Source organism: Drosophila willistoni, assembly GCF_018902025.1.
Source record: "Drosophila willistoni isolate 14030-0811.24 chromosome 2R unlocalized genomic scaffold, UCI_dwil_1.1 Seg167, whole genome shotgun sequence".
NCBI lineage: Eukaryota > Metazoa > Arthropoda > Insecta > Diptera > Drosophilidae > Drosophila > Drosophila willistoni.
Genome location: NW_025814050.1, coordinates 3,390,979 through 3,445,454, shown reverse-complemented (window position 1 = coordinate 3,445,454; position 54,476 = coordinate 3,390,979). Strand labels below are relative to the sequence as shown.

The 54,476-nt window shown below is 38.4% G+C and overlaps 2 protein-coding genes across 2 annotated transcripts; both read left to right on the top strand.

Annotated features, from left to right (window-relative positions):
* The first annotated feature begins 2,279 nt into the window (after window positions 1-2,279).
* LOC6644395 (glutamate receptor ionotropic, kainate 2) lies at window positions 2,280-7,065 on the top strand. The gene is made up of 10 exons (XM_002066632.3): window positions 2,280-2,427; window positions 2,502-2,657; window positions 2,756-2,818; window positions 4,135-4,338; window positions 4,389-4,600; window positions 4,664-4,789; window positions 4,855-5,100; window positions 5,160-5,576; window positions 5,648-6,700; window positions 6,768-7,065. The coding sequence occupies exons 1-10, from the start codon at window positions 2,343-2,345 to the stop codon at window positions 7,041-7,043; spliced, it is 2,838 nt and encodes a 945-aa protein (XP_002066668.1). The 5' UTR covers window positions 2,280-2,342; the 3' UTR covers window positions 7,044-7,065.
* A 13,473-nt stretch (window positions 7,066-20,538) lies between these two features.
* LOC6644394 (protein O-mannosyl-transferase TMTC2) lies at window positions 20,539-49,393 on the top strand. The gene is made up of 10 exons (XM_002066631.4): window positions 20,539-20,710; window positions 43,926-44,012; window positions 44,941-45,499; window positions 45,597-46,743; window positions 46,820-46,934; window positions 48,029-48,114; window positions 48,199-48,587; window positions 48,658-48,742; window positions 48,801-48,958; window positions 49,022-49,393. The coding sequence occupies exons 1-10, from the start codon at window positions 20,616-20,618 to the stop codon at window positions 49,193-49,195; spliced, it is 2,895 nt and encodes a 964-aa protein (XP_002066667.1). The 5' UTR covers window positions 20,539-20,615; the 3' UTR covers window positions 49,196-49,393.
* Window positions 49,394-54,476: the final 5,083 nt, after the last annotated feature.

Below are 54,476 nucleotides of genomic sequence, written 5' to 3'. Positions count from 1 at the left end.
ATAATTTGCTTTAGATGCCAAAATTCTTATAATTTGTTTAAGGTATCCGATTAGTCGTGGCTAAATTATCTATCTGGTGAGAATGGAGGACGGAGAAGTGTGCTGGTAATGTAGGTTGACAAGCCAGTCGAGGTCGCCATAGTAGTACTGTTGCTGCGGCTTCAAATGTTTCATTCTCACAGGCAGTTCAAAAACTGTCGTTCCATCCGGCACTTCTCCTTCAAAGTCCTCCTGCACCTGTACCAGGTAGTGGTTCTTCTTTTGGTCTCAACATCGTTAGCATTACGTCAACTAATTGGCTTCATTTTGGGGTTGCCGTGCGGCAGCAGCTGCCTTTTCTTTTTATTTGCCTGTGTATGCTGTGTGTGCGAGTGTGTGTGTGTGTGTGTGTGTGTGTGTGGCAATCAGGATTTTCTAATTGGCAATGAAAGGAGCATAATTTATGGAATATGTCGCACACTCATTTCATGCTACACTTGTCAGCCAAGTAGAACCTCTATCGCTGTTCCAGTTCCTGTTGATTCTTTTTTCATATTGATGAGAATTTCGCGGGTTGATGCGCTAATTAAGAAGGCACACAGCAAAAAATGAGAGAAAGAGAGAGAGAAGGTGTAATTGAAAGAGCGATCCACATGTGTGCAAATTTTACTTTAAAACTATTCTTTAAGTTTCACGTATAAAGTCTATAAAGTCTAAATATATTGTAAATTTCTTTTCTTTTATGATTTTGTAAATCAATGTTTTGCTTGACTTAAAGTTAAATTCAAACACAAATTATTTAACGATTTGTGCACCAATTTGGGAAAAATAGTTGTAAACTTGTAATATACAGTTCCTTGTCATATTATTAGACTCATGCTGCAAATCTACTTTTACTTTACATTTCTTGTTGTTATTATGAACTTATTATAGATATGTTGGTAGAACTTGAGTTTTTGAATATCGAGGGCACAAAAGATAAAAATCGTTTTGGCAACACTGATCATGTTGGAAATCGATTGCTCACATCGATTATCCCGAAAAAAACATATAACCTAAAAAACAGATTTTCAGTTTCAGTGTGAAATTCAACAAATTAACGTGTTTCAATAGCGATTGTATAGATTTCATTTCATGTAAATTTCTAATTTTCGATGTGACATTTGTTGTACCTATTTATAATAAATTTCAATGTTTCATCATAAAATTGCTTTGTTAATGTCTACTGACGTGTTATAAGCCAGGAAAACTTAATTTTTAAGCATGAGTCTAATAATATGGCTAGGGACATGCAGGAAATACATGCAGTATTTCTCGTAATTATTGACTTTGAATATTTATCAATGATAAATCCTACAATAGTATACTTGAGTTACAAATTATATTCCTGAAGTTAAGGAACTTAAGTTAAGTTAGGATTTTATAAATTATTTAAATATATTTTTCAAATTATTACAGTTTTCTCAAGCGTATAATATGCTTTTAAAATATTAAAAATGAAGAACATATTTCTGGCTGCTTTTTTAATAATTGCCAGAATTACTTATTCCCAAAGTTAAGAGGTTATGAATTCAACAACATGTACGAGTTCACAGTTTTTCAGTTTTGTCTCGATTCCATATGTCTTTTACAATTTTCGGTAGCATTATTCATCCTAAGCAAATCCGGCATTGACTACTAAAGAAATAGAACATGTCAAACTGATTTTTGAAAACATGCAGCATGTGCAATTTATACGTATGTTTGTTCTAATACACAACGAATGCTTAATAATTTGTTTTATTAATATTTATATTTGGGCCGAAAACAAGAATTATTTCATCCCAAATCGGTTTGACTTTCGCCATCGATATCGAAAATTTGTATATTTGGCTTTTGGCTTGTTAATTTGCAATTAAGTTTTTGATAGGGCTTTAATTTTCGAAATAATATTTTTCTTATAATTCTCAACTGATTTGTCTGTTGCTCACATTTTCCTTTGAATAGGGAAAAGCAGTCAAACATTTTTTCTACTTTAAAGAAAACATTCAAGTCATATTTTTTATGGATCATTTATTTTTTTTTATATTTTATTTACGTATAATAAGAAGCAACCATCAGCTGTCTTTCAACTCACAGAGCTTTTCCATTAAACAGCTGTTCATATTTCCATCCAAAATAATTTAGCATTGCATATTGACTAAATTTCCATCCATCTAGCCATAAAGCTTTCATTCCACCTACAGTATTCAAGAGATAGTGAAACGCATTGGATTCCGCGTTTGTCTTCGAGAAGACGAAAATCCGTATAGAAAATATTTCAAAAATAGCTCGGCCGTCCAGAATTGGGGCCATTCCTCCAATTTGTGTCTGGGAGCCCAAGAATGTGGCGCAGCAAAATGCTCATTTTATGCTGCATATGGACGGCATTTTTGGTGTCCAGCAGTCAGCAGCAACAAATCAACATTGGTAGGCGAGACCCAAAAGGAAACCCAAGTAAAACATTTGGTGAAATTTTGTGGTTTCACATTGCCCTCTTGCAGGTGCTTTCTTCTACGACGACGAAATGGAACTGGAAAAGGAATTCATGGCTGTGGTAAATTCCTTAAACGGTCTAGAGATGGACCAAACCTTCACACTGAATCCTTTGATAAAGAGACTCAAACCCGAAGATAATAGTGTGTCCATGCAGGAGCAGGGTAAGCAAGATCACATTAAAACCCCAATTCAGCTAATACACTTTTTTAATGTTTGTATATACATGTGTTTCATTCGATTGCCTCTTGTTATTTTTCAGCTTGTGATCTTATAGATAATGGTGTGGCAGCTATTTTTGGACCAAGTTCAAAGGCGGCAAGCGGTAAGGCATGCAAAATTTTACTGTGTAGAAGATGCAAACCAAAATAAAATGAAAAGTAAAAGCTTAATCAACAAACAGCTGTTGGCCATAGATGTTTGTAAATAAACACAGAGAGAGAGAAAGAGAAAGATGGAGGGTGAAAGAGAGGGAAAAACTGGCCAGAAGAAAAGAAAATCCGTGAAAGGAAATCAAATTTTGTTGGCTAGAAGTTCGAAATTAACTGAAATATTGCTTATAATTAATATATATTTATCCTAGTTAGAAACAGAAAGTAGAAAAGAGATGGTAAACACAAAGAAATGAGAAATTGAGAAATGAAAGAAATTTAAAAATAAATTTATAGGAAAAACCAATAAAAAGGAATCGAATTAGTAAAAAGTTGGCCTGTCGAAAATAGTTCGATCACATGTTTTAAAATCGATGAAAGAATTCTGGATGTTCGTCTGTTTATTGTACCGATAAAACTTTAGCTTTTGCATTTTTCTTATTATTTTCCACCTACTGTTACTATAGTGAGGCGTATCCGTATATGCAAATCATAGGTAAAGATCAGTACCTACTGTAAATCATCACTTAGCTCGATTTCAGGATAAACTCGTAAAATACTGAAAGGAGACCAAATCAAGGCACTGTTCATAACTGATTTGTTTTCTCTTATACGACATACATATGTAGGTCTAACGAAAACATGACGTCCCTATTATACCCTTGCATAAAAGAGTATATTCATTTTGGTCAGGAGTGTGCAACGCATAGAACAAAGCATCTCCGACCATATAAAGTACATACATTCTTGATCAGAACGACGAGACGAGTTCAAATAGCCATGTCCTTCCGTCCGTCCGTCCATCTGGATCGACGCAAACATCTCTGGTCAAGATCGGATGACTATATCATCTAGCTCCCATAGGAACAATCGCTGGTAAACACTGACTTTGATCAATAACTATTTTACTTCCTGGTAGGATTAAAGGCCATTCTTTCGCCAACATTAGACTTCTTTTATAAAACCTTTTCACTTTGACGGATATAGGGATAAAAAGACTAAAAAAGTAAACTTGCAAGAGTATACAAACTTCGGAGCGGTCGAATTTAGCCCCGGGCCCACTGGTTATTATTATAGTCCAGCATCGATAAGCCAAGTTTACGTATAGTTTTATTAAAATTTCATTTAATTGCTAAAGTTAGCTCTCCATGTCTATTTTGAGTTAAATAAAGTTCATATTTGATCAATTATTGCATAGATTAACTTTTGACATTAGTCTACATAACTTTTAATGGATGGATTTATCCACTCATATTCGTACCCTCTTTAGATATTGTGGCCTTGGTGTGCAATAGCACTGGAATACCGCATATTGAATTCGATGTGTCCGATGAAGAGCATGTGGAAGAGAAACCGAATCATGAAATGACCATAAATCTATATCCCTCACAGGTGATACTGTCCAAGGCCTATGCAGATATAGTCCAAAACTATGGTTGGCGTAAATTCACCATTGTATACGATGCCGACGATGGTGAGTCATTACAATTAAAAATCAAATGGTACTTCATTTTCTCGATTCAGTTAAAGCCCAAGCGCGTCTGCAAGATCTGTTGCAATTACGTGAGGTACACAATGATGTGGTTCGAGTGAGAAAGTTCAGCAGAGGAGACGACTATCGGGTAATGTGGAAGAGTATTCGAGGTGAGAGGCGTGTGGTGTTGGATTGTGCCCCCGATATGGTAGTCGAACTTCTGAATTCATCTACAGAATTTGGTCTAACAGGACAGTTTAATGTAAGTGGGAAAGGTTCTTTGCAGGCATTTTTAGTTTATTAATGAATTTATTCTGTCTTGCAGCATATTTTTCTTACCAATTTGGATACGTACACTGACAATTTAGAGGAACTGTCCGCCGACAATGAAACATTTGCTGTGAATATAACTGCCGCCCGGTTATTGCTTACAACGGAGTCGCAGCCAATGGTAAATAGAGGAATCCCGATTCATAACCCAGTTTTATACTTATTACGCACACTTTCATCGCTCAGTACTTGCAAAAGTATGGTTCGGTCATCCAGCGAGACAATATTGTCTCTGAGGAGAACAATGAGCCCTTTCGAACTCTACTCCATGACCTTCTGGCCGATGGAGTACAACTGTTTTCTTATGCCTGGCGTAATGCCAGCTATTTTTATCCAGATCGGATGCAAGTTCCGCGCATGAATTGTGAGTTTGCAGCCTCCGGTGGACGTCCTTGGCAAATGGGACGCTATTTGATGCGCCTGATGAAAGGGGTAAGTCGGCACTTTTTTCTTCAAGTCATCATGTTGCTCATGCACCTCGACCATTGCAGACTTCCGGTGTGAATAGCGCGACTTTTCGCACCAGTAATATGCAATTTGATGAGGATGGACAGCGCATCAATTTTAATATCGAGATTTATGATCCTTTGGATGGCATAGGTATTGCTATATGGGACACCAAGGGTCAGATAAACCAACTAAATGTCGATACCAAGGTGCAAAAGAAAATTGTCTATCGCGTGGCCACTCGCATTGGTCCTCCGTATTTCACAGAAAATACAACAGCCATCGAATTGAATATGACGGGAAATGCCATTTATATGGGCTATGCGGTCGATCTGATCGAAGCCATTGCCAAGGAGGTGAATTTCGAATATGTCTTTGTTCCTGTGGCGGATCAGCAATATGGCAAACAGGATAAGGACACCAAACAGTGGAACGGCATCATTGGAGAGATTATCAATAATGTGAGTAAAAGAAAATCTATCGATTTTTCCCATCGATTTCAATTTAGCACTTTTTCAATTTTCATTTCTAGGATGCTCATATGGGCATTTGCGATTTAACCATCACCCAGGCTCGACGCACAGCAGTTGACTTTACTGTACCCTTCATGCAATTGGGCGTCAGCATTTTGGCCTACAAGAGTCCGCATAAAGAGAAATCGGTGTATGCCTATTTGGAACCCTTTGGCGGTGAGGTATGGATCTGGATATTGATATCGGTGTTCGTAATGTCATTCCTCAAGGTGATTATTGCCCGAATTGCCAAAACAGAATGGGAGAATCCCCATCCATGTGATCGGGATCCCGAGGTTCTTGAGAATAATTGGCATTTGCATAACACTTTCTGGTTGACCATTGCCTCCATAATGACAGCCGGTTGTGATATTTTACCACGTAGTCCTCAGGTGCGCATGTTTGAGGCCACCTGGTGGATATTTGCCATTATTATAGCCAATTCGTACACAGCCAATTTGGCCGCCTTTCTCACCAATTCCAATATGAAAGGCAGCATAGGAAGTCTCAAGGATTTGAGTGGCCAGAAAGCAATTAAATTTGGAACGATCTTGGGTGGCAGCACCTATAACCTGCTGGCCGATTCAAATGAGACGGTCTATCGTTTGGCATTCAATCTAATGAAGCAAGATGATAACTACCCCTACACCAAGGGCAACCCTGAGGGAGTCGAGCGAGTGCGAAAGAATCGCGGCGACTATATGTTTCTAATGGAGACGACTACACTGGAGTATTATGAACAACAGCATTGTGATTTGCGATCTGTGGGCGAGAAATTCGGCGAGAAACATTATGCCATAGCCGTGCCATTTGGGGCCGAGTATCGCTCGAACTTAAGCGTTGCCATCCTACGATTGAGTGAACGCGGCGAGTTGTATAAAATGAAGCAGAGGTGGTGGATAAATCCGGATAGATCGTGTTTCGAGGAACCCGATGCAAGTGAGACTCAGGACATGACATTTGAGGAGTTGAGAGGAATATTCTACACCCTCTATGTGGGCATTTTCATAGCATATGTAATTGGCATCACGGAGTTTATGGTCTATGTGCAGCAAGTGGCTCTAGAGGAACGGGTGAGTCCAACTCCAACAGCAAAGTTTTGTTTCTTTCGTTTGTCACTGTTTAACGTTTGTATTGCAGCTCACCATTAAGATGGCTTTCATTAAGGAGATTAAGTTCGTGCTCTGCGTGTGGAATAACAAGAAACCTATTATAGCAGGCACCCCGGTGGCCAGTGTGCGCTCCGGAGAGAAGTCATTGGACTGCACACCCAAGTCTGGTCGACGCATTGTCCTAGGACGTTCCGCAGAGGAAATGCGCGAATTGACGCCAATGGAAAGCAAAAACTCTGTGGATGGGGTAGAGCCCCAGGAAGAGGTGGAGGATTGGGCGGCGGTGATTGAAGCCCGTCTCTGAACTTTCTTATAGTTTCCCTTCGTTTCTGTGAGTTCTTATTATTATTTTTTCTTTTTTTTTTGTGTAATAAAGAAAATATCATTTTATCAATTTGCGGCTTGAAAATGACTTCTTTCAACCTTGCTGGTGTGTGGCCTGCGGACAAAATATGTGAAAGTTGACGATGCTGAAAACTTAGCACATGCCTCAATGGGCGTGTCATTTTCTCTCACAGCTGAGCTGAGCTCCTCACAGCAGAAGAGCTCGATGGCTCAGCCTGTCAATTGCGTGTTATTGGAGCTTATTGACATTTTATATCCCGACATTGTCGTCTTTGTCGCCGTTCGCCTTCTCCATTGCCATCACCATCTCGACGTTGTCCTTGTCGTTATTCGTTGCGAAAATTATTTAAGCAGCTGCAGGGCAAGCACTGAACTGAAGTGAAGTAAAGTAAAGTGAAGTTTGAGCTGCATCTACGACCAAAAATCAGCATGGACGTAGCTCGAACTTTTCTGAGTTTCGATAAACTCAATTTTATTCAAGCTCAAGGTATTCAATAGTTGCAGATGGATAATCTCATTAATAAGTAATATATTCCTACTCTCCTTTTCAATTCGCATACGTCTTCGAACTAGTTTGCCAATAAATTAATTTATTTTCTTATTTATCCCCTTGCTCCGCCGCTGTTGCATGGGGGTAGCGATAGGTAACAGAGAGAGTGAGAGGGAGAGGGAGTTTGTCGTGGTCATGTTCGTGCTATGTTGCCTTTGGCCTTTTGTAAAATGAGTAGCAAAATGACAACAAAGCGTCGACAATGACAAGAGCAAGAGCAACAGTGACAACAAGAGAAACGGCGACCATTGCATTCCATTGCCAAGTGTCATTTCTCTTGTTGCCCTTTCCACTACATCCCGCAACCTGTTCGTTTATACATTGTCAGCAAGCAATTTTTAATTATTTTGGACATATTAATAAAGCTCCCCAGCAGATAGAGAGCGATAGGAGAGAGCAAGGAAATCGTGCAGAGATGCAATCTCCATTTGCCTGTTTAATAAAGAAATGTTAACAGAGCTGTTGCTTCATTTAACATTTCAGCTGCAACTGTATTGAACTCTGTTAAATTCAAACACTTGTTGCTGCTGCTTTGCGGCGCCAACATGCGCAGACGTTCAGTTAGTGTGCGAAACTCACCACAGACCACCAATGGCTGAAAGTTGGGCGACAAAGCTACAAAATCCACAAGATCCACACACTCTGAAGCAACCCCAAATGAAAAGTCTTATACTCCAGTTTCGTCCTTTTACTAATGCCGCTCACGTAAGCAATTTCCGCACGAAAGCGCATTCCTTGTTGAGCCTTTAATGTACTTTTTGATGTTAACAAATTTTTCCAACATTTGTTGATGTCGCCACAGAATAAACGGCCCAGATGGGCCAATGTGGGGAGGGGGTGCCCGACAGACACGACTTGAATGATTAAAAAAAGGAAAATATGCACCATCATTGGGTGTGAGTGATTAGGCAAAGGTATAAACAAATTAATAAACTGTTTTGGGTTTAGTTAAACAATGGTATTATCACGTGGTTTAAGGTTTGGTTAAATAAAGTTGCCAAAGCGAAAAATAGTTAGAATAGCTAACTGACCTTTGATAACAGATAAGCTATCTCTCTAACCTATTTTTTTTCTCCAGAAAATTATAAATATTAAAGACTTAAAAAGTTTCGAATTTCTTAAGCCGTCCTTATAAAATGGCTTTAGGTTAAAAGACTAGAAAAGTATCAATATGTTGAGAGCCATTATATTTTATTTAACTTAAAGGAAACTAGTTAGAAATGTGAAATAAAACTTAATATTTGAAGTCTCTTGAATTGTATTAAAAGCTGTCCACTTTAAGTGCCCTTAGATGATTAATTGCTGAGCTTTACTATTTCGCCATCAACACAAGGACAATTTATGAGCAACATTTTCCAAAGGCAAGTGAAAATTGCAGGTGAAGCCGACGAAAGGTAAGTCAAGTACACGGCAATCCTTTTCAACCAGCACACATTCGATGGGATGGATGTGGGGGATAGAAGGGAAAGAGGACGCAGCATGATCCACTGGCAGCGGCCGACAATGTAAAATCACTTGGCTTGTATGTCCGCGTCAAGAATTAGTTGATATAAATCTTTAGCACTTAACATTTTTAATTAACAGAAGGTGGAAAAAAGGAGGATGAGACTTCAGAGTGTCTACTTTAATTGCAATTTATATCACGTAGCCATGTGGAACATGGTGAACTCTAAATAGTAAATACTATTTGAAATAAGTTCCCTTACCTAACTTTTAAAGCAATAAATAAGGTAATAATTAGTAACACGTGAAATTACTTGAACTAAAAACATATCACTAATTTTAGCCTTGCTTACAGTTCGCTTTATGCAAAGCAATTTGCATCGATACTTATAGTTTATTTTTTTATTCAAAAGCACATAAAAATCTCTTTCTCTTTGACTATTTCACTTCTATGCCATAAATTATTGTTGCCACACAAATTCAATTTTCCACACAATTGAAAATCTAGTGAAACATTACTGCAATGCGCGATCGAAGCACTTAAATGAAAAATATATAGCAGGAATGAAAAAAATAACAGAAAACAATGGTAAAACCATTGCAATTTTTCCTTTTCTCAATGAGATAAGTTAAGCAAAGGAGTTCCTCGAATAGGAGATACCCTGTTTTGACCAAAGTATGTATTATCCTCTTCTTTATAATGTAAATATTTATTCCTTCCTTAAATGGCAAACAGCAAAAAAAAGTGCACACGATCAGCTGGACGACAAAAGATTTTTGTTTTTATAATCTTGTTTTCTTAATTCATTCCAATAAGATGAATTCTTTCTATTTGTAATTTTAAAATTAAGTTCAAAATTTATCCAAGAGAATATTGACAAACAAGTGTTTTACTATTTCTTATGTGTTAAAAAATAAATATCTTTTTTGGGTCCTTTTTGATTATTTGTTCCCTTCAATAGGAAAAATTTCTGACTACGTCTCTGTATGAACCGCAGAAAACACTGGATATGTGAAAAAAAGAAAAACAAACGGAAAAGGAAAACGCGCCGCTTCAGACAAGATGTTGAGAACTTTCGGGTACTCTCCTGGCTCTGGGGTCCTTCTTTTGCTTGCTTCGCTTTCGCTATTAGATATTTATTTCGCACATATTTGCACATGTTTCACATTTGTATTCCAGGCGTTATTGAGCTGAAAATTGATGCACATTATTTACTCTATTGCATTACACATTAGCCGAGGCGAAAGCGGGGGCCACCGACTCTTGCTCTTTGGCCAATAAATAATTTGAAAATAACAAAATAACAAAGTGAAACAAAGACAGACAGCCGGGATGAACAGACGTGCGGACGGACATACGGTGGGACAGATAGACAGAAGGAGGTACCAATAAAATCAACGTCGCCTCGGGATGCTCCAGCTGCATCTTCTCCTGCTGCATTTTCTTTCACATTGCTACCACATTGAATTATGCATGTGCATGTAGAAGCGTGTGCATGTGTGTGTGTGTGTGTGTGTGTGTGACTCTGTGTGCTCTGACCCCTCTCGCTCCCTTGTCCTTATCTTCTTCTAGTGGTACCCCATAAATTGTACAACTAAATACAATTTATTTCTCGTCGTCGTCGTCGTCGTTGTAGCTGGTGACCCGTGCATGTATCTATGTATGTATGTTCGTATACGGTCTATCCCATGGTGTCCTTTCCTGTGCACAGTGCGTTATTTATGCTTTGCTTTTAGCATTTATTTTTTCTTTATTTCTTTCTCTTTTTATTTTAGTAATATAATATTTATGTTGTTTTAAATAGTCGGCAAAATGCTTTTGGCGGTTCTGTAAAATTTAAAATTACGCGCTCTGTTATTGCTTGAGGGGAACTTTAACAGGGACACTGTTAACCGTTTCGTTTGCTTCAACTGTTATACAAAAGGATGCACTGTTAAACATGAAGGGACACTCTGTTAGGATTAGCAGGGGCAGCGTTTACAGTTAGCTTACTCTCACGACTAACTACTCCAAAACAGGCATAGAAAGGATAGAAAGGATTTTCAGTTAACCCACTGCAATCGATTAAGATTTAGCTGAGCTGTCTTCATCTTAACAGTCAATAACGTCCATGTTAACAGACCCATGTTAAATATTTCTCCTGCTGCCCCCTTAAGCATTCAATGTCCTTAACACCGGATAACAAAATTTATAGCAAATGGCAGGAGTTTTATGCGCCGTTAACAGTAACATTAAACTGTTGCATTCAGACAGGACTTCACCATGAAATGTCCTTTCAATTGCCCACAGAGTCTTCATTCGTAGGCATAGAGTTCGTTCTGTTCATCGTCTGTACAGTCGTTATCCTTCGTCCTTGCGCTCTGACCGCCCGAGTATATAACAACGAGTGCGCCAACTATGTCAATTCAGTCTTCGTTTTGCCTCTGAATCGTGCGGTTAAAAGCAACTTCTAAGCTCAAAAAAGAGGGATACAAATATTTCAAAAGAAACAAAAAAACAAAAAAAAAATAGAAATAAAAAGAAAGAGGAAAAACACAACATAAAAACAAACGTAAAGAAAATTCTGCAATTGCAATTCGATTTGAAGGGAAAATAGCGTTGCCTCGGTTCCGGTTGCGGCTTTGCCTAAGAGAAAATGTAGCAGCATTTCCAAATAAAATTCGTGTAGATTCACATAGCACATTGTTAGTTGCGGTATAACGGTTCTAACGGATTATTTTTTCATTTCGGAAAATTGGAATCTTTAAAGCGAGGAAATTTATCAGAGTTTCTGTAAATGTGCGTGTGTGTGTGTGCCTGTGTGAATGTGCGTGCTTGTGAGTGTGAGTGAGTGTGTCCTCTGTGTGTTCGCTTTACTTAGCTTTCGGGCAAAATCGGGATACATTTCCGTTAACTGCAATCGCTGAAAATAAAAAAAAAAAAGCCAAAACGAAAGTAAGAAAAGTGACAAAAGAGCGAAAAGGCAAGTATAGAATACATAGACGAAAAAGATGGCAAAATCTTTAACTCTTTTTTCTTGTTTTGGTTTATGAGAAAATCCTCGATTTTTATCCCCATATCAGTTCAAGAATAGAAAATTTCGCCAGCTTAAATATTTGCTTAACAAATATTTTCATATGCCGAAAGGGAATTTTCTATGCAAATGTCTGGGCAGAGAAAAAAAACCAACCAAAGGAGAAAAAATTGAAATTAGATATAAAAACGCAGAGAAATTTAATTCGGTTTAAGGGTAAACCGCGCATTTTCGGCTAACCCCAAAAGCCGCCAAGGCATATTGTTGTTGTTTCAGCTACTGTTCTTATTCTTCTTTTTCTGCTGCTGTTTGTTTTTGTTGTTGTAAGCAATTGTGGAGGCTTTTCCGCTGCTGCTGCTGCTGCTGATGCCGCTGCTGGCGCTGCCATCCTGCCATATGCGGCCCCAACCGCAAAACTTTTGAATTTTTAAGTGGCAATTCGTGTAGCCTAACAGAGAGAAACGCTGAGAAACGTTGCCACAAAAGGCCGGGTGAGGGCAGGGGGTGCGGCAGGACAGCATCTGAAAGACTTTTCCCTTCGTATTTATTTAAATTTTTTGTTTGGTTTTCCTTTTGTCTTTGGTAGGTTACTTTTATTTAGAGCTAATAATGAGATAAAAATACTTCATTGAAAATTCTCATTTTAGTTTAGTTTGTCATTCGTTCATTCAGTCATTTGGTTATGCAAATTTATTTATTTTCCCCTCATTCAATTAAGCTAGTGAAAAGTTTGCTTTTTCCTTTTTCCGTTTTTTCGTCGTAAATGAATTATATGTGTAATTCAACGTCATTAGAGAGTGATTTTGGACAAGTGTTAAGTGCTTTATTTGTGTTCCTGTTTTGTAAAATATTGGCAAAAGTAAACAAATATTTAAATGTATTACAAATATTTTTCCGAATAACTCATCTCAAAGTTTTGTTTTCTTTAGCGATTTAGAAAATTCGAAACTTTAGGCCAAATATTCGTGCATATTTTGTTGAAATTCCGAACAAAAGGTGGAATTTTCAAAACGTGAGCAGATTTGAAAATATTAATAGAAAGAATTTGACTGTGCAAAATAAAAACAACAAGTAAAGTTCTTGGAACAAATTTCTTACCTTTGTTAAAAATTTTGAGCGTTTTTTTATTTCTAAAAATAAAACAAAAAAACTCACAGTTTATTTTTTTTGAACAAATTTTTACCAAAATTTAATCACAATAGAAAAAAATAAATACTTTTCTTAATGATAAGAAATAAATGGATTCAAAATATAATAATCAAAAATTTGAAAATATGTAGTTCTAAAAAAAATTCAATACTTTTTTACCAAACAAATTGCAACAAAATTAAGTCAGCGTGAAATAAAAACAGAGAAAAAATCAAACCGTTTTCAATGAATCAAATAAGATGAAATTTGAAAATAAAGAAAAACTTCTAAGAACTTTCTAGTACTTGTAAAATTTTTTCTTTCTGATTATTTTTAAATACTTATAATCTATAAAAATAAAAATAGTTGCATAGTAAGTGAAGGAACTGAATAATTGTTTAATATATCTAGTGCATATTTGTTGGGATTTTCGGCTACAATGTGCAAGTTTGAAGTGTTAAACAAAGCATTCAATGAGTAACTTTCGATTTTAGACTAGTTTATTGTGAGCTGGGTTCCACTTGCTGTTACTTTTGCAGTTGCAACAGAGCTTTATCTTCGTTTTGGTAGTATAATAAAAGTGCAACTTTGTCTACTTTTGGCCCAGAGGCGACGCCAGCTGTTGTATAAGTATATGTACATATAAACGAACTTCTCCCTTCTCTCTAACCTTGGAGTGCATAAGCATGTGCATCAGTTATTCGTGTGTGTGTGTGTGTATGAGAGAGAGTAAGCATAACCACAGTGTGCAACCACAACGAGAATACACATACAGACACAAATGCTGTATGTGATCTAGCGCCGTTAGCCCTTTGCCTTTCTCGCATAGTTTTCTGCCAGTGGGAGGCGAATATGGCAACAGCTGTTCTTCCTACTCTACTGCTGAGTACACTGACAAAAAACAAGTATCCAAGACATATCCTCAATGTTTTTACGAGAAGAAGTAACAAATGCTTTCTTTCCACCTACGAATTTCTTATTTGCATAGGTTTATTTTAAAAATATCGGCAAATTTTGCATAGCATACTTTTCAGCTTGAATTCAAAGATTATTAAATTTTTGATGGTTTTGCTTAAGTGCAGTCTACTAAATGCAAGTATTGTTCTCACACACACATACACACAGCCTCTTTTACAACCTGCACATTGAAGTGTGTGTGTATTTTAGTAAGTGTGAGTGTGTGCAGTCAGTTCGTGTTGGTTCAGTTGGGCAGAGGATCTGCGCTTTATGCAAAACTAACTTTTTCCATTATTTTCTGTGTGTTGCCGCCGCCGCTACTGCTGCTGCTGCTGTTGCTACTGCTTGTGGTTTTTATTTATGGTCTATTTTTGTTTTTCATTTTTTTGGTTAGTTACCCTTTAGACACCACCCGACTACCGACCCTCTATCCACATATACTACCACCAGTTAGCCCTAAACTCCCGTTCCCCCGTTTTTATGTAAATAAAAAGCCAACTGCAAAGTTTTGACAACGCAGCAGCAGCAGCAGCAGCCGAATGAAAATTGGGTCGACAAAAGCGAAATTTATGTCGCAGCCGCGTGCAAAGTGACAGCGAACAAATTGCCACGACACAAACAACAACAACAACAATAACAAAAACAGCAACAAGATGAGCACAACAAATCGCTATGTAAAATATATAGAAAATGCCGAGCAAAAGTTGTCTAGCACACACCAACTTTCACCTCGTCTCCTTGCGTCCTGTCCAGTCAACATAGCTAATCAACTGACAGCAAACTAGTTAACCAATTTATCCTATTTCCAAATTAGTGAACAAAGTCTACGATTTCAATTTGCATCGTTTCTGCATTGATCTAATAACTAGTTCAACAATTTAACAAGTTTTTAAATTGATGACAAGTTTTCTTTTATCATGACTTCGTACTGACATTGACCACTCCTTATGACTTGGCCAAGAAACTCATTTTTCGGCCTTTCAGATGTGTAGGTAAATAATAATTGATTTTGAAATTTTTATTATCGATGAAATTGTTTATTGAGAAATACATTTTCATCAATATTTTTGATTAGAATTTGAAATTCACAACATACGCAAAAATCGATAAAAACAAAAATCATTTTGCTCTAAAATGAAAATAAAATAAATATTGCTATATTCCTTGCTCAGGCATGAAATATTTAAAGTTCTTTTCTATGAAATTATGCAAAAATATTTGAAAATTGCCCAAATAAGTATGCTTTGGAACAATGCATTGCAATGGTGTGGCCAGAAAGCTATGCCATCATTTTTCTTTAAGTGGAATTTTTTCGACAAAATTTAGATGACAAAGTTGGAATATTCTTTTAATTAAATGTTCTATGTGCAAGTTATTAAAAATGAATTTAGGGAAAAATTTGTACGAAAGTAAAGAAAATGATGGCGAAGAAAAAGTGTTAAGCGCCAGACGGTTACCCGCAACAACAACAAAAAACAACAAGAGAATTGCAAAAATTTGTTGCCTGCTTCGGGGGTAAAGTTTTTGGCCAAGTCCTGCGACACGTCGGAGTCACCAAAATGAACCTCTTCTTTCTCCCTTCATTTCTCTGTCTTTTTCGTTAAGGAAGAAAAAAAGAAAAACTTTTGGGCATCATTGTTGCAAAACTGAAATTGAAGGAGAATTGTGGGAGTTGAGGCCAGTGTCAAGTAACGCAGCCAACAGCAGCAGCAGCAGCAGCAGCAGATGTTGCAAGTGTGTCATTTGGCAGAAGCCAGAGAGAAGCAGAGACTATCAGAGAAAGAGAAGTGTCTCGTCCCTTTAATTTAACATTTTTACTTGTTTGTTGCTTTTTTTTTGGGGAAAATCAAAAATAGTTATGTGGATAAAACTCTTTACTTTGAAGGAAAATTAGAAACAATTTATATTATGTTTATAAAGCAAACTAAATTTAGTTTTGAGTTAGTTACTGAACTGTTTAATCGTTTGTTTACTTTGTAGCCATTTCAAGCGATTTGAACAGAAATTTACTGTGTCTATATCAATGATTATTTAATATTATTATAACAATGGGTAATTTGATTGTAGAAGCTGCATAGAAGCGTTTACCTTGGCTTTAAGTACTAAAAAAGTTCACTTTGGAACAAGTCGCATTATTAAGTCCATGCTCAGTTAGTTGGCGTTAAAAATCAAACCATAGTCTGAGATCTCGACAGAACAACTTTTCGCAGATTTGGAAGATCAACATTTTTCTAACTACTTCAATTTCTGACTCTTCAAAATGCTTTAACACTTCACATTGGAACGCACCTACAATACAATTTCAACATTAAGTGTCTTTGAATGTTGATCAATATTGAACTTGGTTATCTATAACTAACTAGTTATGGTTATAGAGAACGATCAGCTTAGGCATTTGTTAATGAATATTAAGCGTTATTAGTTGAAAATAAAATACAAATCAAAACTTACATATTTTGTTGATATTTTGTTGATACAAGTTTAACAATTAGCTTGGAATGTTAAACTTTAAAAATTTACCTACGTTAACACACACTCATATACAAATCAGACACACACTCTAAAACTTTCGTAAATGCTTTGTTTTTCCTGTATTTAATGGTAAATTATTTTCATTTTTGTATTTTCATAATTAATTTTTCTATTCGTTGAATAAAATGTGATTATTTGATCAACTTTCGTTGATAATTATAGATTATTGAAAGTTTTTGTTATGAATTAATATTGAAATAATTTGCTAATGTAGAAGAAATGCCCGGACGAGCATGAGAGGGGCGACGTAAGGGGAAACAAGATGGAATAATAATAATTGACATGGAAAAAGTGGGAAAATCGACCGCATTTAGGTTTTTGCATTTGTCGGTACATTTTATCGATACGTTATGGTATTATGTATATACATATGTATGTATTTACATACATTTATATGAAAAGGTGCATTTGTGTGTGGTTGTTGTTGGTTGTGCTAGAAATTGGGTTAATTAGTGGTCAGTTTTGTTATGTAACTGCCATGCGATGATGACCTGACATAGATAACCCTTTTCTCTCTCCCATTTTCTTTTTCTATTTCCTCATTTTTGTTCCCTCTCTTGCTTTTCACTCAGGGAATTCACTTTTTCTCTGTGACAACATCTCGATTTCACCCATTTCCCCTCACACCGCGTCTCTCTGTGTGTGTGTGTGTGTGTGTCTGGCAGTAATGAACTTTTATGCGTTGTCATTAACTTTTATTGTATACTATATCTGACAACACCCCACTTTCCCGCATCTCTCTTCACTGCACTCTCCTTCATATTCTTATCGTTTGTTTGTCTGTTGTTGTTTTTTGGTTTTTTTTCTTTTTTGTTTTAATAAATTTAAATCATTTGTTGCATTTATTTTAATTATGCACACAATTTAAAATGCATTTACGGCTAGGCGCAGCTTTAATAGAGAACTTTCATAACAGGGTGATCCGGGCACCAGGACACCTGCATTGTTCGTTTATTTAATTTTATTTTGCTCACAGAAATTCAATTATTTTGGATGTGTTTTTTTTTCTTCTTTTTTTTTTTTGTTCGTTCAAAATGTGAGCCGCGAGCCTAACAACCAAACCAAAATTACAATTTTTACCCCTGACATAATGTGTTTTCATGAAATTTTTATTCATTCGCTTCTGCTGCCTTTCAGATATAAGTATGTATGTATGTATGTGTGTGTATATATATAGATCCCAGACGTCGCGACATTGCAAACAAAAATTCTTTTGGTGTAATTTCATTATTTCAATGTTTTACTTGGCTGAATTATAAATGAGGCTCTCCCCACACCATCATCAGGAGAGAGTTTTGGCTCTTGCGTTTTCAGTCCTGTTTATGGCTAGTCATATGGTGGGCGGCCTACTTCTCACTCTTTGCCTACACTCGAGAAATAAGTCTAAAATATTAGAATAACTAAATACTTGACATGATGGATGTCAAGATATGGATTTAGGTATATTTCGATCCCTTTGTGTTGATCAGACTTCAAATGGCATTTAAGATTTTTTCTTAGCTTTAATAGAGAACAATTTTGGTCTAAACTAGAGAGTATAGGCCAATTAAAACTCTATACATTGACTTACCTAAAGAAGCCTTTGCTCAGAGTTTTTCTTCCTTCTGATCATAGCAGAATTACTTTCATGTAATCATCTAACTTTATCCAACACCATTTTGAATAAGGTTTCATTTCATTTTCACAAACTTTTGTCAATGTTCTTTATGGTTGAAAGTCAAGGTCATGATTGACTTTGCTAAGCTTAGTATTTCTCGCAGTGCATGTTATTTCGAACAGATGTTGGGTTATACAAATTTTGAGAGTTTCCCCAATCCTCTGCCTCTTCCTTAGGAACACACACACACACACACACACGCCAATTTTTGACATTTTTTGAAGGGGGGCGTTGGTGTTAGGTTAAAGGCAAATGTTTTCAATGAGTTGCTGTCCACTCCCCTTCGCTCTGGGTTCCCCGACTCTCTAGCTTCTGCTTCCTACTACCTACTAATGTTTCTCCTACTTCTCGTTTATAAATATTTGATAATGTATAGCTGTCAGTTAGCCGTCCAATTGAGTGATTTCCATTACACCAAGAGCCACCCACACAGCCGTTGGCCCGTTTTTTACTCACTTCTTTTTTGTTCTTGTATATTTTTATAATTTTTCACATTTCATGGAGCAGCTGCAGTGGTTCACATAATGCAGGTAGATGGAATTGAAGTGCCCTGCCATTGACATACGACTTCTGTTTCTCACTCTGTCTGTCTGACTGTCTGTCTGTCTGTCTGTGTGTCTGCTTGTCTGACGCTCGTTTTGACAGTTTGACGTCTGGCGTTATTGTTGTTGTTGTTGTTCTTGTTGCTATTGTCCTTGTTGTTGGGTTGACATTTTGACAAAATGCTGAGCAAGCGACAAACCTCGTTGAAATTGAATATTATTAGCGTCAGGTAATTGCCTTGAATTTGGGGCTCCATCCATGAATCTCCCCCTTCTGGCTGCCTCTTCATCCTGTACAATTTCCCGCAATAAATTACACATATCATGTAAGGTATACGTTATACGTAAGGGTCAACAGAAATAGAAAAATTCCTTTTCAAATATAATAGAATGTTAACCTTTTAACTTCTCTTTCTCAAACATTTGTTTTATAGTGGAATCCTAGAGCTCAATAACCCAAAGCTATTTACCAATTCTTTAGGTAGGAAAGCTTTTTGGCACTATACAAGTAGTCGATTAATATGTAAAGTTATCGATAGAAATGCGATAACGTGTCAAAAGTATATTTATCATTCTGAAATTATAACTTTACATCTGTGTGTATACAAAAGTTACTTCTGGCACAACGTATACCATATGTGTATGTATCAAATTGGTTTTTCATTTCTTATAATTTATATCGATACTTTTAAAATAAATCGGTGTCGATCAAAATCTGTTCAACTATTTAGCCTTATTAAGGGACAAGAGTTACTTTGCCTCCTAAGACATAGAATCAAAAATCTTTGAAAAGGTGTAAGAATTTTTTGTTATAAATAAATGTTTTATTGTTATTATTTTAATTGAAATAAAAGAATATCATCCACTCTGCTTTTCCCATCAAAACATTGGTGACATTCAAGTTGAAACTTTTTTTAGGACTTTTTAGTCTCTTCTAATTGTAAAACTGACATATGTCCTGGAAGCCTTGTCAGTGGTTTTTCTGGAAATAATTTTAATAAGTGAAATACTACAAAATGCTAAAAATGCTACTATTAGTTGTATTATATGTACTTCATTCACAATTTAAAGCTAATGTTAAAAAAGGACATATTTACCCTGCAAAGTTATGGGACTCTGGAGAGGCATTCTCTGATTAGTTAGGAACAATAGACAAATGCTTGTTAAAATGATTTTTGCCCCATTTATATTTTATTTTTCATTGTAGTTATTTGAAAAAGCGTTAACATGGATTTACTTTATGAAATGTATTGTGTCCTATACACAAACTGAAATGCTTCAAAACTAACCTGCTCGACTTCTCTTTTCTCTTTCTACGGTTTACTTTCAGGATTTTGGAGAGCATGTGAAGCTAGGCCAAAGAATGCAAATAAATAAAAAGAAAACTCATATAAATTACCCAAACGAAAACGAAAAACCCAACACATACACACACATACAAACACCCACTTACACATACAAATCACATACACACATATACACATTGAAAACCAACAGAAAACCAAACTAATTTAAACAACAAAATGCATAAAAACCCACACACATATGGCCAAGTCTAGGCGAAAGCCTGAAACCAAAATAAAATCACATAAAATGCAGCAGCAACAAATTCTGCCGAAATATATAAAATATTTAAACTAAACTAAAAGGAAAAACAACTAAACACGAAACGTACATTTCATAAGGAAAATTCTCCTGGAGAAGGAAAATGCCATCAATAGAACAGCATCAGCATTGGCTTCAGCCTCTTTCTGGTCTCAAAATGTGGGCACAAGAGGCGTGGCTCAGGCTGCATAAATCAAAGTAAGTTTTCGGGGGGGTGAAATCAAATTAATTTAAAGCGAGAAAGCACGAAGCAAAGTTTCTTGCTGGAAAAAAAAGCCATAAAAATTGCATTGAAAAATACGAAAGCGAAAATAAAAATAGAACAAAAAGGTAGAACGAGCGCAACAAGAGCAACTCGAAAAAGTTCATTATTTCAACAGTTTTCTTATTGTTGGTTTATTCTATTTATAAATATTACCATTGCAATGTCGAAATTGTGGATAAAGCGTGTAGGAGTTGATTCCTTTTTAGGCTGAGTTGCCAACTGAAAAATATGTGATCATGTCAGAATGCATAAGTAATCGATAAAGTATCAGTAAATTGTCAGAACTCTACTTAACTTAAATAAGATTATACTTTTACTCAACTTTGTCAGTCAGTCAGCAAACTCAGGGATTCTTAATAACTGAGTAATGATGGTGATGACTCTTGAACTAAACAAAAACTCTTAATAAATATTTAAATAGCAAATACAGTTCGATGAAATAATGCTTTAATTAACTAGAATATATAATATTCTTGTGGAATAAATGTCTGTCAAAAATTACATAAATGAAAAGCCATCAAAGTGCTGGCTCAAGCCCCCAAACAGTCGCCACGAAGAGAATAACAAAAAATATAGACCAATGCCAATTTCGAGCAATGGCACAGCTGGGCTAGCCCTCCACCTCTATCCACCGCAATCCACCTCTACCCACCACACCCACTTTTGCAGCCATTACTGGGTCTAGGTACATGACCAGCATCAATAAGTTCTTAGTGTGTGCCTGAGAGAGCAAACTTCGAGGCAAACAGCTGCTTCTGCTGGGACTGACTGTGAAAATGAGCAAAGAAATTTATCGGGTCGCAGTGACCCTCTCTCTCCTTCTTTCTTTCCATCTATCTCGCTTTCTCTTTCCATCCAACTCTTGCCGATAATCACTGCGACGAGGACGACGATGAAATCGAAATCCCATGCAGTGCAAATTTGAGGTTAATGCACAAATAAATCTGCCACAAATTGAAAGACATCAAAAAAAAAAAAGAGAAGGACAAAAAGTATGAAAGAAACGAGAGAAAAAGAGAATGTTAAAACCGGCTAGGCACGTAACAATTCTGGTCCCATAAGGGCTTTGTCGGCAAAAGGGGGGAATGTTGTCTTGAAAATAATAATTATTAACGCTCAACTGCGTCTCAATCAACAACATTTTATCTGCTGCTTCCAGTTTTCAAGTTTGGCAACAGAGTTTTTTTCTTTCCTCCAATGTGTTTTTCTATTTTTTTTTTGCTGTTTTTTTCTTTTACCATTCTGTGACAGGAAACCGCTAGCCTAGATATCTCGTGAGCCTCTGCTAACTTCCGATTTCCGTCGCATGCTGTGATTGAGCCGCTGTTTGATTTCCTGTCAGAAGGCGCCACCAGCAGGCCTATGAGGCAATAGGCAGTAGAAGTGCTGCCTGCCTGCCCGGCTCGTTGCCTTACAGCTTGACTGTCTTTTGATAAACTTATTATACTCTTTATTTGTCCAACAAGAGGGAAAAAAACTCCATGATAGTCGACTGGGTCGTATCCCTTGCCATATGAAACAGGAAATTGTCTATACATTAACTGGAGCCTTTGAATAACATTTTGGGTTATCAAAAAGTAGTTACGTGTTTTACATTAGCCGATATTTAACTCATATTATTAATTGCAATGTCACTCTAATCCCTAAATCAGTCTTAAGAAGGTTAAACAAATAAGAAGCTAACTACTCGGAGGGTTTTTATAAGGGTTACTTATTGCCCATATGGCTAGTATACTTAGTTATTAGTTGTATTTTGTCTTAATTTTCTAATTGAACAAAGAGTAAAGTTGTCAAAGGGCCGTAAGAAAGTTTATTTCCTCGAAAGTAAGCTTGAGGTTACCTAAAAATATAATTCAAAGCCACATTTTAAGGCGAGTTAATAAAGGATCCTTTCGTATTGTAGCCAGTTTAAAAACTGTTTGAATGCTAACTCTTACATATTCTAAAATTTGCGTGTGTGTATCTGATATGCCCAATCGATTCGATGGTATCAAAAGTTGGAGGAGGCAATCGTCTTTGGCTTGTTAGCCACGTGTCGCTACTGTGTTGCCTATTTCGAGTCGGTTAAAGTTTTGGGTGTCGCATAAAGAGGGTTCGAAAAGTGATATAGAGGGGGGGTTGGGAAGCGGTTTTGGCACAACCCATATCCCGCGTCTAGCTGTCTGCGGGCATCAATGTCAGTGATTTATCACAAGGCACAAAACGCACATAAATAAACAACGCAGAGAGAGAGAGAGAGACACGGGAGACAGGAAAGAGACCTGAACTCGACTCATGGTTTAGCTACTGGCTACCGAGTTGTTGTTTTCTCTCTTTTTCTTTTTTTTTGGTATTTTTTGACAGTGCGTTGCTTCGATTTGCTTTACGCTTCACTAGATTTAGTCCCCCAACGCCTTTCTCTCCATCTCCTTTTCTCTCGGTGTGTGTGTGTGTGTGTTTGTGTCTCTTCTTCTCATTCTCTTGCTCCCAGTTTCCTTTTCATTTGACGCTTTGTGCACTTGACTTCGACTTTGGCTTCGATTTGCTTCTGCTGCTGCCGCCTAACGACCCTCATTGTTTGACACTCGGCGTTGATTTTTGAGAACGGCGCGGCGTCGGGGTCTCCCTTTTTCCTGCTCCGGCTTGTGCTCCTGCTTCTGCTCCATTTTTCGTTATCTTGCCAGATAATGGCGGAGAGTCTCGCGCGTTTTTGTTGCTGCTGCTGCTGCTGCTACATTATTTTCACTTTATTGAAAACTTGTAGCCCAAAATTGATTTTCTGCGTCTCCTGGCGGTTGCCAACCTCGACGTCGGCACATTCCAACGGGATTTGACATTTTTCCCGTCTTCTAGCAAATTTATTTCGCATTTAGTTTGAATACTTTTTCCTTCTGCGGTGGTCGTGGTGGTGGTTAAATTTCGCATACATTTATTTTAAAGACTGTAATTTCGTTTTATTCTCATGCTAATGCTTCGGGTTTGACGGGTGAGAAGTAGGCGGACGCAAGGCAGCTCTGAGCAGGGAAGAGTTGTAACTTGTGACTTGCTGTTATTCTGTTTTGGTTTCTCATCATTATCGCCGTTTTTACCCTTTCTACGTTTTCAAATTCTTTCACACTTTTTCATTTAAAAACAATACGGAATTCCTAACCATTATTGCGTTTATTATTAGACATCGATATTTGTACAGAGTAAAAAATGTCACTCTGTTATGCAAATTCGTGCTAACAAAAGATTGTGGATCAATAAAATTTAATATTCTTGCTTCTTCACACTTTTAAATACAATGGACTAAGCCCTTCTCAGTGCTTTGTTTATAGTTTATCCTGTATAATCAGAATGACCAGGTATGCTCACTTTAGCTTTAGGTTGAGAGTCCTGGATGAAGACTGAGATAGTCAATAAAAAAATGTACTTATTCAGAATGCAAATCGAATATAAATATCTTGATATCCGATTGAAATTTTTAATTTAACTACTTATGTAAATTCAAAGTTTGTGAGTGCCATTACTTAAATGAGTCTTAATTAGAATTTCAAGAGTATTTTCATGGTTTTCCACTTTCTTTGGCAGTGGTTTTAGATTTCGCTTTGTTATACATTGTAGAATATTTTATTTAAATTTCGCCGGACCAAGAATAGAACAATAGAAGCAATCAGTGCTAAAAAATCAAATTCAATTTGCGCATATTCAGCATTTTTTTCCTTTAGAACCTTTTGTTGTTGCGAGCGACTACAAATTTTTGGTGTTTTTTTCCCGTCGTTTCTTTTTTGAATTTATAACAACAAAAATCCTTATTTGAAGATGTAGAACCGACTATAACATACCCTGGCAGATTAGGCAAAAGGGTGCTTAAAATCTCCTTTCTCCTTTCACTTTTTCTGTTTTGCCATCTCAAGACGACTAAATCGATTGGCATCGATAATACAATAACGCAGGACTTGTAGCTGATGTAAGACAAGACTTTTAGTTGATCTTCACAGGGTATAAAAGGGAAAAGAGAAAGAAATTTTAAGTCTCGTACTAGCCAAGGACAACCTGAAATGAATAGCCAGAGCAGGGGGAAGGCCAGGCAAATCATAAATATTCCCTGAATCAACAGAATATGATGAAAATCCATAAATCATTGTATATATATGTGTGTGTGTGTGTGTGTGAGTTTGTGTTTTTGGGTGGCACGGGTTGCGGGTGTCGGACGGCGGAATGTTGTAAACTGAGTTGAGTTTTGGATTGTTTTGAGAGAGCAAGGATTTCAAATGCAAATCAACTGTGTCGAAAATAAAAACTTTCGCTAACAAAAAGTGCGCAACACAATCTCTCCGACCCAGCGATTCTCTGTTTCTCCGTTTCTCTCCTCCATCTATCCCTGGCTTACTCAGTCTCAAGACTCAGTCTCAGTCTCAGCGAGACAGCCAGCCTCAAACAAATAATGAAGACGAATGCAAACAGTAAAAGACCAAGGCAAATAACATAGGAGAACAGAACAGAAGGAAGCAGAGCAGAGCAGAGCAGAGCAGGCGACAAGTGGGAGGAAGAAGTGAAACTGTACAAAATTTAAGCAAACAATGAAAGGAGTCGTGAGTGGGCGACTCGAGCTGTGAGGGGGATGGAGAAAGGGGAAAGGGGGAGACTGGATGGATGACAGAGAGAGCGAGTGAGTAAGTGAGCGAGGTGAAGAAAGGGAGGCTATCCCTTTGTTGCCTTTAATGCGATAATTTCATGCGCAAGAATTTAATGGCAAATTATTTCAGCTATTTTCATAACGGTTCGCTTTTTATTTTTCTTACGTTTTTGGAATTTTTTACCCTGCTTCGAAAATGTGAAACACACAAAACTTGTCGTCCTTTTCGTGTACCTAATTTCAGTGTGCCAACAGACAATCCAACAAGCTAGAGGGACCAGACTGACAATGAACGGCAGCGGAATAGAAAATCAAATATGCTCGAAATAGTGTGGCTGCATATTTCAAATTAATAAATGTCAAGAAAGTAGTTAATATATAGTGTAACTGCATATTTTTGGAGAGAAATGTTATAAATCAATATTTTAATGTTAAAGCAGAATCACTAACCATAGAACACATAGATAGGACAAACTCATGATTTTTTGATTGCAAACGCTAGCCTAGTCATGGAACCCCAGAGAACTTCGGGAAAACCCGAACGCTCTCACTCTCAATGAGAGCGTAAAATGGGGAGAGGGCAAAGCAGCTACGAAAAAATTTCAGTCTAGCACAGACTACCGAACGACGAAGGCAGGCCTACGTCGCTTGTGATTTCGTTCTGTCTATGTATGTGTACACTCGTCGGTACATGCTCAGGCTTCGTAGTGTGTGTGTGACGTGAAGTTGTACAACATCGCATTTCAACAGCTCGCTCGACCAAAATTTTTAATTTTCGACAAAACAGCGACAATGCGAATAGGATATGCCCCTGTGGAAAGAATATCAAGAAATATTGCCATCTGCTTCGTATGTATCCCGGTGGCTGTACCGATAGAGTGCTCGCTTGGCAATACGAATGTCCCTGGTTCGATTCCCAACTCGAAATCGTCGGCTTAAATAAGGTTTTTTTCTATTTTATAATTTTGTTTTTTTTGTTAATTTTTTTATTTCTTTATTTTTTGTTTATTTTGTCTTTTTTATTCTATTTTTATTAAAAAATAAAAAGAAAACCTTACTGGTCGGTTTCGAGTTGGGAATCGAACCAGGGACATTCGTATTGCCAAGCGAGCACTCTATCGGTACAGCCACCGGGATACATACGAAGCAGATGGCAATATTTCTTGATATTCTTTCCACAGGGGCATATCCTATTCGCATTGTCGCTGTTTTGTCGAAAATTAAAAATTTTGGTCGAGCGAGCTGTTGAAATGCGATGTTGTACAACTTCACGTCACACACACACTACGAAGCCTGAGCATGTACCGACGAGTGTACACATACATAGACAGAACGAAATCACAAGCGACGTAGGCCTGCCTTCGTCGTTCGGTAGTCTGTGCTAGACTGAAATTTTTTCGTACCTGCTTTGCCCTCTCCCCATTTTACGCTCTCATTGAGAGTGAGAGCGTTCGGGTTTTCCCGAAGTTCTCTAAGGTTCCATGACTAGGCTAGCGTTTGCAATCAAAAAATCATGAGTTTGTCCCATCTATGTGTTCTATGGTTAGTGGCAGAATAATAGAACATTTGAATATTTATCGGGATTCCTTGAAGGAGCAGGTATCACTTGAAAAATCATTTGTGAAATAGTGTGGCTGCCTATTAAAAAAAAATTCAAAAAATGAGTTTTCTATTACAAATTATAAAATATTATATAAGCTTAAATCAGTTTCGTTCTATTTCAACTATAAGCATGAGATCTCATAAAACTAATCCCATTAATGTTGAACCATCACAAAATTCCTTCATGTTCCGTCCAAATGCTGTGAACAACAAAGATTAAAAAATTCTAAGAGTAAAATGGCAATTGGAAAGACAGGAGACAGTTGAGGCGCGAATCTGTTGCAGCAAATGTTCAAATGCAATTTAATTGTCTACAGTGATTTTTGCTGCTGTCCTGTGCTCCTGAACTTTTCACGTCTCTGAACCGTAAAATTAAACAATTGGAGAGAGAAATAGCGGTAAAGGAAGGTAGCCAGCTAAGCGTAAACCAGATGCTGCCAACTTGTTGATGGACAAATTGTACAAGGCCTTAAATTTGGTTTCCTTTCCGGCTTTCTGGACTGGATGTTGTATGCATATTAAAGCCAAATGCATTACGCATTGTAAGCACGTGCGAGAAGGCAAAAGAAATAGGTGGAAACGAAATAAAATCAAGCAAATTTGCGCAGCTGACGGACACAACAGTCTGGACGAGTCCTTTTGGACATCCCCTAATTTTCTTCTTCTCTTTATTCTTTCTCTCTCTCTCTCTCTCTCTGTCTCTCTCTCTGTCTAATCAGATCTGGTGTGAAAACGCGGCCAACTTGTCGCCCATAAAACTTGAAATTGAAAAACTTTTAAAGTTTAAACTCAAAATGTCTACGACTCAATATTTGTCTCTCGCTCCCTCTTTAATTCTCTAGTCCTCTGAGTAAGCGTGTGTGTGTATGTGTGTGTGTGTGTGTGCTTCGACAATTTAGACAAAGGCCAAGCCCAAAAACCCTAAAAAAGAAAGAGAGAAAAGAAAGCAAGTCGAAAGTCGGAACACTTTCGGCTGATTACAAACGCGCAAATGATGCGTGTCTAATGCGAGAAAGCTTCGAACAAAAGGCCAAAAGCAAAGCAAAGAAGGCAAAAAATGGAACTAGGAGTAAACCACAGTTAAGGCAGACAGGCAGGCGAAAGGCTAAAGGCACCAAAAATTGACTTGCCAAAACGTATTTTTAACATATGTACACTTTGAGAAAAGAGTTAACCAAGAAAAGGACTCACTAAACTGAAAAAAAATCTATCTAAAATAGGTCTAAGAGGAAAATTTAAAAATCGAAGTGTTTGAATTCAATTCATAAGACTAGCTTTTAGTACAAATTTTCTAGTCCAATCTAGAATATTTCCCAGGGGAATGTTTCATGCAGAAAAATCGATTCTTATCCTATAAATATCTAAAAGTAGGATAGTTCATTTCAAGAATAAAAACAATAAATTTCTAGAATCAATAAAAAAAAGTATAAACAAAATTTAAATTGACTTTTAAACTTGCAAAAAGGTTGCATTTAATTTAGCCTGAAAAAGGATATCTAAGGTATACACTCAACAAAAAAAGACAGACCTTTTCTTTGCCGATTGGAAATGAAATGCAAATAAATAAAACACTGGGAATATAGGAGATTTGTTCATACAACAATGTTTAAAATAGTAAGACAAAAGCAAAAATTTTCTGAAGAATACCCGGTTTTGAAATATTTTGCAGTGTAAAAACCCACATGACAGACAATTCCCACAAAATGAGAGAGACACAATCTGCTTGGGTGAAAAGCAGGCAAAATGGTAGCCAGCTGCCCATTTTTTAATAAAAATAGAGAAAGACTGACGACTGGCAAACGTTTAACATATGCCAAAGCCGGTAGACAGAAAGACAGACAAATCAGCTAACTAGATGGCAGGAGGAGCAATGTGGCAAGTGGCAAGTGAGAGGGAGAGACATAGACAGAGACAGAGACAGACACTGAGACGCTTCCTGAAAGCGACGACGGCTTGATATTAAGCTCCACTGAGATAAACACAGACAGCACTAAATTAATTCTGCTCAATTTGCATTAAAATATATATGCGAGTAGGCGAGACTCGGTCGGAGTTGGTATTACGTTCCAAAGTCACACACACACACACACAACTTCACTTCCCCCGTCCCCCTCAACGTTTTGGTGGTCTGTGGGAAAAATTATGAGTGAGAGTGTGGCAACATTTTAGTTACAGCTTTTGCTGGGCCTCTCGCTTGCTGCTGTATCTTTTATTTAATTTATAAATCCTTCAGGCCACAAATTCACCTTCGTGGGGCATCTTTTTGTTTTGCTCCTTATTTTTTGGGGTATTCTCTTTTACTTACTTTGGCGGTCACATTTTGAAAATATATATTAAAAACATAACGGAGATGAACCACAAAATGGCGAAATATATACAAATTGTTACGCACTTTATGAAATGCCAAAGAGTCGCAAAATTTGTGTTTTGGTCTCAGTGGATTTTGTTCTTTGCCCGCTGCCGTCGTTATTGTCTTTTACATCATTGCTTTACTTAGCATAAGTACACGCAGAAACCAGCTACAGCAACAGCAACAAGAGAAAGAACAAAGGCAACAACAAATTGCTACCGCTTACCCCCAACCCAATCAAATCCGCCATCCCCCTCCCCGCAACCTTAACCAGCAAATACCCAAACCGAACCGAACATCCCAACTCCATTTCAGTCTCCTGGCTCACCATTTCTGCCCAGAGGCGTCGATAATGAGGAGGCAAAAGCATCGGGGTCACCAAATAATTTAAAGCTTTCAATTTTAAATATTTTTAAATAAATTTAAACAAAATGTTGGTATTTTGCTTTTAAAATATGCAACTACATTTTTTTAAAATTTCTACTTTTCAAGGGGGGACAAGACTACGCCTCTGTTAGTTGGTTGCTGTTATTTTGGTATTTCAAGCGCCGCATGAGGCTGAGACACTCCGTGTAGGACGTAGTAGCTTCAGCTTTAGCTTCCGGACGCCTTTTTGCCATTGTTAACATTTATTTTTATTTTATGCACTCCACACCAACACCAACACCGCCGTCCTTCTGCCCGAGCCCCCCACGTCCTGTGCCTTGTTCTCTTCATCGCCTTTTATCTGCCGTGAGACACGCTCTCCTCTCTCCTTGCTTGCCATCTCTCTGTGGGCGCCTTGAGCTTCAAATAAGTATGCACAGCACGGGGGGACGACTCAGACTCCGACTTCGACTTCGACTCTGACTACATCCTCCGTTCAACCGCTGCCCGTTATTCCCGTCATTCCGTGCTCCGTGCTCCAATATTCTCTTCCCACCATTCAGGGTTAATATTATTGACTGCGTGTGCGTGCCAAAGCCAATATTTAGCTAATGGTCTTCATATTTTAAATATTGAAGCAGCATGAAGGGGAAATACGCAGAACTTTTTGTTTTTTATTTGCGGTGCCAGAATTCGCTTCCTGTAACTTTAAGTTCACTCAAAAGTGTGAATCGTTAAAGTCGTTAAAACAAATGCGTGTGAATTCATTTCATTTGCTTTTGCTTTTCTGTTTTTGGTATGCAAAATATTTAAATTAAACTACAAATAAACAAACGCAGCCACAAATACACACTCCAAACACACACGCACACACACTCACGTAAAATGCAATTTCATTTTCCCGCCATAAATTGCCGTCAGAGCATGTGGAAAACTTTGGCCCCATTATTTTATTTTTATATATTTTTTTTTGTTTTCTTTCTGGTTTCCCCCTTCGTTTCCTTTTTTTTTATTTTTGCTCTTCCTCCCGAAATTTATTTGCAAATGTCACGAGTCCTGCAATGACTAAGGGATAGGGCTGAAGGACGAATGGCTAGGGAGAAGCAGCGGTGGCGTGTGAAAGATAAAAGTAAATTTGCTATATTATTTTGTTGCAATAAATATTTAAATGGCAGAATTGGTTTATCTTTGACGCTTGAGCAAATGTTTCCAAATGTTGGCCAAGACCTAAAAAAAAAGCCATAATGTAAATGCAACATTTTTTCATTTGTGGCACAAGTGAATTGAGTTGAAACACCAACACATTACTATCGAGAGAGTAAGGACAATGGACATCACTCCCAAATGATCGACTAGTATATACCTAGTAGAAGTGACTAATTCGTTTGAGTTGTCTCTAGCCAGAAATACCCATTTCGTATGCGGAAAAAACACAAAAGCCGAACGAATAACTTAAACTGGAACGGAGCATTCAACATAGCTCAAACGATTTTCAAAATCGGGGCCATACAATATAGAGAGCATAGTCTGCCATGAACCAAATACGCGAAACGCATTTGTCCCATGCTGGTTCCACTTTAGTTTGATGGTGGCCCGGTTTAAAATTGTTGTAGATTTTTTTGTTTTTTTCTTTTTTGCCGCCAAGTGAGCAACAAAAATGGTATGTGACATTCATTCCCGGCCCACTCTTTCCCCCTCTTTCTCTCTCTCACTGTCGCTCTTGCACACACATCAAGCAAACGTCCATACGTGGCAAACAACAATTGTGCACTCGAAAATCGTAAAAATCGTTAAATCGCAAAAATCGTTGCGCCTGCAGGTATGCAATGGTTACCAATGCTCTTCTTTTTCATCCCACCTGCCTCTCCTGCTCACAATATCCCTTCTGTTCCACCTTCTAATTGAGGACCGTCGGCACATTCTTGTGCATACATTTTAATTTGTTTACTTTTTGGCCTATAATAGTGGTCTCTAGGCTGGCCCCCCACGTCGCCCCGCACTCTGTTGTGGTGCCAGTCACGGATAAAGTTTCTAAATACATTTTTACGTGACTTGGCGACATCAAACATATGATTTCTATGTTAATGTACGGATGCATGTGTGCGTTGGAGCAGAGGAATGACCGTCGTTCGTTAGCATTGTTTCTCTTCTTTTCCACATACATACATCCTGGTGATATTTCCAAGCTAATTTCCCAGCACCCGCATACCGTAAGCGAGTGACTATGGCTTGGAGTTGGAGATGGATAGAAGCCGAGTGAAATGAAATTTCCTGCCTGTCTACATTGACACTGATTTCATTTCACATTCAATAAGGAACGGAAAAACGGTAATGCAAAACGCGGCATTTAACACTCTTTTTTCCGCGGGCAAAGCAAAACGTAAACCAAACCCACCCACCGGAGCAGGCCACACAAAGCGGGAGAGATCCGCCATCCAACGAACCATTCACTGAGTCAGCCATATAAAATGCCAGCCCCTATAAAATGCTTACAAAATGTTGTTTTATATACCTATGGGAAGCCTTTTTGTCTCTCTGTTCAGCTTGCCCGCCCTTCCCACTCTCTTGCTCTCCTTTTGCAATCCCTTTTATGTGTGTGTGAGTGTGTGTGTGTGCGCTTATGCGAATTGCATTTTACATGTGACACACGTGTGCAACAAACACAAACCCAACATCGCTCGAAGCTATAGCGGCGGCAGCTAAAGACGGCGATAGGAACAAACGAGAGGAAAGGTTTACCATGCAACCAGATTTCAGTCCCAGTTGGGGTTACATGGATTCTTTAACTACTCTGAATGCAATTAGGAATGTAAATTCTTAGAGGAAGATTGAAAATGTCTTCCTTTAATGCTTCTTTTCCACTGAAATGTGTAATATAGAATCCATTTAAAAATGTTTATTTAATGTGAATTTCATATTTTCAGATTGAATCTATTTTCATTTAGTACTCTGAATTCTTTATTTTAGATTTAACCTACTATAATCAAATGTTAAAACTTATTTTTCTTAATTCCAAACGAAACTTCTGTTCTGATAAACGATTTAAAAGTTTTTGCTTCAGGAATAAATTTCGCTATGAACAATTATGGATTATTTTTAATATTTTTTTTTGTTTGAGCTTCGTTTCAAAATAAATAAATATAAATTTTAAATTTTGAATGTAACTTTTCTAAAAATTTCATAAAAACCATATTGCATTAAGGGTATGAAGAAAAAATCATAAATCGCTTTTACCGTCTTCTCCTGCATCTGTGTCCGTCACTCTTTTACCATCTTGTATGAGTGTGTTTGTGTTTGCATTTGTGTGCGTATGTGTGTGTGTGTGTCAGCACTCATTAGGATTAATTTTCCGGTTGCAGCTTGCAGAAGAGACACACCCAGTAGATAAACGAAAGGAGGAGGAAAAGGATGCGCTACGACTACGCTTAAGTGTTGAACGCGACGACAGGCTTTCCCACCCGCCAACTAACCAACCAACCATCCGTCCGTCTCTACGTCCGTTCGTCTGTCTTTTAGCCTTCATCTCAGTTAACAAAAAAAGCAACGAAGAAAAGTAAAGCAGAAATAGTTAAACTGCATAAAATTTAATCAAGAGCGTTGAATGTCAGCCCTGGCCCTGGATGGAGAACAGAGCAACGACGAGCAAAATGACATTTTATCATCCAAAAGGTGGGCACACAATAAAATGAATACGAGAGAAACAGACATAGAGAGAAGGATAGAGAAAGAGTAATAGAGAGAGAGAGAGAGAGAGAGAGAGAGAGTGGGATAGGGAATAGGAGGGGAGCAACCGACAACCATTTTGTGTGCACTGAAGGATAACCTACATTTTACTTTACAGTTTTTAGTTTGCCTTTTTTATGCACGTCTCCATGGTTGTTTGTGTGTGTGTGTGTGCATGTGACCAGACTTTATATAGAGTCATCTGTCCGTATGTATGTGTAAGTGTGGGTGTGTGTGTGTGTGTGTGTGTGTTACATGGCAATGACAAAGCAAAACTTTCCAATTAACTTTGATTAAAAAGTTGCCCACTATCGCCGCCCGTACAATGTAAACATGAAAAATTTGTTTGAATTAAACTGCAGCAGCACAAGGCGAAAGATGTAACAGAAGTGGTGGAGGTCAGTCGGAGGGGAGGGGTAAGGATGGGTGGGCGATGGGTGCGGTTGTGGAAGCGGGACTAGCACATAAAATCAATTTGCAATAAAATCAGTAAGTTGTATTTGTTCAGGTCAAACATTGTGTGGAAAAGAGTAAAGAAAGAAAAAAATCGGTAGCATACTTTCAGGAGTTTTTGGATTGACTAGGATCTTGACAAACAGAAGCGAATGATAGAACAAACAGTTTTATTAAGTCAGTTCTTTTCTCTATATAGGGAGTAGATGTTATAGAATATAAAACATATTAAATATTAATAACGAAAATAGTTTGAAATGGAATCGATTACGAATCCCTAACGCGGATTGGAAATTTGATTGGAAAGATCTAAGATCACCTAAAAAACTACCTAAAAACTGTGAACTAATGGGAATTGAAATCATTAGCCTTCATCCTTATATCAATATGCAGCAGGATATCGATATCTTCTCTGTGCAGTTTGCTGTGTCATACGGAAAATATTTCACTAATTTTGTCTAGTTTTGAAAATAAATGAAATAAGCGCATAAACGCATTGCACAACTCTGGATTATCATCATCGACGTCATCATTATCATCGATGCTGGCCACACAGACGACTGATTGTGCCTCAAAACCACATCAACCAGCTGCCTTGCCTCATCAACCACTCGCATCCCCCCGCCGTCTCCCCACATATTCAAAAGCCACATGATACACGGCAATGGCAACAATTGCTGGCTCTTTATGTGTCTGTTATTTGTTCGTTTTACATTGAATAAATTTGCCATATTTGTTTTCATTTCATTCACTTAAAAATGTTGCATTGTTTGCCACACGGGAGAGACAACCACAAAAGATAGTGATGAGTTGGCGCAATATTAAAATGAGTAGGCAAATTGTAAAAATAATAAACTAAAGATAAGTGTGATTCTTCACACAGATTAAATAAGTAATTGGAGTACTTGTCCATTAACAAAGTATTACTTAAACAATCAAAAGTTAAGTAATTATCAGATATATATCGAATTATTGCCAGTAATTATTTCTAAAATCAATTAAATAACTACATCAGATAAATGATCTTTGAACTTTTCAAGTTTTTATTGCTTACAAATATCTCAACTTGCCCATTATCCACTCAATCATTCAATTGAAACCACACAAAATGGCACATTCAATTACATAGCTCAATATAGAAAGATTTGATACTTTTACATACAGGTAAACCCGCAACACTGAAGCAGCAGCAATGGCACTATCTAGCAGCATGTGGCAAGTGCCCCAAAAAGCTTCTCCCCTTCATTTTTCCATACAAACCAAACAAATTGGGCACTTTTAGTGTACCAACCCGCACATGAACGAAAATTGCAGCCAGCAGAGACGAAGAGTATACGGAGGGGGATGAGTCCTAAAAGGCAAATCTGTTAGTTGGACAATATTGCAATATGTGTGGGTGAATGAGTGTACGAGGGTGTGTGTGTGTGTGTGTGTCATCTCCAAATGGAAACAAGCAGCAGCTGTTGCCAAAGCTGCATGTGTGGGTGGTTGTGGGCCAATACTAGAATCAATCGTATTGAATGATTGATAGAAATGTTTTTGATATACATTTGGCCATCTGCTGGCATATCGATCGATCGCTCGGAACGACAGAATCACGAGAAAAAAAAAAAAAATAAGAGAAATAACATTACACTCCATGTGTGTTTGTATGCGATTGTGCGAGAGCGCGTGACAAATTTTTAACGCACTGACGCCCCATTCGAATTTTATGCCGCCAGGCGAATTTTGTCCTACATGTCCCGCTCTCTTCCCCTGTCCTTCACCCTCGCTGGCTGTGGGTCTATAGGTAACTGTCTAATAATTTTGAAACCATTAAAAAATCATAAAAAAATAAAAATGGTGGCCATGGCGCAGGTGTTTCAAGCTTTGGGCTCTGAAAATGCTTTTCCAAGAATCGGAAGCCCAAAATTTAAAGACGTTTTTGATTTACATTTCCTGAGCGAATAACTCTCCAAACTCATTTTTAAACATTGAAATTGTGTTATTAATATTTTGAGGATTTTAGAAATTTATAGAAAATGAAATAATTTCTGGAAATTAAGTCATATTTAATTAGAGTTTTTGTTTTTATCTCTTAAAATATCTATTTTTGATGTAGGTACTTTACATTTTCGCTTTCTCATTCTATTCCAGTAATTCTAACGTGTGTGACCAGACCTAAATCCACAATCAAATTTACAGCCAAATTGTTTAGTTTTGTTTTTTGTTTATTTTTTTGGTTGCAGTATTTTATGCAGCGCTTCATTTGGTTGGCTATATAATGCGAGGGTTATCAAAAAAGTTAGCATTTTCCCAAACTAAAAGACATGTGACTAGATGTGTTTGTGATGATTATCTAGAATAACTATTTGTATGAGAAACCAATATATTTCCAGCAAAATATTCCAAGGAAAATTTTACAATTAGTCCTTACTAAAGGTCTATAAGGTTTGGCTATTCGATTCGAGGTACAAAGGTCTAAGTACATTGAAACTTAGTTCTTAGTTCAATAATCTTCGAACTAACAATAAGTTTGAATAAAACATATTACATTTCCGTTTGTATTAGTTTAAGTTTAGTAATAAACTTTCCAAGTGATAATTGTTTTATACGTTCGCTTGGAGTTTGCTTCAATTTGGGAGTCAACCCTCGCATTTAGTGTTTATTTTATATTTACTCTACGTTTTTACACTCCACCACAAGCTGCTGCCGCGTGAGTTGTTGTTATTTGTTTGGTTGTGCATAAATTGTGGTGTGAATGCGCTTTCATTTCCCTCTTCATGCCCGTGACTTTCCTGTGCTGCTCCTTTGCCATCCTTTTCCACTATCCCTTATCCAATAAACAACGTGACTTATCACATTGCGTAACTTGTGATTTAATTGGATTTATATACACGTACGTTCATTTTTATTACAACTGCACTTCCTACGCCAACCACCCGACAAGCCAGTCAAACTCGCTGGCTCATCATCCACCTACTAGTCATTCGACTCCCTCCAACTGCTCGTTGTGCAATCGGGAAATCGAAATCGCAATCGCATCGCCATCGATTGTGGTTGCGCAAAGTTTTTAATTATGTTTGCGGTTAGCAATTGGATTTCTTCCCAACGCCATCAGCCAACGCTCCACGTTTATACAACCCTATTTGTACGGGGACACATGATTGGCACGAACAGTGGCGTCTGACAAACGTGCCAAGGCCACGTTTGAACCGATATTAATCGATAATTATATGTAAAATTTCATTTATTTTAAATAAAATTGAACTAAAAGATCTACCAAGAACAATTTTAGCTGACGGGAATACTTTAAAACTGAAATTAAACACGATTCAGTTATGAGGTTTAAGAAAATAAGGCTTAGAGGCAGTGGATAATGGTGACCCCGACGATAACTACATACATTGTAACTAAAACTGTAGTTGATCGATTGTTTAATCTAAAAAAAAAAAACTCTTTGTTATTATTTTTAACTACGTCATTGCTTAACAAATTGATATGCTTAATTATTTTATATGGTCTAGTTGATTGTTAATAAATTTTATAATTTCATTTTTTCTGCCAGTCAAGTTGTTAACTTTGCCTATACGGATATTTATATACCCTTCCATTCTATGACCTTCAGGTTTAAATATTTTCCAATCTCTTTTAGCTGATAAAGATGATGATTATTTGTTTTCATTAAATCTGTATGGATGTAAATAGTAATCTGATCTTAACAAAACAGGTTTTCCCTAATGTAAAAACTTTTAACCGAAATGGCACTTATATGAAACTTAGCTGTATTCTTAGCTGTAAACTTAGATTGAAAACACTTTCAAGTTTTAGCTTTAAAGCTCTTAAATGGCTATACTTATTGACTCGGCTATTGACGCTGATTAAGAATAAACATACGTGGTTCCAACAATCTCCTTTTCTGCATTGGAAAAATCACATTTTCTAATATTCTTTGTCAGGGTATAGAAATTTGTTAAAGCTTTCATAACAAACTATTTAAATGTGATACAAAAAATAATGAAAACCCCAAATGAGTAGATAAATACACGGCGAAGAGTACAGGGAGAGAAAGAAAGCGAGAGAATATCGTAAATATTTGCAGCAGTAGTGAAAAGTTTGCCATAGTCAGACCAAATCAAATGGCCGCCAACATGGCGTATGCGTAATTATAATTATGTAATGCAAACAAGCAACGAGCATACAGAGAGACAGAATGAGAGTGGGACAGATAGATACTTATACACATACACACACACATGTCATTTTAATTAGCATATAGAGAGCAGCAAACATACTCACACACATACACACACACACTCAGCTACGCCAGACTCGAGACTCAATTTCAAGGCACTTGGCATTTGGACATGCCAGTTATAATTGTTCAACAGGCTTACGCAAATGGCTAAGCGGCCAAAAGAGGAAGTGCTGAGGGCGTGGGTAGGGGCAGGGCGGCAAGCGGGTAATTCCACGCGACAGTTGCGCATTCAATTAACGCAACACACACTCACACACACACACACATATACAGACACACAAACTTATACGAGCGAGCATAACTAGGCCATTTTATCGACAAGTTGTACATTTTGCTCGACATTTTTCGGTTGCGAAACATTTTCACATAGCAAAATCCACAAATTTTCCCTTTCAACTCACCGCCCAACCCGCTCCTTTGTACTGTAGCTATGTGTGTGTGTGAGTGAGTGTACATAATTAAAGCAATTCACAGTTTGAGCATTTAAATTAAATTAGAGGGGAGGTGCTTATGGGTTGGTTTGAGTTTTGGGTGACATCGTTTCACTTAAAGGCGTTTGACAGAGAGAATTTGCCGAAATTTGTTAATTGACAGATTGCTAATTATTACCTAATTATTATTTATGTGAGTTACGGCTGCAAGGTTTCGGTCTCCACTCTGAACTTTTCGGTTCATTGATTGATAACTTGATAATGGTGACCCCGACGCGGAGACATAAAACTCGTAGTTTTTGTATTTAAATGGGGTTGTTTTTATATGGCCAAATAAAACTTTCATTCATTTTGTTCGCTTTCTTTAAAGCTCAATCACATTTAACCTTAAACGTCTGATATTTTATGACTAGCTTAATGTAAAGTAATTTAACAGCTGATTGAAGTTATCTGTGAGCATCCAGGTGGAGTAGCAAAACGGCAAGTCAAATATTCAAATGTGTATTTCGTCCGACTGACTATAAACTCAAAATAGCAGGAAGCACAGCGGAACTGCGGCACTTTTTATAACTCCGTTGAAAGCTGCTGCCTCTGAACGGCTTTCAGTATTGCCAGTGTGCTTAAGTAAGACACACAGGAGAGACCGTTGAGGTGAGGTGAGGTGAGCTGAGGTGTGGTATGGTCTGGGGTCATGTGGGATCCACAAGCAATTGTACGAACAGTTGGCCAAATGTTCAACGAGTTCAACAAAAAACCAAAAAAAAAAAAAACAAAAAAATCGAAATGAAAAGTTTTCTCCGCCTGAAAGCAGAAAATATGAAAAGTTTTTTTTTCTCCTCCTTTTTTCGTAAATCTACCACGCCTCCAATTTTTGGTAAGCTGTATATATGTGAGTATAAATGTATATAGTGAGGCGTGTGGGAGTCGATGGGTGATAGGAGGAACTGCCTTTTTGTGATTAGCATAAAACTGCCAAAGTCTGTACGGGGGCGGGGACAGGAGGGGGCGATAGACCATAAACATTCATAGACTCATGTGTGGGTTAGATTTTTGGTCGAAAAATACTCGAAAAAGCTGCTGACTGACCACAGCAGGAGAGAGAAAGAGACAGAGTACGAGTTTACAATGCATCCAATGGGCCATCGACTTCAACTTCAGCTCGTTTGCATGTGTTGCGCTTTTGCTGGAAGGCGCTTACCTTCCATACGAGTGGTTTGTTGCATAGGAAGGGAGTTGGGTGGCCTTTTCGTTTTTTTTTTTCGTTTCGTTTTAGGTGGTGGCAATATTTGGCAAGCCTAAACCAGTTTAGTTGGCCAAACATTATCATAACTTGGTCGTTTGCAAGCCGCAATGGTGTGTAATCGTTTCATTTTTAAAACGTTTTTCGGCATTTACCAGTCGCTTTTCCATTCATTATTTCGTTGTAGCCTGTACCTACTTTAAATGCAGACTGTCTTTTTTGGTGCATAATAATCAACTTTCGTTTTCGTACAGCAATTTATAGCAAATTTACCCTTTGGGGGGAGAATTTCACCCTTTTTTTTTTTGCTTCTATTTTGTGGTATACTTTCCCCCGAAAATTGGCAGCAGGTGTCGTTGCTATGTAATTAATTTTATGCATAATCAAGCAAATACCTCAAAAAACGAGCCTATTAATTATAGTTTTTGCTTTGCCACCGAAAAAAATGACTTCATTTGACTGGGCGTGTAGACTCTGGCTTTTTGGGGGAAGCAAAATTAATTCAATGCGCTTAAATTTCACGTCTATTAGTCTCTGGAGTGTTACGCCAGTTTCTAATTTCCATACATTTTCTTTTTTCGTTTTTTTTTTTGTCCTGCTGCTGTGTTTGGCATTTGGGCCATGTGGCCATAGCCGCGGTAGGCAATTAATTTAGAATTTTAATACCCAAAAGTCGCAGAGAGCGCAAGAGCATGCAGTACCCCGACTAACTCAAACATTACTCTTCCATCCCCACCCCTCCACCGCCATTTATGTAGTAGATGGCTAATTGTGGTTTGCAAAATATAAACCCTTACATGACCCTGGACATTGCCTAGTTTTGGTTAGGAAATTAAAGTGAACGCTAACCTTCGACGAAAAGTCTGGTTAAATGTATGCCCACTCTCACACTGGCAAACATCTGCGTCAAGCAAATTTAATTAGGCAGAGGAATGCTGAAAAATGTGCGCCAAATGTTACTAAGCGAAAATAACTTTGAATTCCCTGCAAATGCCCACACAAAAGAATAAAGAACTTGAATTTAAGCTTTAGACTGATTGCCAAAACTTTTACAAAATACGTTCTTTAACAAAGTTGTATGAAACAGAAGTTTCATTTTCATTGAAGTAGCGAATAAAGGACATCCATTGTCTAACTTAAGGTTAAGTAGCTATGAAACCCAACTAAATGAAACAAATTATGGCACCGTAACATTGAAATTTAATTAATATGAAAAAATAGGGGTCACCACTCCACACTGAGCCGAAAACTACAAAAAATGTGGCACAAAGACGAATGTTTTTAATATTGAACTAACAGAAAGAATTCCCACCGCTTATATGCTTATGACAACAGAGCGTATACGTAATCATAAAACCAAGTTTGAATTGAATGGCTAACAACATACGAGGATTTGAAATATTTCTACTACTTTTTATGAATATAAATATTTTTAATGTATAATATATATATTCATGATGAATGACTTATTTCAAAAGTTTTCTTTCAATTTTCTCATAGAATTATTGGCATTATACATTATTTTATCTCATACATTATTGGCTAAAATTTTCATTGAAAATGTGTTTCATTTCGATTTACTTTAATTGAATTTCAGTTATGGATAAGATAAAGGTCATCTTTAGACACTATACTGAGTATCCTTGAACCTTGAAATACAAAATATTAGCGTCAGGGTCACAATTAATTAAATAACACTTTTATGGTATTGTCAAATAGCTGAAAATGAGCAAATAAATTCGACCTGGCCTATGTATGAGCATTCAGAGGGGGAGGCAACCTTCATTTTGAAGTTCTTTGGAGTGTGCATAATGCTTAAACAGTAGTGAATGAAGGCTGAGGGGACTGAGACTGGGACAGAAGCAGCAAGGCACGGGCCATTGCGTGGCCAGTTCTAACACCTTGGCAAGCGGAAACGGAAACTGTCAAAGGCACAACAAACAACGTAACGCAACAACGTAGAAGAAATAAAAACCATTAGACGACACAATTTACTAGGTCAGCAGAGCTGTTCAGGTGGCAGGGCAATAAAAACAGAAGAGGAATGCCAACTGACTAAAGTTCCTTGAGTGGAAAGTGGAAAGTTGTGTAAACAGTTTAAAGTGCAGAGCAAAATTTAATCAACAATGAGGCAAACAAAACAAATAAATCGTCGACCCTCCGAACAAAATTGAGACAATGAAAAGGTCTGTAATTTATTATGTGGTCGAGAGCTAATTACAAAAATAAAACATGATTTATGGGCCAAACGATAAAATAAGAAAGTTAACATATAACGACACATGCTGAGGAGAGGAGAGTGCGGCTTTCGAAGGACTGAACGAACCGAAGGAAGGAAATGTATAAGGATAGCGAGCAAGCAAACAACAATGAATGAAGCGCAAAGGGTGAGCAAAATTGGCGAACAAGGATCAACTTGTAGGCAATTATTTGTATATGATTTCGTATGCGAGTCTCGCATGCTGATATTTTAAATGTAAGTTGACAGTGCAGGAGGGCGAAGTGCGCACCAAAGAAGTTGAAGATTGTAAGCAGGAAATGAATTGGAAGTAAACTGCAAGCAAATCAATCAGGCAAACTTGCACACGCACACACAGAGACAGAGAGACAGAGAGGGACACAGATACAGACAGAGAGGCAGACAAAAGAAAAGCGAAAGCAAAGCCCATCATTATGGCTCATTAGTAAAGCAATTTTCGGTGTCTTTCGTTTCGTTCGTTCAGTCGCATTCTGCTCCTCCATTTCTGGCTCTGAGTGTTGTTTATATTGAATGCTGCTAATTTGCTCATAAGCCGCTTCTGGGGCCTCGACAAAACTATGCCGGGTCATTCACTAAGTCCCTAGGCAGGACTAAGCCTCACTGCTTATTACAAGCAAAAACGGCACAAAAATGAGGGGAGACACAAATCCAAAGAGAGAAATAACCCACGCACACATACACACGCAGTCGAATGAGCCCCCAAACATATACATACACACACAGAGCTCTTTGAGAACACATTTCGCTTCATTCCCCAACAATTCCATTCCATTTCATCTCATTGATTTTTACATGCAATTCTCTCGGGAAAACGGAAGCTTAGTTGAGGCAACCGAAAAAATAATTAACCGCAAATGTAGAGACAAAAATCTGCAAAACATCCCAAAAGGGATGTGGATGACCATACATACACACACACACACACACACACACACACATACAATGAGAATGGGTTAATGTGCCGGTGATGGTGATGGTTGGCGTTGGCGTACTTTAAGAACAACAAGATACACTCCGGAGCCTTGTTGATAGCCTTTATTGTTTCACATGTTGACAATGGCAGCAGAAGCAGCAACAACCACTCTTTACATAGAGTCCTGTCTTGGTATGTCCTCGTCTGCTCTGCTCTGCTCTGCTTCTCATTATGTGTAATGGCTACAACAGGCAGCAGCAGCAGCAGCAGCAGCAGCAACATCATCAACAGAAATGACAACAATGCTATGGAGAAAAAGAGGAAGTCATGAATGCAATCTACCTGCACATTTCCTTTCTTCATAGAGAGAGAGAGAGAGAGAAAGAGAAAAATGAATGGAAAGAGTCGGCTAACTGTCTGACTGGCTATTGCCCAACTAACAGTGACTTGTCCTCTGGCATCTCACAAAACAAAACACAAACAAAAAGACAACAACAAAAAACCATAGCCAAAAAAAAGGGCTGGGCCCATCATCTAACCAGATGAATTACAAAAACAGACATTTTAAATTAAATTTAAAGCTCTACAAATAAATGTCCTGTCATAGACAAATCTTACGCAGAATTTTAGCTAAAGGCACTTTGACGAATCAAACCACAAGATATAAACAATGAAGATATTTGGGTGATCCTTCTCGGGGAATGCTGTAACTAAGGAAACTCCTTCCTCTCTCATAACTATCGAAATTTTAAGCTGGTGAATAATTCTTTTCTGAAGTTTTTAAATTGAGTTATTCGTTAAAAAGTTTCGGCTCTCTCAGTTATACATAAACGTAAAAGTATAGTATATATACTTATAATCTTTGTATTAAACTATTAGTGCTCACTCGTCTGCAAAATATATATTTCAAACTTGTTTATAAATATATTTTTCATTCTTTAATCGATATTATTTTGTGTCTTTTTCTTTTTAGTATGGACTACACATGTCTCTTTTGCTGCAGCTTGGCTTTCGTTCTCTATTTGAATACACTTAATGCTGGTTTCGTTTACGATGACAGGTAAGAGGAAAAAATAATGTAATGTTTAAGCTTAAGGTGAAATTTATTAAAGTTGCGATAGGAAAAATCTTCAAAGACATTTCTAGTTTGTACTTAAAATCGAATTTCAAGCCAAACACACACATACACATACGTACGTACTGGGTCTGGCACTTACTGGAGTGGGGGCTCATAGCAAGGCGGCGCTCGCAGTGACTTGATGCGGCATTAGAGTGGCATTTGTTTATGCGAACCACAGATGGTAGAAAGAGCGAAAGAGTAAGTGAAAGTGTGTTTGAGAGGGAGAGAGAGAGAGAGAGAGAGAGACATAGAGCGGCATCATCGGTATTGGCCATGATATAGAAGCTGATGCTGTTACCACGAGGCAGCTGTCGTTGTCACGAACACCAAGCCAAAATCCTACAAAAGTCCGCCTGCCGTGCGTGCAAAAGGTGCGCTAGAATAGGGATCCAAAGACCAAAAGAATGTGTGTTTCTGTGTGCGTGCTTGTGTGTGTGTGTGTTGTTTGAGAGAAAAGCCAACAGCAGGATGTAGCCGATGATGTTGTCGTAGTCGTTGTATGTAGTTGCCGTTGACTGCGCTGCAATGCGTGCTGATGGTGACGGTGAAGCTCGAGCTAGAGAGAGCTAAGGCTGATGATGCCATCAGTGACATTGTCGAGGCATAGCATCCATCGCATACGACTTTGCTTTGTTTTTCTCACAAATATGCCAACACTTCGACCGTTCTATGGTCGGTTGTCGTAATGATGCCGCTACATGGCTGCAAATGTATACACGCTGAGCCCCACGTTGGGAGCCAATTTTAAAAATGGTTAAATTAAGCCCTCGCATGGGATGCGAAATCAATAAAAGTGGAATATAAAATATTATTACCTATTTCAATAAGGAACAAACTCAAATTATTATATATTTTCTTACTCTTGCAGACGCGCCATTCTTTCAAATGCGGATGTCTCAGGTGGAGCACCATGGCAGCGGAGCTTTGTCAATGATTTCTGGGGTACACCTTTGACGGACAGTGGTTCCCATGGTTCCTGGCGTCCATTGTGTGTGCTTAGCTTTCGCCTCAATTATTTGCTGGGCGGTGGTTTTGCCCCTTGGGGATTTCATTTGGTTAACAATCTGTTGCATTGCATAGCCACGGGTCTGGTGGTGCGAGTGGCTCGCACTCTATTGGCCTCGGTGTGGGCTATTCTGGCAGCCGGAGCCTTATTCGCAGCCCATCCCATACACACCGAAGCGGTGGCTGGTGTTGTGGGTCGAGCTGATGTAGCAGCGTGTGTGTGCTATCTTCTGACATATCTCAGCTATTTGAGGCATATGCGTTGGCGAGAATCGGCAGATCCACGTCAATGGTTGGCATTGGGCGCCACCCTAGTTTTGGCCCTGTTGGCCTTGCTCTGCAAAGAGACGGCCATAACAGCATTGGTGGTGTGTGGCCTCATCGATGTGATGAGAGGCCTAACAAGTGGACAGTTGGATAAGGTGAGTAAATTCCCTAAAGATATTTTTGTCGTTGGTAATCCTCTGGTTTTTACTTATTGTACGTTTTTTTTTAACTTTATGCGCTTTCCATAATTAGCAACGGCTGCGTTCTCTGTTCATTGTATTTGGCGTACTTGTGGCTAGTGCATATTATCGTATGGTTATTGTACCAGGACCACAAACTGCATTCTCCAGTGCTGATAATCCTATTGCACGCACTGCTTCCGCCTGGACGCGTTGGTTGACATTTCTCTATTTGCCTGTATTTAATTTGAAGCTAATGCTTCAACCGCAGACACTGAGTTTCGACTGGGGTATGGATGCGCTGCCACGTGTCACAACATTATGGGATCGTAGGAATGTGCAATCCGCGTGCTTCTATTCTCTTTTGGGAAGCGTGGCGTGGCGCAGTTGTCGTCGCTTGTTAAACCAAGGGGAAACGCAAAACCAGGGAGCAGCAGGAGTGGGTGCTAGTGGATCGTCTTATGCCCAATATCACATACAGAAGGTCAGTCGGAAGTCACGCTCAAAGCGTAAGCGACTGACCAACAGCAACAGTAACAAGTACCATGCCTTTGAGGCCACCTTTAATCATCATCATCAGCAGCAGCAACATCATCAAGATGCGCTTCCATTTACCAAATCGCCGATTGCCTGCAACGATTGCAACAATAACAACAGTAATTTTGTCTACACGACGTCGTCCGGGTCACCACCAAGCACCCAAACACCACCTCACCTAGTGCCGTCTTCCGTGTTTCGGGGTTCTCGAAGTAGTAGCAGCTGTAGCAACAGCACCTCCAGTTCCAGTTCAAGTTCAACTTCTAGTTCCAGTTCCACGTGCAGTTCCCTACTATATAGCACTTCGAGAACTGTCATTTCACCGTCGTATATTTTGGATGGAATGTCACCAACGAAACGTCATTCATGTATTTTGCTGATGTCATTTGCCTTCTTGGCGTTACCTTTCCTGCCCGCTTCAAATCTCTTCTTTTATGTGGGCTTTGTGGTCGCCGAGCGTTTGCTGTACCTGCCCAGTGTGGGTTTCTGCCTACTTGTAGGCTACGGAGTCTCCAAATTGCTAGCTTGCTCTCAGCTAAGTGGCACAAGGACACGTTGTGCTTTACTCTTAGGCTTTAGTCTGCTCCTTGGAGCGATGAGCTTAAGAACAATACGCCGCAATGCCGATTGGAGAGACGAGGAGAGTCTGTATAGGAGTGCAATTGCCATTAATCCGCCAAAGGGTAAGACTTAGATCCAGGAATCAAATGACGAATTAAGCTAATTATAAAGTTTTGTGCTCTCGTTTATCTATTGCAGCGCTGGGCAATCTGGGCAGCGTGCTAAGCTCGCAAGCCCGCTACGAAGAGGCCAAACATGTGCTTCAGGAGGCCATTAAGTATAGGCCCAATATGGCGGATGTACATTTCAATCTGTAAGTACTTACTCGTTCTCCACATTTTTGCTTTGTCGTTGTGCATTTAACGCACTAACATAGAATTCAGCATTGCATCTCAGTTATGAAACTGGTAATACAATGCCGAACAAGCCATCAAATGAAGCCCATTTTGCTCATCTTTTGTCTCGACTTTAGTTTTTTTCTCCCCCCATTTTTTTGCCCGAACCCATTTGCGTGCTGCAAAAGTATGCGCATTTCGTGCTGCATACTTTCCATAGAGCACAGCACAAATGCTCAACACAAAAGTCCTTAGCTTTCACACTCTACCAGTTGTAGTTGTAGTCGACGTCTGTCAACGTCCTGACAAACTCTGTTGTCTGTTCCTTCGGAATGCAACGGAACGAGACGCGACGAGACAACAACATAACGGGCCAAAGAATAAAACAGAAAAAGTGCCAGCACAAAACACTGCAAAAGCAAAAAACACGCGGAGTTGCGCTTTGAATATTCAGTGCGTCATTTTAGCAAGCTTTTTTTTTTTTGCTCATAGCTTTACCCCATTTTTTCTTTTCCTTTCTATACCATTCACTCTGCTCCGTCTGTCAACGTCAGATTAGTGTATGAAGTTTTTGGCCTAGCCCTTCCTACCAAGCTCGGTGTTACTTGAAAGCAGGTCACAGTTTTCCAAGAAGGGGGTAATCGAAAATCAATGTTGTTAAACCTGAACCGCAGAAACACTACGAGCATTTCCTGCATATCTTGTGAATTATTCACGATGATCAAGTAATCAGTAGCAATGGTGCTTAGGGCCCTACAAGGCGGATGGGGAGGAGCACTGAAAGATAATCCAAAAATCAGTAAGCTGTATAATTTTACATGCCTTTTTCCTTTTGCTCCCCCGCAAACCTTTCCACGCTTTGCGTCATTCGCAGGCGCTGTATAAGTGCTGTTGGCTTTTGAGAATAGCGACAGCAAACTAATTACATAAATTCAAGTGGAGACTCTAGCAAGTTTGTAGCTCCATCGTGCCGCTCTAATTAGTTTGAAGCAGTGGGACAAGTTCATCTATATTCGCAAAGAAGAGAAGCGTCTATTAATGTCAGCACTTTTACTTTTCAACTTTTTTCCAGGGGCATTTTACATCAGAATCAACAGGACTATGAGTCAGCCGTAGAGTGCTTTCAGCGTGCCATACAGTTCCGACCGAACTTGGCGGGTAAGAGAATCCTTTACCTTTTGATTGCTTTGATGACCTTAACCCTCTCTCCCTCTCTTTCTCTCTTGTATTTATCTTCATTAGTGGCCTATCTAAATCTGGGCATATCATTCATTGCCTTGGGCAAAAGGCAAGAGGCCATTGAAATTCTACAACTGGGCTCAAATTTGGACGGTGCTAAGGTCCGCGATCGTTTGGCCCACGATCAGGCTCGCAGTTCGGCCTATCTACAATTGGGTTCACTATATGTAGAGCAGGGCAAACTCCAACGTGCTTTGGCCGTCTATCGCGAGGCCCTCTCCTCGCTGCCCATCTACCAACAGCAACGTGAAATTTTATATCAACGCATTGGCGATGTCTTTGGCCGCCTACAGCAGTGGGATGAGGCTGAACTGCATCATCGCAAGGCCTTGGAACTGCAGCCCAATCAAGTGGCAGCCCATTTATCCTATGGCATAACTTTAGCCAGAAATGTAAGTAGTACTAAAGACTGTTTACTAGTTGGAAAAAAACTAAATTTTTCCCTTTCTTTATCGTTCACAGAGCAGTCGCGCTTCGGAGGCGGAAATGTGGTTTAAACGAGCCTTGAAATTGGCTCCCGAGCAGGCCAGCGTTTACCATCATTATGGTAAGTGTCATGATTATCTCTTCGTTTCGCATTTAAATCAATTTCCTTCTCACTTTAGCCGAGTTTCTGTCACTGCAATCGCGTCACCACGAGTCCGCTGTCTATCATCGACGAGCTGCCGAATTGGCGCCCAAGGACTATTCCTTGGTAGTGGCAGCTGCCACCGCATTGAGGCTGATTGAACGTAAAGTTGATGCAGAGTTTTGGTATAGAAAGGTGAGCGCTCGAATCGATGTTGATGTCTGATTACACGTTTAACTAATTCGCTTTTGTTTGTAGGCTGTGGCTTTGCGTCCTGATGATGCTCATGCCCATACGAATTTGGGTGCGATTCTTCATCTGTTGGGACGGACACATCATGCGGCGGCCAGCTACAAAGCAGCTCTGCGACTTCAACCAGGAGATGCCATCACGTTAGGCAATCTAGCCAAATTGGGTGTCACGAATGTTTAGCTAACTCTAACCTAAAGAAAGTTATTTTTATAATAAACCGTTAGATAACTCTACAGAATTTATACGAAGGACTTCGATACATATATTGTATATCAACAACTAGATCAGCCTGTAAATAAATATTAATCCCAAACCGCACCTTCCCCCCTCAAACCAAAAAAAAACAAACAAAAAAAAACCCAAAAACAAAAAAATTCAGCGACCAATAAAAAATTTAAACCAAATGGAAGCGGAGAGAACAATAATTAAAATATATCCAAATTGTGGGTAGGTGGCTGGGACTGTACCTACTCCTCCTGTAATAAGCTTAACAAGAACTATTAATGTAAATTATTGTAAATACCAACAAAATTAATGAAACCAAATATATATAGGTATATATATAGATATATATGTATACATATATTGACTTATGCCTAATCAATGTGTGGTGTGGCTTCTTTAATTGATTGTTTTGTTTTGATTTGTACATTATTATTGTCTATAAAAGTACATTTGTAATACATATTATTTTTGTTTTAAGCAAATTGTAAAAATATAACAAACAAAAAAGAGAAAAAAAAACCAAACACACAAAGAAGCATACATAATACACGAAATGGAGAAGTATAAAATAAATTGAACAGAAACAAAACCTATTGAAAATCAAAATGGTTATTCATTTCAAGGGCAAGGACATTTTATTTAATTCATTGAGGCTTGAATATATTTCAAATTTCCAAGTGATTATGTCAGTCAAGTAAATATTTTTTGTCTTTCCACATAATTAAGACCAGTTTGAGTTTATTTAATACTTAAAACGTCTTAAAATACCAGGGACAAACACAATCTGTGTCAAAATTTGTAAACCAAACTCGATGTTGAGAGGATGGGCATGAGGATGAGCATGAGAATGGGAGACGATACCACTTAAGCCGTTTGCCAAACCACAACCGAGCAGAGGAAATAAGGCGTTGCGTCTTATGCCAACTAAATCGTAGGATTATGAATTACAATATACTCCAAGAAAAGACCGTTTGCCAAGATGCTCTAGTTGTGTTGGCAAACTGGAGGATATCTGAAGGTTCCCAGCTGCAGTCATAATATTGCCACAGCTCTAAATGGCAGGCTCATGGTTCGTCTGACTCTGTCCTTTCGTTTTCGGAGCGATAAAGGTGATGACTTTTGACATGCAAACGGCTGGCAGAGGAGCAGACGGCAGCAGCGACCAAGTGCACTCTGGAGCAGCAGCAGCAGCAACCAATTGGTTTTGGCTAGTCAAGTGGAGGCTTGTGTTGGTTATTGTAGTTGTCGTTGTTGTTGTTGTTGTTCTAGAACGTGCACAAGGAGTGCCTTTCGAGAATGTATCAGTGAGTCTGTCCTTCAGTGTGTCAGTCCGTCAGTCACTCAGTTGCACGAGAACGGCATCCTCTGAAACGGTGTCATGTTGCCAGCCACTAAATGTGCTCGTCGTCAGCGACTGAGGAGCGAGAGAGAAAAGCATTGCTGCTCACTAATTGCAGGCGCCTCTCAACTCAATCCTTTTTGCTTTCTTCCCCGCAAACCTCTCTCGCTCTGCACCTCAACAGTTTTGCCGTCTGGCTTTCTTACAAAATGACTCGTTAGCTGGAGAAGCAATAGAGAGAGAGAGAGAGAGAGAGTGAGTTAAAGTAGATGGGGAAAGTACTGAAGTACTGGCGTTCAGTGCGCTAATTACTGACAGTCTCAGTGGCTAGTGGCACGCGGATTTATGACAAGACATCGTCAACGTCCACTCTTTCTCTGTCTGGATAAAAAGCCTTTAAAGACGCCCCGCCACAGACGTGGCGATGTGGAGTGAAGTGAAACCGTAAACCACCTGCCAAATGCACCCACGCCGACGCAACTAATTCAAGCTAATTATGGCCCCAAGCTACTTTTGTGTGCACTGAAGATGACGGACATAAAGAGCCCAGACCGGACCAACAAAAAAGAACCTTGTTTGATGTGTAAAACACACACACACACATAACACCAAAAGAAAAAACAAAAAAATCGCTTCGTAGTTTTATGTTTTAATTGTGGCTTACGTTTGATTTAGCCAAAGGACATACAACGGCCATGACAGGAGCAAAAAACAAAGGCAAACAAACATGATGCTGGTGCCACAGACACACACACACACACACACACACACACATACTCACATACAAAATTACACACAAAGTAAGCGAGACCATAGGAGTGTGGGATGTGGTATGAAAGGCCACTTTTATTTACAAGTGGGTGATGGCAAATCCAAAATCATTTGTTATTTGCACATTTGCCAAAAAGTAGAACGAAAAACTTTTTGTCTTTTTCATCCGCTTTCTATATCTTTCTCCCACTCTCTCTCTCTCTCTCTCTCTTTCTCTCTCTCACTCTTTGCTTGTATATCTATCTATCTCTGTCGTTGTGGCTCTCTCTTAAATCGTTCTTGATGAGGGTCAGCCTTCAAAATACTCCCGCCTGACCACTTCAAAAACTCTCAACTTTTTCTGTTTTCATTTTTTTTTTATGCTGGACAATAGATAAATTGATGCTGGTGCTGGCTGCTGTTGTCATGACTTATCAGTCACATGGTTAGATTAGAAATAGACGAAGACAGAAGACATGTGTAGCAATTTTGTGTTTTTTGCTTTCAAAAACGTTGAAGAACTTGTTAAATGTATTTAAAAGAGGAATATAAAAAATCTGGCTTAGGTGGTTCTTCTTGGTTTTTGGCGCCCAACGTTGTGACTGATCGTGGCATTATAACAAAAAACATACAAAAGGAAATTGCCAACAAAATGTCGAGCTGAGATGGTTGAATAGCTTGGTGTCCACATTATATGATTCAAGGTATATAATACTCTAGAAGCAGCTTGGATTTAAAACTAAAGCCTTTCTTTAATTTCAACTTTTCAGAAGAGAAAAAAAAAACATTATTATAATTTTGCGCTTCTGCTTTTTGCACTCAAGTGCAACTAATTAGCGTACGACTCACTTCTCATTTTCAGATGTTGGTGCCTGCTCTTCTGGTTTTTTCCTTTCGGTTTTTATTTTCTTTTATTGTTGTTGTTGTCTTGGTTCCTACCTACTTGACATGCAACAAAACGTGACAACGTCAACACTTTTGCATTCGCATAATAATCATATTGCAATATAATGGCGTGAAACAGCAACAACAGAAGAAACGCCTCATGCCACTTGCATGGGAAAAATGTTGTCTCTGACAGTTGACAGCACAGTTGAAGCTGCTGTTGGAACAACGACAGCAGCGACTACGATGTACGCGATTCTTTTCTGTCTCTCTCTCTATCTCACTCACTCTCACTCGTCTTTCCATTTTGTGTGTTTATTTTTTGTTTTTGTGACACTCTTTTCTGACTATTTTTGCTGTTGCATTTTGTAATTGCACAAAAATAAACTGACTGCCGTTGATGGCTCAGAATCTGTTGCATAATTTTGGGCGCTGGCGCGTGTTCAAGTGCTTAAGTGAAGAAACTGAAGTCTATGCAACTTTTTTTCGCCCTCAAATCTAAAAGTAAAATATGCAAATTTCACAACAATTACACTTGTTGTTTATAGCAAATTATTTGTCCTGTATGGCCAGACAATTAAAAATCAAAATGCCAAATTACACTTGTACATTCAACAAATTACATGGAACACACAGCAACAAGAGCCGCAGCAGCAGCCAAAGAGGGGAAACACAGCTCCAGCTGAACAAAATATAGAGACATCAGTAAACTAAGCTGACAGTAAAAAGTCCGTCCAAGCGTGTAATTAGAAATTATATCCAATTGCCCTGCGGCCACTCGAGCAACGAGCCAACCAACGTACGAACAATCCTCCTCACACACCATCTCCACCTTCCCTCTCGATTTTTGGTTTTTCCTAGATCGACCCTTACAATGCCTGTTTGTGTGTGTGAATGTGTGTAAAAATGCCTTTAGATTTTTCTCTATTTAAAGATGAACGCGTGAAGACACAACGAGATGCTCCATGTGACTGAGATATCTCAGTTATCAAACATACATTAGAGTTTAAATATTTATTGTTATAATTATATGGTATTCTGAGGAGGTTGATAAAACAAAGGTTATCCCGGAATTGCTTTGGTTGATTATTTGCATATACTAATATTTATAAAAAATTTGAACTTGCTAGTTGATGATCTAATCACTTTAAAGATATGTAAATAATTATTTTTTGTATATAATATTTATTTTTCCATAGCTTACCCTTTTTGAATTTCTTTTTTTTTCTTTGTCGAAAAGTAAAATCTCAGACCTTACTTCCTCTGAGGGAACATTTCGCTGTGTTGTACATTTTATATAGGATTTTTTTCTTAGATTTTTTCAATTGAGAATTGCTGTTTCTCTCACGACCACATCTCTAGCCATTCTCTTTTTTGTGTGTGTGCGTGCGTGTTCCTGACACTGCAAAATGTTTAACTGCACTGGCAAAGGCATCTGACTGACTTTCCGGTTTGCCGCCTGCCAGCCTGCCTCGGTCTGCCTATGGCTGCCGAAAACCCCTTTTTGGCAGCTGCCAAATTGTCTCTTGTGGTTGTCACACACTGCGTATTAGTAATGCGCCATACGCAGCGCCATTCTCTTTATTCCCTACATTCACCCAGTCACCCGACCTCAGTCCGTCCGGTCGTTTCGTTGTGTCAAGTGTCAATGTCTGTGCTTTCAATTACTAGAAATGTCAGACAAGTTGAAAATTAAATTCAGAATGCGTTTCACTTTGGACGTTTTCCGTGAAAAACTTTTACGCTAAACGCTTGTCAATGAAGCGTAAGTCAGAAAGGAAGTTCAAAAGGTAAACACACACCCAAACACCCACACACAAACACACACACACACACACACATCCACACTAATAATAAGCGCCTAAGAGTTGGCGCCCAACGTGGGGAACTTCGACTGCTTTTGTACTTAAGCTAAATGGCAAGCAAAGCTTAAACACAGCAGCCGAGCAAGCAAAGTCAAGGTGAAGAGCTGGCTTGAGAGAGTGTTGTCAATGAGTTTATAAGCCACTTTACAAACAAGCTAAAAATGTTTGGTGAAAAAAAACTTCGAAGCCATCTTAATAGCTAATAGAAAATGACAAAAGGAGTGCAAAATGCCAAAGAGATGAAAGAAGTAAGAAATAGAGAGAAAGAAAGTCCAAGAAAGTGGATTTACAGTTACTGTAGTTATCGATAAAGTCTTAAAGTTTAAACAGATACAGAGAGGATCAAGGAAGGTCGAGAATTTGAAATGCTAAAACAGGCAACTGTTAAATAATTAAG

What these genes read in the sequence shown, in the direction of transcription:
- LOC6644394 (XM_002066631.4), top strand. Translation starts at nt 20,616, where the DNA reads ATGCCATCAATAGAACAGCATCAGCATTGGCTTCAGCCTCTTTCTGGT. An exon ending in CAAGTGGACAGTTGGATAAG is followed by an intron (nt 45,500 to 45,596) that starts GTGAGTAAATTC and finishes TTCCATAATTAG; the next exon opens with CAACGGCTGCGTTCTCTGTT. An exon ending in GTTCCGACCGAACTTGGCGG is followed by an intron (nt 48,115 to 48,198) that starts GTAAGAGAATCC and finishes TATCTTCATTAG; the next exon opens with TGGCCTATCTAAATCTGGGC.
- LOC6644395 (XM_002066632.3), top strand. Translation starts at nt 2,343, where the DNA reads ATGTGGCGCAGCAAAATGCTCATTTTATGCTGCATATGGACGGCATTT. An exon ending in GTCTAACAGGACAGTTTAAT is followed by an intron (nt 4,601 to 4,663) that starts GTAAGTGGGAAA and finishes TCTGTCTTGCAG; the next exon opens with CATATTTTTCTTACCAATTT. An exon ending in AAGTGGCTCTAGAGGAACGG is followed by an intron (nt 6,701 to 6,767) that starts GTGAGTCCAACT and finishes TTTGTATTGCAG; the next exon opens with CTCACCATTAAGATGGCTTT.